At 57.3% G+C, this 69,100-nt stretch overlaps 4 protein-coding genes across 4 annotated transcripts in view; 2 read left to right on the top strand and 2 right to left on the bottom strand.

Annotated features, from left to right (window-relative positions):
- The window catches only part of ARPC2 (actin related protein 2/3 complex subunit 2), a gene marked incomplete at both ends in the record, with an annotated part of 17,172 nt that extends 10,194 nt beyond the window's left edge, over window positions 1-6,978 (bottom strand). Inside the window, one exon of the mRNA XM_079539030.1 lies at window positions 6,905-6,978. Within this exon, the coding sequence (XP_079395156.1) occupies window positions 6,905-6,978 (74 nt within the window). The remainder of the gene's footprint in view (window positions 1-6,904) is intronic.
- Window positions 6,979-8,580: 1,602 nt separating this feature from the next.
- LOC306949260 (C-X-C chemokine receptor type 1-like) lies at window positions 8,581-9,657 on the top strand (the record flags this gene model as incomplete). Its single annotated transcript, XM_079539113.1, has 1 exon — window positions 8,581-9,657. One exon carries the CDS (start codon window positions 8,581-8,583, stop codon window positions 9,655-9,657), a length of 1,077 nt encoding a protein of 358 aa, XP_079395239.1.
- A 1,510-nt stretch (window positions 9,658-11,167) lies between these two features.
- Window positions 11,168-14,800, bottom strand: RUFY4 (RUN and FYVE domain containing 4; the record flags this gene model as incomplete). The annotated part of the gene is made up of 7 exons (XM_079539225.1): window positions 11,168-11,480; window positions 11,931-12,077; window positions 12,731-12,837; window positions 12,910-13,723; window positions 13,821-13,964; window positions 14,065-14,436; window positions 14,748-14,800. The coding sequence occupies 7 exons, from the start codon at window positions 14,798-14,800 to the stop codon at window positions 11,168-11,170; spliced, it is 1,950 nt and encodes a 649-aa protein (XP_079395351.1).
- A 12,436-nt stretch (window positions 14,801-27,236) lies between these two features.
- On the top strand, window positions 27,237-64,913 carry TNS1 (tensin 1; the record flags this gene model as incomplete). The annotated part of the gene is given in 32 exon segments (XM_079539086.1): window positions 27,237-27,263; window positions 33,001-33,039; window positions 34,326-34,367; window positions 35,587-35,636; window positions 35,841-36,012; window positions 36,346-36,396; window positions 36,836-36,958; window positions 37,133-37,197; window positions 37,290-37,373; window positions 37,457-37,569; window positions 38,184-38,244; window positions 39,446-39,521; window positions 39,629-39,758; window positions 40,385-40,450; window positions 40,953-41,114; window positions 47,385-49,076; window positions 53,468-53,646; window positions 53,823-53,898; window positions 56,025-56,117; window positions 56,472-56,507; window positions 59,217-59,391; window positions 59,778-60,457; window positions 60,460-60,621; window positions 61,712-61,798; window positions 61,915-62,046; window positions 62,413-62,505; window positions 62,777-62,854; window positions 63,176-63,247; window positions 63,330-63,498; window positions 63,717-63,785; window positions 63,935-63,967; window positions 64,769-64,913. Coding segments are annotated over 32 exon segments (5,232 nt in total).
- Window positions 64,914-69,100: the final 4,187 nt, after the last annotated feature.

Genomic DNA, 69,100 nt, shown 5'->3' with positions numbered 1-69,100 from the left:
CTTCACCACCAAGGGCAGCTCTACCAATGGTTTGACACAAACTACTTTTAGAGCAGACCCACCTCCAAGTGTGGGGCTATCAACCGTCAGCAGAATGAAACTTTCTTGACACACGTTTCATCTTGACACCCTATCCCTAAACACCCCAATGACCACTGCAGGAAAAATCCTAGATCTGGATTTGACCGCACACTCACGATTGCCTCAGGATCAGCAGCAAGAACATCCTGCAAGCCTAAGGCATACAGCCTCTCATGTTTTAGGTATGAAGATGTTATAAAATCTTATAGTTTAAGTGCCCTAGTCTACAACCTCTTGAAGAGCTGGATCCTGTGAACAATCAAATTGCATCCGAAAGGTGCATTTGTTGAGAACGGCACTACGTAAGTGCTTCAGCAGCTCCAAGAGGACTTATTAATAGGCCATCCTCCAAGAGGGACCAATGCAAAGCACGGAGAGCCAGGGTGGAAAATAAGAACAGGGTCAAAACGCCAATCAACTGCTTTATTTCACAGCCTACACCTCCTTATGTTTCAAAAGCAGCCAGTACAGAGTACAGGCTAATGATGCTGGATCTGTTTTACAACCCAGAGAAATCTCAGCCTTCATTCACACCTACCTGAACCAACTGAGAGCGCTCCCCAGGTCAAGTTAGCCTTGAGTTTGCATCTACCCTAACCCAGAGACCAACTCCAACCTTATTTGGGTAGAAATGGAGGTGCTAGCCACCAACCAGAGATTGTAAGTGGAAACGATGAGGTGTTGCTGCTTTTTGAGAGTTGTTACAGCTGTGAAAAGCAACAGCCCTTTTTGCTGGGAGACAGGAAAGTCTCTGTTTTTTTTGTGCTGCATCACTGAAGAAAAAAACACGCACTTGAAAGCAGCCGTGTGAGTGCACCCAGGGCAGGTCCTTTAGTTGGAGCCACATCAGTTACCTGGGACTTCTCTCACTCTTATCCTCCCTTCTTCCCTGTTGGCTGGAGATGGAAGTTTGGAGCCTCCCCCATGGCACGTTTAACACTTGGTTTTGAAAAGGGGAGCATTTCCCCAGGTTGCATCTAAGCTCACTGAGGACTGATGAAAGCAGAGGTGGAAGAAAATCCCACCGATATCATATGGTCAGCCGATGCAGACATGTTCTTCTTTTAGAGCACCACACTCAGATTTAGGAATCGGCTTGGATGGCAATATACATCTTATAAAAAAAGAAACCTATGTAGGAAGCTTTAAAGATAGCACAGTCAGGCACATAAGAGCTAGGAATATTAAAGAGGATGCACCCTAAAAGCTTAGTTCCATCACTCAAACCCAATTCCACATGCACGCAGAGCTGACAGCTGGCTCTCAGCAGTCCCTCCAAATACAGCACCTCACCCTGAGGAACTCACGGAAACAATTACAGACAGTGAGCAACAGCGACAGTAACTCAGGAGACAAGAGAAGGATAACTTGCCATGTTATTTAGGGAGCTGTAGCATCACAGACCCAAAGTTGGTTAACAGCTGTGTGCAAGAGCCTTTGTTCTGCACACAAAAGCTTACAGCAGCCATGACGTGACTCCTGCATGTGCCATTGCGCAAGCATGAATTTCTCAGAACTTATTTGTGCATGGATTTCCCAAGTGGCTCAGTCCTCATACTTGAGGATGGTGAAGTCTAAAGGAGAAGCAGGTAACTGAACAGAACTTCGGGGCCCTGAATATTCACCAGCTTGCCGGCATGCAGCCTCACGGAGGAAGCGCTCACGTGAGCCACATGCAGAGCTCCTCACAGCCACACCGACCCTGTGTGCTGCAGGATGCTCCTGCCTCGTGGGGCACACCTCTCCCCAGCCCCAGCCAGCCCAGAGGGACCCAAAAGTTTTACATGCTTCCATTTATTTCTCCGGCTCACCAAAACTATTCTCACTATTTAAAATGTTTCTGCAAGAGGGAAAAAAGTCACCTCCTTCACCTCTATTAAGAAATACCCAGACAGAGAAGGAGCCTGAACCGTCACCCCAGTGCAGCAGAGGGGTTCTTGCGCCCTATTACCCTGCTGGGAGCTCCTTGAACCTGCACCACCCAAACTGCAGCCTCCCTCCATGACCAGTAACACCCACTCTCCCACCAGGAACAGCTGAAGATGGCTCCTCTCTCTGCTACACACCAAACCCAGACCTTTCTGCAACACCGTGCCTGAGCTCTGCAGCTAAAATGGCAGCTGCTCCAAGCGCAGGCAGCTGCCCATTTTCTGATAACACTTATCAGGTTTGAAGTCAAATCCACACCAAATCCCAGCTGCTCCCTGCTTATAACAATAAGAGGCCTTGATGGGTTTTTATTCCTTCTTGCCTGCATTCTCCTTATTCATCTCTAAATGGCTCCTGCACCAAGTCCATCTAATACAAAGCCAGCTCCAAATCAGATTCATTTTTTCACCCCAGCAGTGGATCCAAGAAGAGCCACAGCACCCGTGGAGAGATGCCAACAAGCACTTAAGAGCAACAGCAAATCTTCTTTTTCCCCTGACAGCAGTTCCTCAATTTTGATTCGGACAACTTCCAAACTTCCCTGCCTTGTTCTCAGGCCACAGAGGCTCTCAGCCATATGTTACAACAAATTTAAGAACAGAAGAATGAAGGCTGTGTAATTATACAGAGCCCTCATCTTCTGCATTAAACAGACCTGCATGCAAATGCGAGCTTGGCCAGCAACCGCATCGATAGATGACTAAAGTAGCTCCCACATCGCAATTAAGGTTTGTACCCAATAAAGGAAGATGGCAATTATTTTAAAAGCTGCAGGCATGCAGATACTCTAATATCTTGCTCCCGAGGAGGAGAAAAAAAATGAAAGGAGTAGGGGATATTTCAAAGCTTCAAGCTTCCAGCTCTGAGCAGAACCTGCAGATCACTCAGTTGATGCACTGTTGGAAGAGAGTGAGCCAGATTCAGTGACAGACTGCAGGCTCTCGCTACAGAAAGGTCACCCCAATAAAAAAAATTATGAGCAATGTCTAAAATTATCCAGGCAGTTCCTCCCCCCCTGGGCCTCACTCAACTTACAAAAGCTACTTCGCGTGAGCTGCAAGCATGCATGAAATCAAAGAGCTCCGCAGCACGCCTGCTACAAACTTGAGAAGTGCTCTGCTGTGAGATAATGGCAGTCCCCACATGTGCCCACCCACAGCATTGCTGGGAGCAGCGCTGGGACCTGCTGGGGTCTGGGGGGTTGTGCTGGGGACTTGCCACTGCTGGTGACAAGATGTCCAGCAGATAGGGCAGCATCCCACAGCTCCCACTGCCAGCACAGCAGCCAGTCCGCAGGCTCTGCTGATAGCTGCTCTTCTCTTGCACTAAGTGCAGCAGCTGCAGGAGGTACTGATGATCCTGCACCCAACCCCAGAGTGCAAACTCTGCCAGCAGCATCACCTGAGCGCTCCTCACCTGCTCCAGGCTGAGGGTTGGCTTTCTGCAGATGCTGGGCTGTCTGAGCTCCTCCATCCTCTGTACTCTCCCCAGCTTCCCCACAAGGAACTTGCTCACAGGCCACATCACCAGCACAAAGGTCATGTCACCCACCTTCACCCAGCAGGGCCATAGCACTCTGCTCCAGAGCAGGCGAGCACCAAAGATGACCACAGATGGGAAATACCGCAGAGCATGCGGGTGCAGTTTCAGCCAAACTCTCCAACCAGTCCACAGGAACTGGTTTACAGCAGAGAAGTTGAAGCTTCAGCTGTTTTCCCATTCAGCCAGCACTCACGAAACCCTGCAAATTTGTACCTATTAAAAGCTTTACAGAAACCTAACATTTAATGAGATATTTTTCCCTCCAACTCCAACCAAGGGAAAAGTCACACTGCTCTCCACTTATGCAAATTTTTCCTTTGCACAGCAGGTAAATAGAAAGTAACAATTTGAAACAGATGATGAATTTGCTGGCAGCTTAGGGCAAGCTATGTATGGCTGAAAAACCATAACCAGGAATACAAGCCCTCTGCCACACTTTTGCTGGAATCAGTTACATCAGAGCAGACCAACACCGGAGGGCAAGTCTGTTTTGGAAGGCAGTTCTCCATTGTGCTTTAGAAAGAACTGAACACAGGAGACAGAAATATTTTACATTTAAAATAGGTTATTATTTTTTCTATCTGTGCAGTTAGCAAAAGGAGACAAATAAGAGAAACAAAGTCTTCCAACTGGCAGAGCTCACCTCCCAACACCTGAGCTTCCAGCCCAGGTCTGTTTCTTCCAGCTTCCAGGCAATTAGTCAAGTCAAAGAGAATTAGTCAAAAACTTACAGAAGAGCTTATTCTTTTGACACCTGCAGAAGCCCAACTCAAGTAACGAGCTGCCTGACTCTAACACATCTGCTCTCAGGTTCTGACCAGGTATTCCCCCACGTCAGCACTTTGACAGTCTAAGCTCTCAGCAGTAAATTCTTTACTAGAGGTATTTCAGCAGGTTCCGGTAGCTTTTGGACATTATTTAAAAATGTGGTTGGCTTAAGGAAGTTGATTTAAAACAAGAAATTACAGTCTTAAGAAATCCATTACCAAACTCCCTTGATGTCTAGTGGTGGCTGTCCAAGATGATGAGATTTCCACGGGCTCTGAGCACAAACATTACATTTGGAAATGGCTCTGACTTCTAAGGGTGACCCAGCTCTACACACTATGGGGACATGTGAAGCACTCCCACCTGAAGGCCTGGGGAAGCTCTGCAGGGAGCTGCTGAATCCATGGCACAGTCACAGAAGGAGACGAAAGTGCTGCTGCTCACATCATGGAGCAAGTCTAGATAAATTGTGCATCACATCTGCCCAATTCAAGTTTCAGAGCAGATAACTCAGGGCCAGCTCTCAGCGTCCAGACTTTCTCCTCTGAATCACGGAATGCCTTATGGTGTGTCCTTGCCCTGACCACCATGAGTCCATCCCCAGGACGCACCTTGGGTGGACAGTCAAATGCAAAGACAGTGAAATACAGCAAACCCCCTCCTGCCTCCACGCTCAGTGCACAGGACGACCCCAGAACCCTAACTGGATGGAAAAGAAATTTCTCATGAATAAACATGGCATAATATAGCACCTCTACCCAAAAAGACTTGTTCAGAGAAGTGGATTTCCATTTTTCTTAGTTTCATCTCTGACCTTCATCTGTGTTGGGTTCTTGCCTGGACAGCACATGCACAGAAGAAAATGCAGAAGTGAACTACTTCCTCCTCTCCAGCAACATACTGAGGGGACAACACTTGTCCAGAAAGAGCACCTAGCTGGTCCTCTATCCAAACAAAAGAAAGGACAGCCTGTAGAACAAGAGGCAGAAGCAGAATGTCATTGGCCATGCTCACAGCAAGAGGAATTGATCCAGGAAGGATTGGTATGCCAGGCAAGCACGCTGAGACAGTTAAAAGCTTTGCTGTACAGCAAAATGGAAACTCCATGGATTGGAAGTGAGCTAGCAACCTCAGCTCAAGCTGCACTGAGTCAGGGCTTTGAGGTGCATTCAATCTCCTGGTGGCTGCAGCCTCCACTTACTGCTGCTGCTCTTGTACTGATGCAAGGACACGCACACAGGCTCCCACCAGCAGAATGCCTCCATACGAGCTTGTGATGAATGAGTGTTTTTGACACACACTATTAACCTCCATATAGTTAAGTTTTTTCTAATGGGTGCAGCTGCAGCGCCCAAGAGCTCTCTCCTCCCAGTGTGGTGCCAGTGCTTCGGGGATACTTGTTGCACTAAACGATCACATTCAAGAAGAATAAAGAGGCTGACAGCAGAGAGCAGCTTGGTGCTCCCACAAGGCAACACAGCCTAGGAGGTTATTGTATGAAATAAAAGAGCAAGAAGTCAACCAAGAGGAGAAAATGGAGGAAATGGCCTTTCTCTAAGGTCTGCACACAAAAGGCAGAACACTTCAAAAGCCACTTGTGGAAAAGGTGACAAACAAAAAGGCCTCACTGGGGAGTCCCTTCCCAGAGCAGCTTAGGCTGTGCTGCTTACAGAGCCAGGACAGGCTCCACCCCACAGACAATAGTGCTGTGCTTTGCTTCTCTAGACTCTGTCCACACACAAAGGTGCACAGCACTACTCAGATGCAGCAAGTGCATGGTTGCAGATATGGGCATTCACATGAGGTGACTCTCCCAAGCTGGACTGCGCTCAGACAAGGGCCTTCATGGCTCTAGTGCATCTCTGTCAGTAACGCTCAGTGGCTCCCCAGGGGCTGCACTGTCCCAGCCGAAGATGCAGGTGCAAATCAGCTGCCCTACAGCCTCCCCAAGGCCAAAAGGCTCACCAGCCCTACACTACTAGACAGAACACACGGGTCCCAGGTGGGGACAGCAGAAGATGCTGACAGGAATCTGCTCCCCACCCCCAAAGAAATAGGTTGATTGAAGCTGCTGCTGTGCCACAAGTCACCTCCCTGTTCCTTCATTCCACACGAGCCCTAACACCACTCTGGACCTGCTCTGATGAAGGCTGCCAACCTTCCAGCCCAACGGCCCACCCCAGCCCGCCTCAGCACCACAAGCTCCATCGCCCTCACGCAGTCCCAGCCCTCAGCACCCCATCAAGCCCTGCCTCACGCAGCCTCCCATTCATTCACCCTAGCCTTACAGCTCCACCAGCTCGGCCCCCCTCCACCCCGTGCCGCAGCCCCTTTCCTCCCTTCCCGGCCCCATCCCGCCCTGTCACTGCCCCCGGCACCACCCTATCCCACGCCGCCCTTCTCCCCACCTAGCCCTGCCATGCCTCACGCCCAGGGCCAAGCCTCGGTACCACCCCGCCCGCCCAGGCCTCTCACACGGCCCGCGCTCCCTGCCCCGCTCCCCTCCCTCAGGCCTCGCCAGGCCGGAAGGCTTCCTCCTCCGCCCCGCCCCGGCCCCATTCACCGGCCCGGCGCCCGGCCCTACCCGGCGGCCGCGCCCTCGAACTTCAGCGTGAGGGTCTCCTCGATGATGCGGTTGTTCACCTCGAGCAGGATCATGTCGGTGCCGGGGATGGGGAACGGCTCTCAGCGCGCCGAGGCCGGAGGGAGCCGAGCCCGCTGCGCGCACCGGGGACCCGCCCGAGCCTGCGCCGCCGCTTCCGCTCTCGCGCCCGCGCGTCACTTCCGGCCCGGCTGCCGCGGAGCCGGGCGGTGGCGGCGGTGATGGCGCATGCACGAAGGCCGCCGGTCTTGTCCCGGCCCCCGTGACGTCACTCGCTGCCCCCGCCTACCTCCCGGGGGGCGGGACCGTGCTGGGTGGGCGGGGAGAGCAAATGCGGGGTGCCGCCGGGGAGTCGTGGGGTGCGCGGGGAAGGGGGGTTGGGAGGAGCCAAATGGAGGCCAAAGCTGAGGGGTGCTCAGGGAATGGGGGTCCTCGCAGCCTGGGGGTGCCCTCGGGGGGGTGGGGTGCTGCAGGGGCCCCAAAAATGTAGGAGGAGACAGGGAGCAGCGAGGGGTGCCCTGGAATATGGGGTGCCTATATGTGCGATGATGCCACAGGGATACGGAGCCCCAAAAGCGGCACCCCAGCCGGCTCCCTGCTGCTGTGGTGTCACTGACAATGTGAGAGTGCCCCAGAATAATATGGGGGTGTCCCCGGAGTACAGGAGCATCCACAGGGTGGAGTGAAGCCCCACGGCTATCGGAGTCCCACAAACAGGCAGCACCACATGCATCCCGGGTGCGGCGTGCCCTGGGCTGGGGGTGCTGGAAAGGTGCCCCCTTGACTGCCGCTTCCTCTTCGCACTGCAGAAGGTTTTGCAACCTTGCTTCCTCCCTGCGCTGCATAAAGCAGCGGTGTCAGCTCTGGATCAGGGTCACTTAGGTGTGGGACCCGGTGGCAGCAGTGGGTCCACGTCCCCGCACTCCCCAGGGGCTCTGTTTTGGGGTGACAGCAGGGGACATCCTGTGGCAACCCTCAGCCAGGCCTTGGAGCAACCAAATCTGGGAGCTGGGAAGGGGAGAAGATTTGGGGTGCAGCAGAGGCAGCGAGTGGCGGGTGAGTGCCTGGGATGCTTAGCTTTGGGGTGCAATGGGGCACCCTACTAACCTGGACAAGGGGTGCAGGGAGGGCTCCACATAGTGTAAACCCAACTCCACGTAGGGTAACCCCAACCCTGGGGGGATCTGGTATCCCCAAATAGTTCTCTGTGTGGGATTGGGAGAGGAAATGGGGACTTCCCCTTCTGTGGACAGAAATCTGGCCCCAGAGGAACTGCAAGGAATTTGGGTGGGGAATCAGAAGAAGCCAAAAATACAGTGGGGAGAAGCGTTTTTCCTCTGCTCCGGGTACTGTGGTGCGCTCGGGGAGCTGGCACGGGAACTGTTTTTAGGGAGAGCATTGGGATTCAAAGAACTCACACCAACCAGGGGGACTCAGAAGTGCTCCTTCATTGGGGATAGACTTGGAGGGGACAGGAGAGGGGCAGTGCTGAGGTGAAGGGGTGCATACGGGGCTGTTGGGCAGGGGGATGTGTGGGGGTGGTGTCCAGGCATGGTTCACTGTATGGTGCAGTGAAGTTATGGGGTGTGGGAGAGCAGTGGGGGCTGGAGGTGCTGGAGGTGCCCTGAGCCCACACTGCTTTGCGCTTTGCAGGCAAAATGGGGACATTTTATGCTGACGAACTCTTTGACATCTTATACAACTACACTTCTGACTATGGCAACTACAGCCTGGCTTTGCCTGACATCGATGGCTCCTCTTCCCCATGCCGTAATGAAGGCTCCGTAGCCAACAAATACTTGGTAGCCTTCATCTACTGCTTGGTCTTCCTCCTCAGCATGGTGGGCAATGGGCTGGTGGTGCTGGTGGTCACCTCCAGCCACATGAATCGCTCCGTCACCGACATCTACCTGCTCAACCTGGCTGTGGCTGACCTGCTCTTTGCTCTCAGCCTGCCGCTCTGGGCCGCCTACTGGGCCCACGAGTGGGTTTTTGGCACCGTCATGTGCAAAGCCATCTCGGTGCTGCAGGAATCCAACTTCTACAGCGGCATCCTGCTGTTGGCTTGCATCAGCGTGGACCGCTACTTGGCCATCGTCTACGCCACCCGTGCTGTCACCGAGAAGAGGCACTGGGTGAAGTTTGTCTGTGTGGGCATCTGGGTGTTTTCGGTGCTGCTCTCCCTGCCCGTGCTGCTGTTCCGCGAGGCGTTTGTCTCAGACCGCAATGGCACGGTTTGCTACGAGCGCATTGGCAATGAGAATACCACCAAGTGGAGGGTGGTGCTGCGGGTGCTGCCGCAGACCTTCGGCTTCGCCCTGCCCCTCCTGGTCATGCTCTTCTGCTATGGTGTCACCGTGCACACCCTCCTGCAGACCAAGAACGTCCAGAAGCAGCGTGCCATGAAGGTCATCCTAGCTGTGGTGCTGGTCTTCCTTGTCTGCTGGCTGCCCTATAACATCACGCTGGTGAGCGACACTCTCATGAGGACGCATGCCATCACCGAGACCTGTGAGAGGAGGAAACACATCGACACAGCCCTCTCCATCACGCAGGTCCTTGGTTTTGCCCACAGTTGCATTAACCCCATCATCTATGCCTTCATCGGGCAGAAGTTTCGCAATAGCTTCCTCAAGATCCTGGCACAGCGCGGCTTCATCAGCAAGGATGCTGTGGCACGCTACGGCCGCACCTCCTACACTTCCACCTCTGGCAACACCTCCACCACCCTCTGAGCTCCACTGCTCCCCAAGACCTGGTGCATGCAGTCCTGGCACCCAACACACCCCAGCATCCTAACCGAAGACACAGCCTTGGGCAGTAGGCACGGCCCCCTGGCAAACAGATGGGTGTTACTGTGGGCTGCACATGGCCACACTGCACATGCAAAGGCACATCAGCATGGGGGGTCCCAATGGAAAGATGCTGAACACTGCCCACTCTCCCTGCGCTTTGGGATAAAGCTTGTGACTTTGAGGACATCACGGCCCCGGTGTGGCAATGATAGCTGCCCAGCAATAAAGGAGGTGGCAAGTTTTTCCACACTTGTATGGCTCTGACTGGGGGGTGACAGGAGGGGTTGGGGCACGTCTCCAGGGCACTTCTCAGCCACGGCACTTCCTGGGGACAGTGAGTGCGGGAAAGTGCTGTTACCCAAGAGGCTGTTGCAGAGGGTTTGCATCCTGCACGTCCCTCAAGGGGACCACAACCTGGCGTCACTCTGTGCCACCACTGAGTCCTTCCGTAGCGTAGGGTCTGTGTGTCACCTCTGTGCACCTGGGAACACAGCTGGGGTCAAACTCTCACCACCCCCTTCCCAGTACCCATTTGAACTCAAATAAAGCAAATCCCTGCAAAATCCTTTAGTGGCTGTTCCCTGTCCTTGGTGATGCTGAGCTAGCCCTGTCTCCCCTCTGCAATCCACAAAGGTGGTAGCATCTGGGACACCCCCTGCCCACAGCGCTGCGTTGTGCAAAGAGCCAGGAACCTGCCCCTTGCACAACCGGGATGGGGCAGAGGGAGATTTCCGCACTGGCTTGGGCAACTGGGGCTGGTACCAGAGCAAAGAGAGGCTTGTGGCCCAGCTTGGGTCCCTCCTGCCACCTCATATGTGATCTGACATCATGGTCCCTGTCCCAGCATCCCCCAGCATTTCTCTATTGGGGTCCCACTCCACTCCTCTGTCATCCATAACACAGCTTCCTGGGATCCTTAATCCTAAGGATATCAGAGATGTGTGGGATAGAGGAGAGGCTGGGAACAGTATATGAAGGTTCCTGGCACTGAGGGAGGAGGAATTGAGTTGGACAGAGACAGCAGGGGGCTTGCACGGAAGCAAAGCAGCAGATCAGGGCCAGCCCATCACCTTTATGTCTGGGAAAGGTCTTGCTCAAGCGGTGCCTGGCAGGAAACCAAGGCTGTTGGCTAAGAGCCCTCTCCCCTTGCATACTCCCTGCGTCAGGATGGGGTGAAGCCTGTCCTCGGCAGAGACACCCCATAAACAGACAGTCCCCCCAAGGAGGGCTCAGACTTCCCCATAGCAGCATGCCCATTCCCAATGCCCCTCAGGGCATCAAAGCAGCAATGGCGGATTGATGACACTGGAGCCACTGGGATGTCAGCACTGGGTTGTTTCTTTCTCCATGGGCCAGCCATGCAAAAGACATCACAACCTGAAAACCAGAGCAGCAGGACCTACCCGCTGGCCCCATGTCCCAGGCACAGCAGGTTGAATGTCCTCCCAGCTCACATAGCCTGTGGGTGCCTTTGCTGGTAGCAGAGCAGGCAGCATCGCCCCTGCTTCCCCATGTCCACGGAGCACGCGTGGCACACCTTGCCCTGGCACAGCCTGCTGAGAGAGCAGATGGTAGGTGTGTGGTGGTGGTTGGTATCCCTGCTATGTTCCCCGGTGTCCTCCCGTGCCCACCTGCAGCTGTACCGCCGGGACAGGAGGCGAAAATCCTTGCCACAGCGGGCACACAGCCCCACATCACGGGGCGCTGGGCTGGGTGCTGGTGGTTCAATGCCCTCTGTCTTCTGCCACAGTGCATCCTTCTCCCTGCAAGGAGGGGATGGGTCACCCTTGATGAGATACTGTGCCACTGCAGGTGGGTTGCATGTGCAATCAGTATGTGTGTGTGCGCTCCTGTGTTTGATAGGCTCCATGCAACAGCCCCTCTGCAGCTGCTGGCTGTGCCCAGATTTATCCCATAAATCCCATAAACCTACATATGACAGTGTCCCTGCTGTTGTATCTGCACTGCTCATGCAGTGTGAGGTGTCTGGGAACACAGTCTGATGTGAGTGACCCAAGGTTGGCACCAAAGTTGGGCACCCAAGATGGGCACCGAACCTCCCCATGGTGGCAAGTGGGATTTCCCTGGGCTTTGGTGCCCTCCTCTGGGCAAAGAGCTTTGGGAGCAATCGTGTATGTGTGGCTGCACACCCACTGGAGGGGGTGGCAGGATGTATACAAAGGGCAGGTGAGGGGGCAGGGCCCTGCTCTCACCGCAGCAGTTCCAGCAGCCGCCCCTTCATGTCGCGGATGAGCTCCTGCTGCCGTGCCTGCTCTGCGCCACGCATGGCCTCCCGCTCCTGCACCTCCCGCTGCGTCCGCTGCAGGGCTGATGCCCAGCGCTCCCCGTCCTGACGAGCCCTGGCATTGGGGCAGGTGTGGCACCTTTGAGCCCAGCCCCAGGGTGGCAGTGGGGAGAAGGTCTGCCTGTCCCTCTGGTGGCCACTTCTCCATCCATTCCTAAAGCCATCCACTGTCCATCCTCACAGCCATCTTAACATCCACCCTAGCTGTCCATCCATCCTTCCCCAAAGCCATCCCTTTGTCTTTCTGCCCATCCATCTATCCATCCATCCCTTCATCCATCCCTTCATCCATCCCTTCATCCATCCCTTCATCCATCCCTTCATCCATCCCTTCATCCATCCATCCATCCATCCATCCATCCATCCATCCATCCATCCATCCATCCATCCATCCATCCATCCATCATTCTCTCCATCTGCTCACCCAATCTTCATCCCTTCATCCCTCTGCTTACCCATCCAATCACCCCAAATCACCCCATCTCTCCCTCCATCTGCTCACCCCAGATTAATTCCCCTATCCCTCTGCCCACTGATGCATCCATTCTTTCACCTACTCATCAATCCCCAAACTTCTACCTGCTTCCCTTCCCAACTCCATCTCTCCCTCTCCACATCTCTCTCCCTGCCCATCCCCTGGCTCAAAGTGGGGCACCAAGGGTGACCCCTGCAGCATGTAGGGCACCCTGCAGTTTGTCCTGTCCCCACCTGCTGAGCTGCTCCTGCAGCCGCACCACCTCCTCCCGCAGGGTCTGGATCTGCTGCTTGCTCTGCAAGGCTTCCTCCCGTGTTGCTGTGACCAGGGCCGTGAGTCGCTGGGGGATAAGCAGGGCTCAGGCCTCTTAGACCGACATCCCACAGTGGGACACCCCATGGCTCGCCCATACCATTGCCATGCCAGCAGCCGTGCTGGGGTCCCCCTCTTCCTGATTGTCCATCAGTGGGCCATGGGAGAGCTCCAGTGCCCGCCGCAGCACCTCCTCCAGGGCGGCCATCTGGGCTGGGGCGTCTGTCTGTCCCCGTGCCTGCATTGCAGCCTGGCACTCCTGCAGGCGCGAGGTCAGCATTGCCACTTCTGCCATTGCCTCATCCAGGCGTGCTGCCCGCTCCTCCGCCACCTCCCGCCACCGCCGAGCCTCCTCCTGCGCCTGTGCCAGCCCCCCCGGGCCACCTGCCGCCTCGGCCAGTGTTCGGCTGAGGAAGGCGTTGGTGTCCCGCAGCGCCTCAGCCTCAAGGGCCCACAGCCGGACCTGCCGGGCGCTGTGCTCCTCTTTCTGCCGGTGCTGCCGCTCCTCCTGTTCCAGCTGGGCACGCCAGGCCTCCTCCCGCCGCCCCAGCTCGGCACGCAGCTGAGACACCTGTGCTCGCAGGGATGCCTCCATCGCACTATGGGCTGGAGAGCCGGGTGTGAGCCCCGGGTCGGGTGTTGGGGTCAGGCTGGGATCCGCGTTGGTGCTACACTGTGCCTCAGCAGTGCTGGGCATGTCCTCCTCCTTTTCGTTGTCCTCCGTGTCTTCCTCTCCATTCTCTTCTGCTTCCACATCATCCTCCTCCTCACCCCCTGCCCATGGGCTGGGACAGGCTGGCATCCCATGGGGCACTGCAACTGGCTGGGTGATGCCATCAGGACATCTATGTACCCCTGTGCTGCTACCTTCTGTCTGCAGGGTCATCTTCAGCACGCTGGGCCGCACCAGTGTCCTAGAGGGGACATGGGGCTCAGGGCCACCAAGGCAGCGATGTTGAGCTCCAGGTGTCCCCATTCTCTCTGGCATCCCCCCATGTGCCCAGCACTCACTCAGAGAACATGGGCCAGGCAGTGTCCAGGTCAGCCCTGTGCAGGGCCAGGTGGAAGGTGATGCCATCCAGCTCGTACAGGCTGCCCAGTATCTCAGCCCGCCGCTGGGGACTCAGGAAGGGGCTGCGGGCGTAGTACCACTCACTGCAACCAAATAGAATCTCACACACCCTCTTCGAGCACACAGAGCAGGGAGCCATGCCTTGCAGTGGCACAGCCAACCCTGTGCTCCCCATGCTCTCACCTGAGGCTCTCGGGGTCGAGCAGGCAGAGTTGCAGGGACTCGGCTAGCTGCCGGTGCACCAGGCAGTAGCGCAGGAAGGCACGGCCTCTGCCCACAGGGGTCTTCAGCTGGAGGGAAGCAGGGCCGATGCAGCACTGCCATGCCAACCTGCACCCCCAGCACAGCCCGTGCACCGTGCATCCAGCGTCTGTGACCATGCTCACCCAGTGGGTGCCCTGTGAGCCCCCTCCACTGGCCCATGCCCACCTTGTCCAGCGAGGTGACGAAGCGGATGCCCTCGTGCTCCTGCCGACGCTGTGCCAGGCCCTGGCACAAGAAGTCCCAGTAGTCCTTGCGCTGCCCAAAAAAGCTCTTCTTCTCCTTGAGGTCAAACTGGAAGAGACACGGGCTTACTAGGAGGGTCCCTGTGCTGCCCAGCCTGTCTCTGTGGTACTCAGCTGGCTTCCCCAGTCAAACCCCACATGGCTGGGGACAGCTCCATTTGCTGGCTTTGTGCCTCATTTTCCCCTCTTGTTGCACACACCACAACAAATGCTCCACATATGGGTGCAGGTGAGGCCAATCCTCATGCCCACCCACCTGTATGGCTGGGGATGCCCACAAACAGATGACATCATCCAGGGTTCCCCAGAATGCTTGGCATGAGGACCCTCTACTACCAGCGCTCCCCAGGGGGGGCATACCTGCAGTAGGAATTCCAGCTGGGCACAGAGGCTGTGCAGCTCCCGGCTGCCATCCGTCACCGGCAGGTTCTGCTCCCTGTAGCTTCGATTCAGCTCAGCAATGGTTTCTGCAGGGCAACAGGGATGAGCTGGCACGGCTCGGGCAGCCTGCCCAGCCCCACGTCCTCCCTGCTTCCAGCTTGGGGATTTCTGCCCGAGGGCAAAAGAGGAACCAGCGGAGGGATGGAGAGGCGGAGCGGCAGGAGCAAGGGGCACAGACAGCGGTGGCTGTGGGGTGGTTTGAGGGTGCCTGTGGGGACACACAGGCACGGGACATGCTGGCACACTTACTCTGCAGGTCCTTGATGACGCGTCTGAGCTCCCCGTCCCCTGCCATGGCTCCAGCTCTGGACCTCTGCAAAGGCAGGGGCACCCATTAGAGGTGCTGAGCTGGCTTGTACCACTGCACCCCCAAATTCCAGCTTGGCCTCCCACTGCCCCACTGATGGAGACTTATACTCCCCTGGCTCTACACTGGGGCTGCTTTCTGCTAAGGTAAGAAGGGGGGTGGGCTCGGGCACCCCTTTCCCTGCCCACGCCACCCCATTCATGTGGGGCATTGAATGGGCGAAGGTGCTCCACCATGTGCCCATCTGCTGTCCATGTGCCTTGATCCAAAATGCCCATGGGCTCTGCCCCATGGCATGGCCAGCTCATCCCAAGCCTCTGCCCCATTCCTCAGATGCTACAGGGACTGAGCCCCCCACCCTGTCCCCATCCCTATTCCCAACTCCCTCCCCTAGTATTCAGGATGTGGGTATAGCATGGGGGAAGCACTGCTTTTGTTTCTGCTCTCGCTTCCCTTGCTCACCTCATGATCAGTGCATGGGGCCCCTGATTCCCCTTCCCTTGTCAGGAAGAGAGGGCGCAGGGCCCACAGCATGCAGACCCTCAAAATGAGTCCCCTGCTGGGCAGAGTCCCCCTGGCACAGCGTGCTGCCTGCAGGGGTGGCATGGCATTTGGGAGTGTGGTAGACTTGCTGTGGGGGGCATAGAGCTAGGGGGTGGCACCAAGGGGACAAGACGAGGAGCAGTGCCCATAGGGGTAGCACATCTGTAGGGCTAGTCGCTACAGGTGGTGGCTGGCCATGGCAGGGAGGGACAGCAGGACGCCTGGCTTCCCATCCCAGTGCCCTTGGGTGCCCTTGGATGTGTGTTCCCTTCCGCCTGCCCTGCCCACGCCTATGCCTATGCCTATGGCCATGCCCATGCTTCAGTTCTCCCTGGACAGAGCTGCCCCTTACCTGGAGAGCTGTGGGTGCCCTGAGGTGCTGCTGGGTGCTGCTCTCCTCTCACTGCTCCACACGCCCACACTCCTTCTCCTTTTGTACCTTGGCCAGGAGGAAGTGCTCAGGATGGGAGCGGCTGAGTCCCCTCCATGCCCCACACAGCCCCACATTTCTGCCCCACCTGCCCCAGCTCCTAGGTTTTGGGGTGCTGAGTTGATGGGTGCTCCCCTTACCAAGCCCTCCTGCCTGGTGTTCTGGAGTGGGGAAAGCACACTGCCAGGCCTGGAGGGACCCCAATCCTTTCTATGGCAAGGGGGGCACATGGTTTGGGAATGCTTTGAGTGTCACCCTTCTGCTTCTGGGGAGGGGGCTGAGGAACCATGTTGAGTTCAGGGAAGCCACAAGAGCTGCCACATCCCTTGGCAAAATGACCCCCCCCCCCCCCCCCAAAAGCCCCCAGGAACAATATCCCTTGGTTACAGAGCCCTGTTGGGAGCCCAGTGCTCCACAGAAGGCCCACAGCCCCCCTACATCCTGTCCTCTGCCCCAGCCCCCCATACCCCTACCTTTAACGCCGGGGGGGGCTGGGAGAACAACCACCCCCATCCAGGGCCTGAGCTCGGCACCGAAGTGAAAGCAGGAAGTGGTGCTGAGCGGGGGCTGGCCGCTTTTCTGATGAGTGTCAGGATGTGAAGTGCCCCCCCTTGCCCCCATCACCCCACATCACCCTGCAAGGTTGCACCCCACACTGGGGGGGTCATGAGCTGTGTGGATGGATGCACACGTGTGTGCCATGGTCCCCCCAACGGCATCCCATCCCCAGCTCCCCTTCTCCTGGAGTGCCACCCAGTAGCAGTGTCCCTGTCCCTGAGGGGGTGTGCTGGTGGGCCGTGGGGGGGGGGGGGCACACATTACCCGCCCGCCCTTGGCGCGGGTGCAATTCAATTAACGAGGCCTGGCCCGTGCTCAGCGCAGCCAATAACGCTAATGGCTCGGCACAGGCCTGGCTCTGCACAGCGGGGGGGTTCAGGGGCCATCTGCTAATTAATTAAAAGGGGGTGGGGGACAGTGCAGCCAGTGGTGATGTCACCTCCCTGCTGCTTGGGGCATGGGGCTGCGCCCTGGTCCCCCCCCGCTCCCAAAATCGTCCCTCTGCCCACCCTGGGGCACATAGAGGACTCCCCAAGTCCCTTCCCATCTGCCCCTGCCATGGGGTTTGAGGGTCTTGGGGCCAGGGAGGGGCCCTGAATGATGGCAGGGACCTCCCCTCCTGTGTCTTGGGAAGAACCATAGGGAAATTGAGGCACAGCTGAGTGCACAGAGGAGGCTGCGCTCAAAGAGCTTTACAGCTCTCACACATCTACAAGACAAGGGGCTGGGGGGGCACTGCCAGCGTCCAGCACCCACCCCATAGAAGGACCTGGTGCGTGCAGAGGGGCTGACAAAAACACGAGGTGGGGGGGTTAATCCAGACGTGAGGGGGGGGACGGGGAGGAGGAGGAGGAAGGGGAGGAGGAGGAGGAGAAGGAGAAGGAGAAGGAGGGGGAACGTGGCGGAGCTGGCTCCCTCCCAAGCACTGCAGGACATGGGCGGGCACGGTGCTCCCTGCCTGGCTGCCAGCGCGCAGGCGACACTGGGGGACCAGCAAGGGGGGGGCAGGGCCTGGTGGGACCGCAGCCCCCAGCCCATTGCCGCACAGTCCCGTGCCTATTGCTGGGCACCTTCCGGGCACCGCAGCCCGGTACAGCCGGGGGGCACAGCCGGGTTTGGCTGGCTCCCCGCTGCCATCAGTGCCCCCTCGTGGGCTGGGTGACCCCTGCGCAGGGGCACCATGACCCGCCTGAGCTGGTGCTTTGCCACCTTGGTTCGCTGGGGGAAATACCTCGTATCCTGCCTCCTGCCCTGCCGCGCCTGCCGGCACACTGAGGTAAGCGGTGCCACGAGTGCACGGTGCCCCGGGTCGTGGTGGGGGCTGCAGGGGGAGCATGGAACTGGGGAGGGCTCTGGGGGTGCACAGAGACGGGGCGGGGTGGGGGTGGGGGGGCAGTTGGCTGTAGGCATCAAGGGGTTAAACCGTGTGCGTGCATGTATGTGTGTGTGTGTGTGCACAGGGGCTGGGGGCATGTCCTTTGTCCCTCCTTGTGTCTCCTGGCACAGCACTGTGACCCCCCCCCCCCCCCCCACTTTATAACCTGCATCCCTGTGCGCCTGGCGTGTGCTCTGGGATCCCTCTGTCCTTACAGCACCTAGAATGAGGGAACCTCGTGCATGCTGTGAGGAGAACCTATGAAGCAACCAGCACTGGGGAGGTCCCCATTCCCATACAATGCCAGGTGTGCTCAACATCCCTGTCCTCAGCAAAGTGCCCTGTGCCTGAGGGCAACCAATGTGTGCGGAATCCCTGTGCCAAAAGATCACCCCATGTGGGGCATCCATGTCCCCACCATCACCCAGTGTGGAGGACACCTGTGCCCACACAGCACCCTGTCCTCATCGTTGTGTTACCCTTCTGTGTCCCTGCATGGAGTGTATATGTGAGCTTGTTGCTGTGGGATGCCCATGTGGGCACGCATGGGACACGTGGCATACACCTATGTGTGTGCAGGATGGGTACCCAAGGGCAGTGTGGGGGCACTGCTGCTGGAAGCAGGTGGGGGTGGCTTGGGGACACAGTGGCCGTGGGCAGGACCCCACCAATGATATACTTATGCTGCCCTTATGCATGGAAGGGGGTGTGAGCATGGGGTGCGCCTGCCTCACTGGTACACACAGGGGGATTCTCTGTGTAGTGCACCCTGCTAGGAAAATGAACCCTAAATCATGCTGACAGGCAGTGTCCCCATGCCCCCCTCTCCCCCTTGTCCTCGCTGCATGCCCCTGTCCCTGCCCTTATGCAGGTCCCAGGCTTGTCCCGGCGCTGAATGGGACGCCGTGATTTATGGGGGGCGGGGACCCCGTTTTCCCCAGGGGCTTTCATTTGCGGGCAACAACGAGAAGCTGTAGTAAAGGATGGGGGTGTGGGGGGATGTGTGTACGGACAGGCGCTCCCCGCTGTCTCCATCCCTTGCCCTGCGTGTCCCCTACCGTCCTGACTCACCCCCCCGTGCTGCCACCCGCCTGAGCGCAAGGCTGCGGGACTCACCGCCGGCCTCCTCCCCCCGCGGCTGCGGGGAGGTGCCGCGCAGCACCCGAATCCCACCCTACAGAGCTGAGGGGCTGCCCAGCCGTTTCCCGTCCTGCCCCCCCTGCGAGGCCCCCAGCTCGGCGCAGCTTTGGCACAGCGCTGCTCCCTCCCCGGCTCTCCCATCCCGGGACCACCCAGGGGACAATCGCCCCCCCACCCCCCCACTCCGCCGCCACTTCCCGCAGCCTTTTGGGAAGGGGGAGTGGGGGTCTCGCTGCTAGCCCCCCCCAGGGCTCCGCGGTGGGTGCTGCGGGGGGTTGCTCCGGGAGGGCGCTGCCCCCTCTTTGTCCCCCAGCTATATGGGGGCCGGGGGGGGGGGGGGGGTTTGGGGCCGGGGTTGGGGGGGTCGGGGGCGGGCCGGGCGGGCGGAGCGAGCGGGACGGCTGCGGGCGGTGCGGCGGGGCTGCGGGGCAGCATGACCGGGCTGTGCCTCTCCTGCCTGCTCTGGGTACGGCTCCGGGACCAGGGGCGCGGGGTGGGGAGTGCTGTCGCGGGGAGGGGGGGGGCAGGGAGCAGCGGCGGTGGTGGAGCGGGAGCGGGTCGGGAAAAGCGGGACAGAGCGCTGCGCTGGCGCTGGGACCCCAATCCCCCGCAACACCGAGCGGTGGGGGCGGCCCGGGGGTGGGGGCATCCGGTGAGCGGCTAGGGCTGGGGAGGGGGGGGGGAACAGCTCGGGGACTGCGTGGCGGTGGGGAGCGGGCGGTGGGGGGGGCGAAGGACGCTGGGCTGGATGAGGAGGGGGTCTCCGAGGGGGTGTTGTTGGGACTGGGGGCTGTTTCTCTGTTATGACCATCCGGGATTCCACTGCGGTCCTCGTAGTCCGCTGTCCCTCGGCACTGGGAGGCGGGGAACCGGGCAGACTGGGAGCTGCCGGGGAATGCTAGGGGCTTGCGGCTCTGAGCCCCCACCCTCCGGGCCATCTGTGCTCCGGGGTCCCCCATGCTCCGGGCTGGGACCCCGGTGCCCAACCCCCTCCCCTCCCCAGCCCGGTTTTGCAGCCCCAGCAGAAGTGGATGGAGCAGGCGGGTGCCCCGATCACCCGGGGGGAGGCAGCCCCCCTTCCGGCCCGCACCTCTCTGCAGTGCTGGGCAGTGAACCCAGGAGTCCATGCAGCTGGCACCTCTCCCCGGGGCCTCATCCAGCCCATGGGCCCCTCCCAGCATCCCTGGGTCCCTCTGCTTCGGGGGCCGTGGGTAGGGTTGTCTATCCTGTCTTCTCCTCCCCTCCCACTCCCACCATCCCCTCTATTTGGTGACATGGGTCTCAAGGTGACATCCCCAGACGGTCCTCACCCCCCATAAGTGCCCCCCAGCCCTGGGGACAGGGATGATGCTCAGATCCTGCCAGCTAGAGGCCGGATCCTGTACGTTCCATGGGTTGGTGACACCCCCACCGGCGTGTTGGCAATGTGACAAATGGAGGGGGTCTCCATGGGGTGGGAACAGAAGGGGCTGTGCTTTCCCTAATGAGGATAATTACCGTTAACAAAGCAGAGCGGGGGCTGAGGTGGAGATGTGCATGCAGGATACACATTGGAATCCCCGGGGGGTCCCTGGGAGCAGGGGGCACTACCTCTTCCCGGGACACCCTGCAGCGTGGGGGGGAGGAGGGGGGGGGCTGCTTTGCATATGCAAACGAGCTCATGGCATCGGGAGGCCTCGCTGTCACCCAGCAACTGTGGCGTGGGAGCCCCAGCCGGGGGAGCACTGAGCCCAGGGGCTTGGGCAGCCATGGGGGAACTTAGCTGCTAGGGAGGATGTCCATAGAATGCACAAGGTGCACTCACACACATATGCACGGCCTTTGTGCCCCCACCTTATGTCCCCATGTGCGTATTGGGCAAACTGGGAAAACTGGGGCAGGAGGGGGTGGTACCCACACTTGGGTGCTCCCTGCAGTGCCGGCCCAGGGGGAGTGCAGGGTTTGTGGGGCCTCTGCTTAATCCTATTAGTCCTGGCTTGAAAAGGCGTATTTGTGGCTCTCACATCTTCATCGGACGGTGGGTGGGTGGGCATGGCTGGCATGCTGCCATGGATGTCCCCTCCCTCAGTCTGGGATGTCCCCCCTATATGGCATCCCAGATCTGTGCCAGCATCCTTGTTTCCTGCTGTCTCCATGTCCTGCTGTCCCCATACCCACACTCACAGCTCCCTTGGACTATAGTGGGCAGTGTGGCCATGGGGACACTTCCCTAAATGTGCCTCCCCCCTCCCCTCCCATGTCCCTGCCCAGCGCACATCCACAGCACAGCTTTACACCACGGTGCCCACTGCACGCACACCGATGGTGTGTGTGCATGCTTGGGTGTGCACGTGCACACACGTTTGTATGTGCACACTCACTGTGCTTGCACGCCAGTTTGCACAAGCTTCTTGATGCATTCAGACGTGCTCACACACGTGAGCAGACCTGCAGACATGCACACACCCCCAGAAGCACAGACGTGCAGTTGCATGCGCACACAAATGCACGCACACTGCTGCATGCGGGGACACACCAACGCACACGTATGTGCACACACATGTAAGTGTATACGCACATCTGCGTGCGTGCACCCACACTTCCAATTGCGGACATGTGTGCATGTGGGCGTGCCCGTGCGTGTGCACACGCGTGTGCGCGCACACGCACACACAAGTGTTCAGTGCACCGCCAGGGGGCGGCAGAGACTATTTAAAGGGGCCGCGGCTCCGGGGGTGATCGTTGGCACCCCTTGCCGCGTGGCCGGGCACAAGGTGAGGATTACCCCGGGGAGGAGAGGGGGGCTGAGAGCAGATGGAGGCAGATCCCAGCCCAGAGGGAACCGAGCAGGGCAGAGCTCGCCATAGGGCGGGGCAAAAGTTAGGGGTGCTGATTTGTTCCCGTGTCCTGCAGCCCCAGGACCTGGAGTCTCCCCCGGCTCACGCCTTCAAGATGACGAGCTTCAAGAAGGTGAAGGCGTGCGGGATCTGCCGGCAGGCCATCACGCGCCAGGGCAGCACCTGCAGAGGTGAGGGGACGGGAGTGCGTGTGAGCGAGACGATGCAGCGGTGCTTTTGCACGCTTCTGCATGCGATTGTGAGTGAGCCGAGCGTGCATTGAGCGTGCAGTGGTGTTGTTCCAGGATCACGTGTGTGGATGCTCACGCCCCTGCTGTTTCTAGTGGCCCTGTCCCCCTCGAGGCCACAGTGGCACACGCGGTGACGTGTCCCCCTGCACGTGTGTGGCGGTGCTGAGCCCCGTGCGAGGGGTGGTGGGAGGAAACGTTCCAGGTCGCGGGAACAATGTGGCTTCCTGTGTTCCCTGAACTGCAGGAAATGATCCCGGGGGGGACGGGGCCTCAGGGAGGGAGGCAGTGTGGCCATGGAGCATGCTGCACAGGGACCCTCGTGTCCCTTTGGGATGGCATGATGGGGAGCTCCTGGTGTTGCCGGTGGGTCAGCATCCCATACAGCCCCACTATGTATGTGCACAGCTGTGCACAGCTGTGTCTGCGCACATGTACATGTGCAAGAGATCGCAAGCTGTGTTTGCATGCATTTATGCTATTAATCTCTGAGCAGAGGCACGGTGCCTTTGGCACACTGTCATTGTGGGTGGATGGATCACACATGTGGTGTTCATGCATCTGGCTGTGTGTGTGCACATGTGCAAGGTGTGTGCCTCTATGCACCCGCAGTGTGCATCTCTGTGCTCTGTGCCCAGTACTGTTGCTGCCTGTGTCCCCCCATGGGTGGCCACCCTGTCCAGCCCCCGTGAGCAGCCCTGTGGCCATGTCCCCACTGACCCCTTCTCCCCTCCCACAGGCTGCAAGCTCTCCTGCCACACCAAGTGCCAAAGCAAGGTAAGGCTGGCACCTCGTGGAATGCCCCGCTTTGCATGGGAGGGGCTATGGATGTCTGGGGGAGTACTGGGGTCCATATCCCCACTGGGTGGGTGCTCACTTTGGTGTCTGATTGGAGTGGCATTCGTGTCACCTACATGTATGTCTGATGAGGATTCTCATGTGGCTAATATGGGGTTGTGCACAGTAGGGCATCGCACCCAAAATGCTGGCCCTGTGCACAAGGGAAGCCTGTGGCTGGCTGCAGTTTGTGAGCCTCCGTCACCCTTCCTGTGCTTGCTGGAGGCTGGAGAACCTCCCATGCGGTGCTTCTGAGGGGTTGCATGCATGGGGCTGAGGCCTTCTGTGAAGCTCTGCTGGGCCAGTGCCCAGGGAGGGGCTCCTCGGGCCAGGCGAGCAGCCAGCTGACTCACACCGCTTGTTATTGTAGGGTCTCCAGGGAGGGCATGTGTGGGGAGGGGGCTTGGCACAGTGAGAAAACAGCCTCACATCCACCTGAAGCACCTCAGATTTAACCCCTGAGCCCCCAGAGTTGGGGAATGAGACTACCCCAGGATGTGTGGTACTTTGTGCCCCAGTGCTTCCTCCTCCTGCCCTGGAGATGCTGCTGAACCCGCAGCACCCCTGTTTGCTGCTGTCTCTGGAACCCCCCAGTGTTGTTGTGGCCACTTCACAAGTTACTTTGGGGGGACCTGCCCTTACCTCTCCTGCCGCCCCCCTTTTGACCCCATTCAGCTAAAAACTCCACATGGATAGGGTACAGTGGGAAGTGGGGGGTGTACTGGGGACCCTGGAGTGGCCATGGGGACAGGGGTGGCAGGCAGGGCTGGCAGGGTGCCCGCAGCCTGCGGGTGGCATTGGGGGGGCCGGGGCAGACGCACAGACATCATCTGGGAAGCACGAAGCCGTTCCCATGCCCATGTAAGGCCCTTCTTGCACCCGGCCCCTCCACTCGGGGATTTTTCCTTGCTTAGCAAACCTTCCCCCCTCCCTCTGACGAGACCGACGGCTGGACACTGACGTGCATCTGAGCCCCGCAGTCCACCTCTGCCATCCCTCCTTGCACTAAAGCTCCCTACTCAGAGCTGCAGCTTCCTTTAAAAGTGGGGGAACTGAATCACAGAGCCCAGCCTGGCCATGTGAGATCCCTTGGGTCCCATCCTCATCCCTGTGTGTGCTAAAATATCTATGCAAGAACATCTCATGTGTGTGTGCACATTGCACGGCAGTGCACTGGGGCTGATCTTTCTCCACTGGCTACGCTCCAAACCCAGGTTGTTTTCCAAGTACCCCCTGCAGGAGCTTGGAGGGGGGTTTGTCCATCATTAAACTGGGTGCTGGAGCAGGGCCAGGGCCAGGCAGCGAGGCGCGTCCTGGCCACAGCTGTAGCTCCCAGTGCCCGCGGCACCTATTGTCCCCTCTCACAGGGACCAGGTCCTTGGCTTTGGGAGGGGGATGTGGTGGGCTGGATGTGGGGTGATGGGCACACTGTGATGTATGGGATATGCCTGGGTTCTGTGTCATGGGCAGATAAGGAAGGACATGGGGAGGGGACAGCGGTGTCCTAATCATGTTGTGGGACAGGCTGTCCATTCCCCAGCCTCTGCGCCTTGCTGCTTCTGTGCTGCACGGCGTAAGGGAGGATGTGTCCATCGCACTCATGCCTGTCCCTAGTGCCCCGTTCAAAGCTATCCTGCCTTTGGGACAGGTAATTTGCAACACCTCTGGGTCTGCACAACAGAGCAGGGAGGAAGAATAAGGCAGCAATGTGTTCTTGGCCCTGGCACGGGCCCAGTCAGGGTGTGGGATGGGGAGCTGAGTGGGGCAGCACTGCCCCCATCTCGTGGCGCTGGAGTGGGTCCTGGAGGGGATCGGGTGTTTTTTTTTTTTTTGTTGCTGTTTCCTTTTTCCCCTTCTTGACATCACCACCAAAATATTCAGCCTCTGTCTCAGCTCCGGGGGGGTTGGATCTGCTGCTGGAGGAGCTGGGGCCCTTCTTGTACCCTCTGGGAGGGGAAAGGGAGTGGGGATGTTGAGCCTGCCCACAATCATTGCACAAGTGATCAGCGGTACATGGGGCATGGGGAGCCTCTCTCCTGGCTCTTTGTTGCCTTGTTCCCTTCTTCTGCTAGCACCAGGGGTGGAGATGCTCTCCCAGGCTGAGTGCTTGCTTTGGGATGTGGAGGAGCTGTTTTGGGTGGGGGTTACTGGCCAGATCTGGGGGCACTGGGGGTCTTTGAGGGTTGACACAGGGCTGAGTGCTGAACCTACTTCCACCACCCTGAGATGGCTCTGGGATGCATTTGGTGTTTGGCTGAGGATGGAGTTCAGGGACAATTTATAGACTTCAGTGGCTCCGTCCTGTGACGTCACCTCCTCAAGGGACAGCTCCGTTCCTCCTCAGGGACAGCTCCTGCAGGCTGGGGACAGGGACGTGCTGTCAATGCCTTCCACTCACCCACTTATCCTGCTGGGATGCTGATGCTTTCCCATCTGGCTCTGGCTCTAATCTGAGCCATCCTGGGGCCATGTTCTGGATGCTGGGATTGTGCCGGAGCTGAGATTTCTGCCATAGCTGAGCTGGACTCTATGGCTTGCTCCTAGCTCAGGGCATTCATTGCTCCTCTCTCTCCACTTTTCCCTGCAGAACCCTCAGCACCCCAACTCCATCTGTCCATGCCCAGATGCTGCTGTGGATGTGGCAGGAGATGCTCAGGAGAGAACTGCCCCCGTTAAAACCTTTTGCTGCTCCCTCCAAATGCTTCCGGGGGAAAATAAGGCACAGGGGGGTCTGAGCACAGATTGGGTCAGGCAGAATGTACTCGCTGTGGAGATTCATCCTACAGAGGCAGGTGGAAATCCCTATGGTTGCTCAGCTGCTCTCTGCCTCAGTTTCTCCATATGCGAGTGGCACTCTCCCTGGTTGCAGTAGCATGGGATGTGGGCACTTCCTGGCCATGCTGGCACAGGGGGTGCAATCCATGGGATGCTCTGGCTGATGTAAAGTTCTGGAGATCACTCCCAGCCCGGAGAGAGGGATGCAGGGAGAGCCCCTTGCTGCCACTCTGTGCCCTGGCTGCAGTCAGGGCCAGCGCTGGTGTTCTGGCTGAGCCTATAGCACCAGAACGGAAATGCAAATAGGAACAGGGAGGTGTTGGGTGAGAAAATGTCAACAGTGCTGGGCCCGGTGGCTGGCTCACAGCCCCCCCTGGCCTGTTTGCCTTTTTGCGGGCCACTGCAGGGAAGGCTGTGCCATGATCCTCGGTGCCCGCATGCCTACTCACATGGTTGAGCTGGGGCTTGGGGTGGGAGAGGAGGAGTGGGGGCAGCGGGGCGTGATGGTGCACGGCTTCTCCATCACTTTGCTTTCCGTGGAGGAGGAGTGGTAAACTTTCACCCCGCTTTGGCACCGAGGAGGGTACCCAAGAGCCACTTTTTGGGCGCTCTCCTTGGACTTAGCGAACCGCCTCCTGACAGGGGGGGCCAAGCAGAGAGGCCCCGAGCCGGGCCCCACGCCCGTGCCCCTGCCACCCCCCCGCCAAGGGCACAGGGACGCCGAGGCGTCACGCGGGGCGATAAGGGCCCGACCCCGCCGCCCGGGGCCTCCCGGCTCCGCTGCCCGGGGGGTGCGCGCCGCATTTCGGGGCTCGGGACGCAGGGGGGGCCCGGCTCCCGGTTGCCTTTAAGGGCGTTTTCGGGGGAGGCGAGGGAAGCGGGGCTGGGCGTGTGCGCGTCCGACTGGGAGCGCGCCGAAGAGAGGGAAGAGAAGAAAGAGAGGGAGAAGAGAGAGGAGGGAGGGGAGCGGTGGAAAAAAGCCCCGGGACCCCCCTCCCTCCCCCAAGGCCGGGGCCGCTCCATCGCACCTCCCGGCAGCCGGCGGCCTTGGGGGTGTGGAGGGGCGAGGGGGGCTGCCGGGACTCCTCCATCGCCGGGGTCCCGCCTGCGGGGAGCGAAACCCTTCGGCTCTCTCCCCCCCCTCCCCTCTCCTTTCCCTCCCCTCCCTCCTCCCTCCCTCCTTCCTTCCTTCCTTCTCCGGGCTTGTCCCGGGGCGGGAAGGGGGCTCAGCCTGCAGTCCGCCTTCACGCCTGCCGACGCCGGGCTCCCTCTTGCCCCCGACCCCCCCGCCCCGGCAGCCTCCCGGCCGCCCCCCGCGCCGCTCGGCCAGGTGAGGCAGCGCTGCCGGCCCCTTCGGATGTAAGCACGAGAGACCCCGGATGGATTTCGGAAGCGTCATGAGCCAGGTACGGCCACGGCGCGGGGATCCCCTGCACCCCCCTGTCCTGCTGGGGGAGAGAGGAGGGGTCCCACGCGTGACATCCGTGCGCTGCGTGGCCGCCCCCCGCCCGCTCTGTTTGGGGACGCCGCGGTGGGTCGGTTCCTTGCTGGAGGGGGTCCCGGGGGGCGTGGCGGCCTCGGAGGGGGATTTGGGGAGGGGGTCAGGGATGGTTCGCAGTGCCGGGAAATTCTGCGGGGGGGTCTTTCCCGAGCAGCCCTACCCCGCCCCGCGGACGTGTCCCCGCACAGCCCCTCCTTGGTGGCAGCGCAGGGGTTAACTCCTCCTCCGCTCCTCTTGCGGGACCGTCAATGGTTAAACCACGAGTTAATGAGTGGTGAGGGGCCGGGGGGGGGGGGCACGGCGGCCACGACTCCTTCGCCCCAATGCTGCCGGGCCCGCAGAGGGTTAAATTCGTCAGGGCAGGTCCCGGCGCAGATGTTTTTGGGCTGTGTTCCTGGGAGAGGAAACGGCCCGAGCGAGGCATCAGCCGTTTTGTTTTTAAGGGGAAAACAACAAAATGAGAACTGCTCCGCCTGCGACAGCCGAGCTGGGGGCAGCGAGGTCGGTCCCACTGCGGGCCGGATGCCAGTGGGTTGGGGCAGCGGGGACGGAGTTGGCATGGGAGGGGGGTGGTGGCTGCGTCCCCCCCCCTCTTGGTCCTTGCAGAGCATGCTGAGTGCCAGCAGCCCCCGTGCATCCCATCCACTCTGGCTGCAGCAGGGTCACCCCCAGGGGAAGGGAGCCCCGAAGGTCCCGGCTCTGGAGCCTCATGACAAGGACTCTGAGGACTCAGTGTTCGTTGCTGGCCCCCACTTCAGGAAAGGCAGGGCTGGCCGTGATGCTCCATGGGGCTGCTGGCCCGGTGCCCCACTCCTCAGCGCTGCGGTCACCTCTGTTACACATTTTTGGGGTCCAGAGCCTCACTTGGGGCTGCCCCACAACAAGCTGAGTGCTGGCAGCTCTTTTTGTGCCCTAGCTTGGTTTGGGGACTGCTGGAGCAGAGCTGAGGGGTTTACATGGTGTTGTCCTCCTGCTTTTGCTGTGCCAACCTGGTGCCCCATGTCCTGTGGCACCCTGTGCTGATGGCAGCTGTTCCCTGTGCCCATCTGCACTGCTTGGCTCTGTGTCACTTGCTGGGGGCTGTGGGTGCCAAAGGAGGGGCTAGTTTTGAGGACTGGCAGTATGGGGCAGCCCTCAGCCTGCAGTGGGACTGAGATCTTTGCCAACATGGTGCAGGGTAATGCAGGGCTCTCACGCAGCCTGCTTGGGGACCCAGATGCTGACCGGGCCCATGCGAGGATCCATGCAGGGACTGATCCTGTAGTAAGATCCTTGATCTAGTCAGTCCTGTGTGAGTATTAGGGACCTGACCAATCCCATAGGAAAGTCTGTATATTGACCAATCCCATGTGGGAATCTCTGTATTGACTATGGGAATCCATCTGTTGACCAGTCCCACATGAGAACCCATGCATAGCCCAATCCCAACAAAGCTCCCTGCCCCCAAACAGCCTTCCTCCCAGCCAATCCCCATGGCCATTCTGGGGGAGATGGGGAATGTGGGATCCCCCTTGCCCTGTTGGATAGAGCTGTCATGGGGCTGGGGACAACAGGGACCCTGTTAGAAAGGCCCCAGCACCATTCCTGCTCTTCTTAAGAGCTTCCTTCAGCAGCCAGGAGCACGCTGGGAGCAGGTCCCCATATCAGGGTGATGGGTGTCCCTACACCCAGGGATGGCAGTGCCCACAGGTGTTGCAGTGCCTGTGGGTGACAGCTGGGCAGGGACAGCAGCCATGGGACAGGCTTTGGGGATGCAGCTGAGCAGGCGCTGGACTCAGGGCCGGAGCGGCGCTGGGAACGTTGCCTTTTTAGGTGCTGGAGCACAGCACGTCTCTGCTCGTGGCCAGCCCCGTGCCGAGCCCAGCACCCACGGTAGGAGGCAGAACAGGACCTGCCCCACTCTGGGACATGTGGAGTTCCTCTGCTCCACTCTGATCCAAAAAAACCACTTTTCATCCAAAACAGATCCAGGGATGCTGGTTTTCTCCCCCTTCCCCAATTCCAACCTCTGCAACCTCTGGGCCAATGGCTCAAACCCCTGGGAGCCAGGAGCAGCCCTTATTTGGGTTGAAATCAAGGCTATTTTGGTGCTGCAGATTCAATTGAAACCAGCCGGAGCCCGAGGCCCCGCAGTTACCCCATGCATCGCCTTCCTGACTCAGTTCCCCTGCACTGGGGCTGCCGGCCCAACAAGTGACATGCCACCGGGAGCCCTGGGGCTGTCACCCTCCTTGACCCCACTGCTGGAACACCAGGGTGGAATCCATCCCGGTTGGGTCTATCACCACGGGGCGGCTGCACAGGATCCCTCCTTCCCTTACATGGTGCCCTTGAGTTCGCTGCGGTGCCAGGGGCTGGGGACTTTTTCCGTGAGGGTGTTTATGGGGCCGGCGCTCAGAGGTGTTTGTTGGAAACAGCAGCAAGGAGGTGCTGGAAAGGCAATGGTGCTGAGGCGCGAGGCAGGGAGCACGTCCCCAGTGTGAGCTTAACCAGCCACCCACATGTCATCGGAGTGGCTGGCTTGTGCAACATGGTGACTCTGTGTGCGGTGTTGGAAATCATTGCTGTCCCCAGGGGAAAGATGCTGCTGGGGTCCCCGTGCAGAGCAGAACTCTAGTTATGGGGTGACTGCGGTGGGATGTTTGGAGGTTCACCCCACAGCAAGCCTGCAGGAGCTCCTGGTGATAGGAGGAGAACATCCCCTGCCTCATAAACCACTGGTACCTCTTGCACAACACAGCCACGAGGATGGGGTGCTGCCCAGCCCATGGCCTCTACTCTGCTGTGGGAGCGCCTGACATGGGCGCAGCCAGGCTACAGGGTCAGGCACATGGTGAGGCTGGCGGAAGCTGGAAGGGGATGCTTAGGGGGAAGCCTGGGAGCAGCAAGACCTCTGTGCTCCGGCGTCCGCCCGGCTCCTGACTCACCCCATCTGCCGCCAAAGCTCTCCTGGGGCTGCTGACACGTTCAACCCTCAGCAAAGGGGGGGAACCCGCAAGGCTGCCATGCCGGTGTGCTGCCCCCAGTCCTGGGACCCTGTGCAGATAGCTCAATGCTTTGCCCGACGCAGGGTGGGGCTGGCAGGGGGAGCGCAGCTGGAAGTGTGCCATCCTCCTGCCTGGGACTTGTTGCATAAACAGGAGATTAGCGGGAGCTACGAGGGACGCGTGGTGCAGAGCTGGGCTTGGCCACAGGAGCACGTGGTGGGATCAAGGAGTGGCATGGAGAGGGTGACTGTGTGCATCAGTCACTTTCGGTGCCACCACTGAGCCACCCAGCCTTGTGCTTGGGGAGGTGATGCACAGCTGGGACGTGAGGTGACGCGTGGCACTGAGTGCAAGGAGACAGCTGGGGTGATGCAGAATCTCCACTCAGCTGCTTCCGGTGCCACCCCAGCACCGTCCTGTGGGACAGTGATCAAGTCACTGAGTCACTGAGTCACTGTCCTCTTTGGCATCTTCCTGCCCACTGCCAAGCTGTTGATGGGCTCTGCATTTCTGGGTACAGGGACTGTCCCCATTGCAGTCTCAGTGTGGGGCTTTGCTCATCCGTGCAGTGCATGCCAGGTTTCGATGATCCTGGCACTGCAAGGGTCAGCACCGGCCCGGATATCGGACGGCTTGGGGATGTTTATCAGAGCTCCTGGGGAAGGGAAAAACAAAAACCACCACCCAAAGGAAGGGATATGCGTCAGCGATGGGCCCGGGCGACCCACCGGCAGCCGGACGGGATGAGGGCCAGCACTCACCCAGCCCTGTAAGCAGCAGTGCTGCACCCTCAGTGCCTGCAGCCTGGCTGGGGGGAACCCCCGCAATCTCCCAGCCCACCCCATGCTGAGCCAGACTGCTCCCTCCAAGGAGGTTTGTGAGGCGCTGGGGAGAGCCCTGCGGGGATGCTGCAGCTGCAGCAGGACCTGGAGGAGGAGGAGGGAGAGGAAGGCTCTGGGAGGGAGGTGTGTGCCGATGGCCATGCAGGACACGGGGACAGGGCTGTGGCATCCTGAGGGTGTGAAGTTGTGCAGGTGCGGCAGTTGGAGATGGTTGGATGTAGAGAGCTCAGTGGTGCTCTGCGCGCAACCCCGTACAAGACGTTAGAGAGTCCACACGGGCTGTGTTGGAAGCTTGGGCTGTGTGCATTTTGCTGCCCAGCCTTCACCTGGGAGGAGATGGCTGGGCCCTTGTGAGGACTTTTGGGGGGGGCCTGCGACTTGGGGGGCGTGGGGGGCTGAGGGTGGGCAGCCGCCCCGCTGTGCCTCGTTCCTCACATTCCTGGGCAGGGCTGCCGGGTGGAGGGGTCGTGGCGGCGCGAGCTGTGCGGCAGGAATGCAAACACCGGAACGGGGAAAAGAAAGGCGGCTGTGTCTGCTGCGGTCGGGCAGAACTGTCCAGGGGTTGCGTGGGACCCCCCACCTTTCTATGGGGGACACAGGGGATGGCGGTGGCCCTGTCACCTGCGTGGTCTGCAGCTTCTCTCTCCATCTTCCTGGGGTGCTCCTGTGTGCCTGCATCAGGAGCTCAGTGTCACAAGGAAGGGCTAACCCCATATTAGACATCACAGAATTAGGACAGGGAGGTCCCACCCCAGCCACCTCACTTTTGTCCATTCTGCAGCTGAAAACCTCCAGGTGCAGAAGCCAGAGGCTGGGTGGGGAATGTCCTACCTACCCTCAGTGTCCCACAGTTGGGGGTCTGCCCCATCCCCGGCCTCAGGAACTGGGGGGCTGGGCTGCGGGGGGACCCTATGCGAGCATCCCTAGGGGGATGTGGGGTGCAGCACGGCCCAGTGCCGGCCCCGTCCATGGCCACTTTGCTGCCGGAGAACATTCCAGGGAGGCTGGCGTGGGGCCAGCACCGCGGGGCAGGGAAAGGGGCCTTTTATGGAAGCGTTTCTGCATTAGAATAAAATCATAATAATAATGCGCAGGGGAAGGGAGCGGGAGGAGAAGGAGGAGGAGGAACCCCTGAACAAAACACAGAGGCGGAATGGGAACTGGAGGCTCTCCACCACGGGGATGGGGCAGGATACAGCTCTTGGGAGTGGGGTGTTTGGGGGCAAAATCCCCATTTTGTGCTCCACTGCCAGGGAGGTGCTGAGCAGGGTGTGAGAGGTATATTGCTGAGCATGTCAGTGCCTGGCACGGGGTGACTTGTAAGGGGTCCCAATTGAGAATATTTTTGGGATGGAGGGGATGAGGTGCTCCAAATTGCATTCTCCCACCACCACTGCCATCTTTAGGCCCCCACCAGCCTGCAGTGCTGTTCCTGTGTCCCTGTGGGCACCACCAACCCAGCACTGCCTTTCCCTTTGCAGCATGCTGCTGCTGGGGTGCACGCAAAACCCAAGGTTAATTGGCAGTAATTGCCTCTGGTAATTGAGGTAACAATAGCCGAGCTGTTCAGCTGGCGTCTGCAGAAATACTCAGAGAAGGCTGGGCTGGGTTTTGTGCCAGGTGCTCCTGGCATCAACCTTACAGTGCCCACCTGGATCTGAGAATGATCATCTGGAATTGTCCACCTGGGTCTGAGATTGCCCACCCAGGGTTGGGGCATGCTCAGCTCTGTGCTCTGAGCAGGGGATTGTTGCACCTTTCCTGTACCTGGTGCTGCAGGGACTAATAGGTGCCTCTCTCTGCTCCCTTGCAGGCTGCTACTCCCTGCTCCCCTGCTGTCAACTATGAGCTGGTAAGTGATGACTCTGTGGCAAGCTGTCTCTCCTTGGGCTGTTAGAAGGACAGCAGTGGGACGTGACCATTCCAGGCTCTGGTGTCCCTCCTCCTGGCTTGGAGCGAGGTGGTTTTTTGCACGCCCGGAGATAGCTGTAGCAGATGTGTCTTTGGCTATGGGCTCCCAAAGTCAAGCGTGAGCATCCCCAGCTATTGTCACCCCCTGCTTTTTGTCCCTGCGGGGGACTTTTAGTGAGCAGCCAGATGTGCGTGGGTCTGGAGAGCTGCTGGGGTGACAGGAGCCCTTCCCACAGGACATGGGAAGCACGGGGTGTGGTGGCAGGATAGGGTTGTAGCAGTGGCATGGTCCTGGGTGCTGCATTGTGTGACCCCAGCTAGGCACAGTGGGTGCTTGTCTCAGCTCCTGCCAGCTCATGAGCGCAGCACATGAGCCCCACCATGGTTATCTGCCCTGGGCTTAATCTCTGCCTGCACTACCGCAGGCACTTATCGCTGGCAAAAATGTGTTGGCTTTGTGCTGGGACCGTTACTGTGGCTTTGGGAGGAAATTGAAAGGGTTTTGCCCTCTCACTTGTGGAGCAACTGTAGCAGGAGGACACAGCCTGGTCCTGGCTTCCCCTTTGTCTCCTGGTCCCAGGGCTGAGATCCCCCTGTGTGCCACCTGACTGGCTATCCTTAGGCAATGACTCTGTCCCCTGCCCCTATACTTGGGGTCAGGAGACCCTCCCCCAGACCACAGTCCCTTCTCAGAGCTCTCCAGAGGCTGCCAATGACATCTCACTGAAATCATTCTTCCCTGAGCACCCCCTGCTTGGGACCCTGGCCGTCCCACTGTGGCACTGTGTTTATGTCAGGGAGCAGTGTCTGGAGGTGGGGCTCCGCTGTTGTTTACCCACTGCACCACAGCCCTGGTTTTGGAGCACAGCTGAAGCTGGGGGCTGCTTTTCTTGAAAATGACCTCCTGCTGCAGATGGGATGGGGATGGGATGGGAGTAGGGTGGTGCCATGGGGGATGCAGGGGTGAAACAGGAGGGCAGTGGCCCCCAGTGGGGCTGTGCATTGCCCTGGTGCTGTACTTGGGTTTCGAGGGATTCCTGGCTTTTAGGAAGAACAGACACGTGGAGGAAAGGAAGGAAGCGGCATCATGGAGCATTTCCTAAGAAGGGCCAGAAATAGACAGGGGGAACTTATGACCGCAGCCACCCCTCTGCACGTGTGCATGTGCCTCTCAACCTCTCTCTCCTTCTCTTTCTCTCCTTTTTCTCACTCTCACGCCTGCTACAGCCGTCCCCAGGGCAGAGCATCACCAAGCAGGTGGACACCCCGGTAAGTGCCATGCGCTGGCAGAGGCTGCTTTTCACCTTGAGACCTTACTGGGGTTTACTTGTGCCTATCCCACAGCTAAAAGCCTGCTCCTTATCCCATGACCCCCCTTTGCTGCTGGACCCCCATTCCAGGGCCATGCTGATGCCTAAGGTGATGGGCAGAGGCAGTAGCAGAGCCCAGCAGAGGCCTTGGAGTGGAGGCTTTTGCTGCAAAGCCGGCTTTCCTGTCCATAGAGCTAGGGATCCGCTTTTTAATCTGTGGACATGAAATTGCTAAGACAGTGTAGACAAATGCCCTGCCAAAGTCAACGCAGACGGCTTCCCCCTGCTCACCCGCCTCCGCATGCACCAGGGCTGGAAATGTCCAGTGAGGAGTCAGGAACCCCCTTTGTTGCTTTGTTTCTCTTGGGGAATTTGTCAGTGTTTCTGCATCCTTCCCTGTGGCTGAGGTCACCGTGCCAGCGGCTGGAGGCAGGAAGGACCTATGGCTTTTGGATGATGCCAAGAGCATGGGGACATGCTGAGGTGATACAGGGTGGGAGGCAGGTTTGGATGGGGATCTGAGGCCCTCTCCCCTCCACAGGGGGTCTCTGCAGCATCTCTTCCAGCCTTTGGGGTTGGTGGCACCTCCTGCAGCCCCGTGGTGCTCTACTGGTTATTGAGGTTTGGATTTCCTAGGAATCGGAATGCACCACCCGTGCTAGATGAGTCTTTAAAGGACTCCTCCTTATTAGTAGGAGATCCTAAAACTAATGAGGTGTGAGTGTATTTTCCCTTAGTGGTTTTTTTTGGAAACCTTGCTTTGTTTTTTGGCTGAGGTCACAAAGTCACCCAACAAACTGACTGCAGATGAAATTCTTGAGGCTGGAGAACATGCATAAATAGAAGTTTCCTGCTTGGAGAGCTCAAATATTTCCTCCCAGCTTTTGGCTTGGCCAAATCAAACGGCATTGCCTGGCCTCATGAGCCTCCTGTGGGCTGCAGACCTGCCCTGTCCTGTGGCCAGGTGTTATGGGGCTGCCATTGTGCTGTCCCCAAGTTTGTGTGCACCGGGGGCTGCTTGCGTGTGGGGACATGGTGCCACCGGGATGCTCACTGGATGTGATTTGGTGACAGTGTGTCAGGGATGGATGCTCCAAGCATCACTGCAGTTGGTGACCTGTGGCTGCTGTGGCTCCAGAGCCATGGCAGTAACTTGTTTTTCCTCTCTTGTTCTTTAGGATGCCACGAGGTCCCCCAGAGGCGGGCAGGCACACCGCAAAACAGCCAGGTAGAGCCCAACACCTGCACCGTGGGGTTGGGGACCTGCAGGCAATGGTACTGGGAGCAGAGGAAAGCCTTAGGGTGGCCCTATGCCTGCATTCCCAAGCATCTCAGCCCGTGTTGCTTTACCCAGATGACTGTGGTGGTGGGCAGGGTCATCATGTCCCCTCCTTGGTGCCTTATCCTGATGGAAGTCTCCTTCCTTGCTCAGGAGCATGAGTGTGACAGCAGCCATGGAGAGCAGCTGTGAGCTGGACCTGGTGTACATCACGGAGCGCATCATTGCTGTCTCCTACCCCAGCACAGCTGAGGAGCAGAGCTTTCGCAGCAACCTCCGCGAGGTGGCCCACATGCTGAAGTCCAAGCATGGGGACAACTACGTGGTGAGAGGACCTGACAGCCTGAGTATGGGGCTGGGATGCTGTTAGGGAATGGGTGCCACATCCTCACCTCCGGTCAGTCTTCACCCTGTGCGCTGAGCTGGAGAGTGAGAATCTCTGCACTGACACAGATGGTGTTTTTCCTTTGTTGGAGGTTTCCAGCCCCTTTTGGACCCATGGGAATTTTTGGCCATGGTAGTGCCCTGTGGCAGGGCATTACTGGGGTTAATGTGTTTGGGGAAGTGGGTTTTTGGGGAGGTTTGAGGATGAAGAAGAGGTTGGGGTGACATTAGAAAATAGGACATCTCCTCACACTTTCTTTTCTCTTTCCCAAAGCTTTTCAATCTGTCAGAGCGCAGACATGACATCAGCAAACTTCACCCCAAGGTGGGTCACAGCAGGGAGCAGGGGGCTTTGAGGCTGGGGCAGGGCAGCGGGAACAGCTTCCCAGTGCAACCTCCCAGGGCAGGAACAGCTTCCCAGTGCAACCCTCCTGCCTCACCAAGCAGCTGGAGGGGCAGGGAAGGGAAAGCCCAGAAAAGAGCATCAGGACTTCCCCCACCAGCCCAAGTTGGCATCCCTTGGAGTGCTGCCTTGTTTCCCCTGGAGAACCATCTTCGTCCCTGGGAATGTGGGGTCTCCTGAGCGGCTGAGATGGGTGTTGGGGAGCTAGGATATGGGGACCTAACATTCCCAAGCTCAGGACAGGGTCTTGGCAGCAGGAGAGCTGGTGGAGAGCCTGGAAGAGCTTAACTGTGCACTGCAGAGGCAGAAGTGATGTGGTTTTGACTCTTGATTGTTCCCCTACCCCCTATTCCTTGCCCAGGTGCTGGATTTTGGATGGCCTGACCTGCACACGCCAGCACTGGAGAAGATCTGCAGCATTTGCAAAGCTATGGACACGTGGCTGAACGCGGCGGCTCACAATGTGGTGGTGCTGCACAACAAGGTGGGCTGGACCCCAAAGGGGGGCTGCAGGGATTGAGCTGAGCAAGCTGAGAGGTGTAGGGAACCTGATGTTTGGTGGCTCATTGTGCAGATTGGGGTGTGTGTTGTAAGATTTGGGAGTGTGGGGTGCTGATGGGCACTGTCACCCCTATGATATCCTTTTTGTTACCTGCAGGGGAACCGAGGCCGCCTGGGGGTAGTGGTGGCTGCCTACATGCACTACAGCAATATCTCAGCCAGGTGAGAGCAATGGCACAGTCTCAGAGCTTCCTTACCTCCTGCTCAGCACTGCACTGATTTCCTTTTCCTTATGTAACCCTTTGTCCCCGCAGTGCTGACCAGGCTCTGGACAGGTTTGCCATGAAGCGCTTCTATGAGGACAAGGTGGTGCCGGTGGGACAGCCCTCCCAGAAGAGGTGTGTTCTGGCACGTGGCCTTGGGTTTGTCACACGGCTGGGGCTATGGGACCTGTCCCTGAGTTGCCTGTCCACCCTTCCAGGTACATCCACTACTTCAGTGGGCTCCTCTCTGGCAGCATCAAGATGAACAACAAACCCCTCTTCCTGCACCACGTCATCATGCACGGCATCCCCAACTTTGAATCGAAAGGCGGTACGTGCCCCTGAGCCTTTGCTCCTTGTTCTCCAAGGGGGTTACTTTTCACAATATCCTGAGCAATCTGAATGCTTTCTATCCTTCTCCTCTCTAGAACTGTTCTCTTCTCTTTAGTAGGGTGCTACCGTGCAGGAATGCGCTCTGGGGTTGCTCCCCCTTAGGGCTGGATACTGATCAGCAATAAAGGCTTTTCTGATGGCTTTTTGGAGAATGGCACCAGACTGGGTTTTGGGCAGGGGAGGCAGTACCTGCTGGATGCTGGTACCTGCTGGATGCTGGTGCCTGCTGGGGCAGTTGGAGGAGATGCCATACTCAGAGCCCATTAGGCTCCATCTCACTTCCACTGCTAGCCCCACGTGTGTCCTATAGGACCCAGTTGGGCTCTGGGGGCTCCCACACTGCTCTCAGCCCTGTGCAGTCAGGAGCATCCCTTTCTGCCCATCCCAGATGTTGCCCGCTGCTGGAGGCCTCACCAGTGCGGGCTGGCTGGGGTGGGAGTGGCTGTTTGCCTTGGCTCTGTCCCTGTTTGGATTTCTACCCCGTGACTAATCCCTGCCCCTCCACCCTGCCGGCTAAAAACGTGCCTTCTCTCCCTCATTGATGTCTTCCAGGTTGTCGGCCCTTCCTGAAGATCTACCAGGCCATGCAGCCTGTCTACACATCAGGGATCTAGTAACTATCTCTGCATATTTGACAGCGTGCTCCCTTTTCTGTCCAGCTGGGGAGGTGGCTTGCAGCTTGGAGGGGGGATGGAGATATTTCAGGGCCATATCTCCAGTGATCCCAGTGCTTCTTGATTCCCGCCAGTTGGGAAAAAAAGGGACTCCCTACTTCCTTGGAGGGAGGAACTGGCCATACTGGGCTGTACTGGCCTGGCCCAATCTGCTGGAGGGCTGTAGTGACTCTGAGCATCAGCAGAGGGAGCCTGGAGCTGTGCAGAGCCTGGGGCTGGGGACACCTCACCGTTCCCTGGGGGCAGAGGCGGTTCTCCTGCAGCTGGCCAGAGACATGCTCCTCCTGCCAGGGCTGATCCCTTCTGGGTAAAACCCATCTCTGTGCTGCAGCATGATGTGAGGCACTTCTCTAATAATGGTTCTCCCTCCCTATAGGAATCCTGTAGGGCTGATGCCCTGCCAGCACCCTGCTGGGGGACGCTTGGGTACAGAGCATATTGCAAGGTGGCTGGGAAGAGCATCTTCCTCAGAGCCTGCAGAATAGTCTCCCTCTCTTCCTCCCCCAGAATAGTTTTCCACTTTTTAACCTCTGCACTACTTATCCCAATACCATTTTGCTGATGCTACCACATGGAGCTGGGTTGTGTCCCCGTTCCCAGCCCCAGGGCCCCTGGGAGCAGTCAAAGAAGCTAATTTCTCCAGCTGCCTGGATGCTCTGCTGGGGCCGCATCCCATATGGATCCCCCAGCTCCTGGCCCCACACCCAGCCTTCAGATGGGCCCCTTTAAGGGGAACAGAGCCCATTGCCTTTGGGGTATTCCCCTCCCACCCCCCTGAACCAGGAACTCCTATCCCCACCATCCATCTATCCCCGTTAGCTGAGATTTACTGCCACCCCAGCCTCGCCTTTCAGCTTTTAATAGACTGTTTATGGGACACCAGTAATAAACTCCAGGTTTATCTTGCCTGTGAAATCCAACTCCCTTCTTCCCGCATCCCCTGTGCTTGTCCCCTACCGCTGAGCGCTGACGCCAGTGCTCACAGGAAGCTCCCTGCTGCATGGTGGGGCTGCAGGCAGGAAAACTGAGGCAAGGGGAGCCCTGTGCTCTGAGCCCCTGACTGGGGGGTTTGGGTGGAAGGGGGCTGGTGGAGGCTGGGTGATGTGGGAGCTCGTGTCCTCACACTGTCCTTCTCCACAGCAATGTGCAAGGGGACAGCCAGACGGGCATCTGCATCACCATCGAGCCGGGGCTGCTGCTCAAAGGCGATATCTTGGTAAGGAGCTCACCCCATCCCACAAGGGGAGCTGGGGATCAGTGGTCCTTGTGCCCTAAGGTCATGCTGGCAGCCTGGAGGCTCATTTAATCCCTGCTATCCCACAGCTCAAGTGCTACCACAAGAAGTTCCGCAGCCCAACCCGTGATGTGATTTTCCGCGTGCAGTTCCACACTTGCGCTGTGCACGACTTGGACATTGTCTTTGGCAAGGAGGACCTGGATGAAGCATTCAGAGGTAACTGCGCTGTCTGATGCAGCCTCTCCCTCTTTTCTCCCAGTTTTCCACTCCTGCAGCTCCGGTTCTGCTCTCACTGCCTGGGAACAATTAGGGTATGCAGCCCCCACAGACCGGAATGACCATCCCCCATCTGCCAGGCTGCGTGAGACTGGGCTTTCCTGCTGATCTAGGGAAAGGGTTTGGTGGTGGGCAGCCCTTTTCCCATTCCTGACCGTGGTGGAGATGAACCAGGGCCATCCTGCTCTGTATAATGGGTGTGGTGCCAAGTGGGGACAGATGACAGCATCATCCCAAATCTGGATATCGTTGCTTAAGGATGATGCTTGAGCTGGTTGAGGCTGTCAGCTGGCTGGGTGGTGAGGTACTGGAACAGATTGCCTGGACAAGTTTTGAATGCCCCATCTTGGAGGCTAGGTTGGATGGAGCCCTGGGTAACCTGATTTAGTGGCTGGCAGCCAGCCTATGGCAGGGGGGTTGGAAGTGGATGATCTTTAAGGTCCCCTCCAACATAAACCATTCTGCAGGGCAGGTGCCCTGTGCTTTGTGCAGGTCTGTTATGCTTGTCTGTGTGCTGTTGGAAGGACAGATGGTGATATCCCTTTGCTCTGCTCTCTTCCTGCCAGATGAACGCTTCCCTGAATATGGAAAGGTGGAGTTTGTGTTCTCCTATGGCCCTGAGAAGATCCAAGGTAAGGCTAGCTCAACCCGCAAGGAGGATCTACATCCCCAAAAGTACAGCCCTAGGGCAGTCCTTCCCATAGGACCATAGAATCTTTAAGGTTGGAAAAGATCTGTAAGATCAGCCAGTCAAACTGCCCACCTACCACTAATGTTGCCTGCTAATTGTGTCACTTGGTACCGTGTCTACCCTTTTGTTGAACACCTCCAGGGATGGTGCTCCACCACCTCCCTGGGTAGCCTGTTCCAATGCCCAACCACTCTTTCTGATAAGAAATTCTTCCCAGTATCTAACCTGAACCTCCTCTGGCACCATTAGAGGCCATTCCCTCTGGACCTATTGCTAGTTACCTTGGAAAAGAGGCTGACCATCCACCTCTCTGTCCCAAGGCAACTTGCCCACAACCCTCCTACCTTATCTCCCCTTTTTCCATCCCCTGTGCCATGTCTTGGCCCCATCCCTCATGTGCCAGCTCTGTTTTCACTCCAGTGGACTGTCCTTCATCCTCCCAGGCATGGAGCACCTAGAGAATGGCCCCAGCGTCTCAGTGGACTACAACACATCCGACCCGCTCATCCGCTGGGACTCCTACGAGAACTTCAACATCCAGCGTGAGGACAGTGCCGAGGGGGCCTGGGCTGAGCCAACACTGCCGGGGAAACATCTGGAGAAAGGTCAGAGCTGTAGGTGGCCAGCAAGGCTACGGGATGTCACCATACCTTGGGGAACGATGGTGCTGCTTTTTGTGGGGAGCGAGGCCAGGTTCCCGCCTCCACAGCCCTATTCCCTCCCTCGCTAGGTCTGGCTGCAGCAGGCTGGCATGGTGGCTGTAGGGCTGGGGCTGCCGGTGTCTGAGGCGGCAGTGCGAGGGGGTCCTTGTTTATGGTTGTTCTTGCCTTATTTGGTCAGAGAATTGCACACCAACATTTTTGGCACACCAGGCGCAAGCAAGCGGTGGTGGCGGGGCGGGGGGGTGGAGGTTGGCATGGGGGGGGGAGGGGGAGATGACACGGGACCAGCACCGGGGTGGGATCAACCGCCGCACTGCTGCTTTGCCACTGCTGCTCCCTGACGTCTGGTGAAGGCTCCTGGAGGAGGTGGCAGCCTGGAGGTCAGGATTGGCTACAAACCGGTGGGTTCCCCTTCTCGCTCTCACTCTGTTTGGGGTCCATGCTGGGAGCAAAGAGGCTGCTGGGCTGGGAGGTGACCCCATGGTGGATAGCAGGGGGTCCACCAGGGATGGTGCCTGTTCTGGTGCTTGCCACCTGTCTGCTTATCCTCATGGATGTGGGGGGGAAACTGAGGTGCAGCGAGGTCCTTGGTTGACTGAGCAAATATCCTCATTTCGCTCTCTGGCCCAGCTGGGCTGTTTCACAACCCGCTCTGCTGGCTTTATCTATGTCCTCGCCTGGCCTAGGCTGCTCTGTGGTTATCAGTGAGAGCGGGGTGCAGTGGGACCCCCTCATTTCCATCCCACTGCATGTCATTGGTTCCTACGTAGTGGCTTGCAGCTCCGCCTGCCCTCCTGTCTCCTCCTCAAAGAGTCTTTGGGGTTGTTCTGACTCTGTAATGAGTTCCCTCCATACTTACAGCAGCTGAGAAAGCTGAGGGAGGGGATGGCTGTTATTGGAGTTCAGGTCTCCCCTGTTCAAGGTGGGTGAAGGATGTTCTGCCCTTCCTGGTGGGGCCAGACTGGGTCCAGGGAACAGCCGGAGCACTGTGGGTTTTGCAGCTTATTGGAGAGTTGCTGCAGAGAGATTTTTGGGGTACTGCACACTGGCAATGTAGATGGGGAGTGATTATTGACTGGTTTGGTTTGGTTTGGCTGAGATCATTGCCAGTGGAGAGGAGTGCTGGGGTTGGCACAGAGATAGGGGGTTATCTCCAGGACCTGCATGTGTGGCTGTGGTAGGTCAGAGCAGGGGGACAGAGGTTTCTGCCATGCTGGGGCAGCATGAAGTTGTGCCAAATGGCCATGTGTGTTCCTGACCCAGTGGGTTCCATTACCACTGTCCCTTGGACCCGCTTACCCCACTGAAGCTGGTATCCATCCCTGCCTTCCCCTGTACAAGCCCTGTCTCCACTGCTGGAATGGGGACTGCTGAGGCTGGGCCAAGCCCAACATCTGTATGGGGCTTGCTAAATCCTCACCTGAGTAATGCTGCTGGCCCCTGGCTTGGCTGTGCTCATGTGCCTATGCTTCGCTCCCACATCCGTGTCTGGGACGGCACAGTGAGGGTGTGAGCAGGCATGTTTATAGGGGGTGCCAGCAGCTTGCATCAGCCCTGGCTGAAAAACATCCTGGGGTGATGCTGGTGCCCTCCTGCCTCCCCATCCCATTCAGGGAACAGTTCGGGCATCAGTCCTGTACCTTTCCATGATCACAGAGTCCCTGGATTGGGTCAGTGCCATGGATTTGTCCCCACCATGGGGTCAGTGCCACAGGTTTGTCTATATGATGGGGTGGTATCTTGCTGGGCTCCTGCCTTGGGCCCGCTTGGACAGCTAGGGCATACGGAGCAACAGGCGAGCCGAGCTGTGTGAAGGCAGGGAGCCAGATGGGGCAGGCTGGGGCTGTTAAAGCCATCGGTGGAGCATTGAGGCTCTCCCCCCTGCGCCTGGCTCTGTCCCCTGGCTGGGCTCAGCAGGGAGGGAGCCGCTGGCTCTGCTCTCGCTTTCGCCAGCTGACTAAAGCTGAAGGAATCTGCTTCCCCCTCCCCATCCCGCCCATCTCCGCTGCTCTGCACTCCGACCGCAGCGAGGTAAGGGCTCAGCGAGTGGGTGTTGGAGGGCATGGAGGGCTGGGGCTGAATCCAGGGGCAGTTTCTCCACTTTTCTTCTGGTTATTCCCCATGGGGTAATGGCGAAGCATCCGTGGGTTGGCTGGACGGTCGAGCTGGAGTGTGGGGGTCACAGCAGGATGCAGGAGGGGTGCTCGGCGGGCAGTAGGAACTCAGTCTCTTCTCTTTCCTCTTTAAACAGTCCTTAAACTGATGGAGTGTGTCTGGGGGGTTCTTGGTGTGCCCAGAGCTGTGGAACCAAGGGTGAAAAATCAAAAGGTGAAAAGCAAGGAAAAAAGGTGTCCAAGGATGCATGGTGCACACTGGTTTTTGGGGAAACCAGGCTCTGAGATGAGGGCTTGGGTGGAAATGCTGCTCCCGTTGTCATTCGTGGAGGTATGAGAGATGTGCGTTTTGGGGAGAGTGGAGAGGAGGTCACGTTTGGCCGATGGGGCCATTGGAAGGGTTTCTGTGCCTTTTGAGCTGGGCACTTGTTTAAGAAGGAGAAACTCGCATCTCCAGCCAGAGCTTTGGGTCTGCCTCCTTAAAGCATGACGTGATGCCCAAAAGGCCATCCCTCTCCTCCCACACGGAATGTGTCATGGCTTTCTGGGGACAGGTGTGACGTGACGCCAGAGCTAGGCAGGGCTGGGGGGGCTCTCGAGCTGGAGAGTCCCTGGGCTGGGGGCCTCCTGCAGTGGGCGATGCGGTGGTGTGAAGGGAGCAGGCTGTCTGTCCGGCTCTTTTTGGGGAATCTGTCCATATGTCTGCAACGCCGAAGAAATGGTTAATGCGGCGCTGCGCTGGCTGCCTCTGGAGGAAGTAGTTAATATTCATAACCAGGAGCTGTCTGTCCGGCTGTCCTCCCTGCCCTCCCTCCATGGCGGCTCGCCCCTCGCTGGGTTAAACAGGGCTGGGGCTCCAGCAGCCCCCAAACGCCTCCCCACTGCCTCTCCTCTGTGTGGTCTGGGCAGAGGGGAGGGAACCGGCACCTCCTCGCCTCCAGCCTCTTCTGTCCTTCCCTCCTCCATCCCGCCCTCTCTCCCTGCTGCTGCTGCGCCAGGTCTGAGCCCTACGGTCCCCCCACTGTGTTTGGGGTGCCCCTAAATTGGCCCCGGGGACACAGCGTTACGGTGGGGAATAGCTCCGTGAGAGGGAAAGCAAAGCCAAAAGGACAAACACCAGCCCAAAGCCAGCTCCGGCCATCAGCTCCTGTCCTGGACGGACGCACAGAACTGGCTTCAGGCACTTCTTGAGCTGCCACCGTGCCAGGTCCCCTGGAAGGAGCGAAGGAAAGGGATTTTGCTGCCCGCTCCTTCTCTTCGTTCAGGATCTTTTCTTCTCTGTGCCCTTTGGTAAGTCCTGTGCTTGCTTTTCTTTGAGCTGGATGGACTGGGAGAGGGGAGGGTTTAGGGTGGGGGGGCATGGAATTCATAGCCATGGTGACCCCTGGCTCAGGGGCTGGGGTTACTTCTTGCCATCGTATCTGGGCACATGAAATAGACCAGAACTGGGGAGAGGTGAGCTCTTTCCTGGTTTCTTTATCCCATGTGGTCCTGCCTGCTGGGGCAGTGGCAGCAAATGAGATGCTGCTGGGGACTGGTTTGGGGGAGATTTGTTAGTATCCCAGCTTTGTCCTCAACAGGAGTGCAGGATTTGTGTGGGAGCATGGTGCTGCGTGGGGCACAAACCTGCGACAGGGTTCTGGGATCTGCGGTATGTGTTCTTTACCACCCACTGAGCTGAGCCCCTCTCCTGATGTTACTTGCTGTGGGCTGGGTTTTCTCCCAGTCTGAGTGAGGGAGAAGGACCCCCAGGCTCTATGCCAGCCAGCCCTGAGCTATACTGGGAGCTGAGCTTGGGCAGACGCGCAGCCCTCTGGGCTGGAGTTGTGCTGACCTTCAGGACGAAGCCTGACCTTGCCAGGAGTTGTGGCCACTTGCAAACAGAGACTTGGATTCCTGCTGCTTTGGGTATGGCAGTGTTGGCTGAGGCAGCCTGTACCCTCCTCTCTTGCTGGTTTCTGGGGGAGTTTATTTAATTTGTCATCACAGTATGGTCCTGGAGTGCTATGGAGAGGTGGCAGGGAGCAGCAGCTTCACCTCTTGTCATCAGAGCCCAGGGGTGGCATGGGGTTGAGGACAGGGTGTGCAGTCTGGTGTGGGGCAGGGGGCATGACCTTCCTCCTTGCCACGCCAGTGCCACTCTTGGTATGGAGGTCATCAAGCTGCTGTGTCCTCATCAGGCTGAAGGGTGCAAGGCAGGTGGGACAGGCGCTTATGGTGAGCTGTGCCCCTTGCAGACCCTGCTTTCGAGATGTTTCGTCCAGCAGCGGGGCGGTTCCCAGCCTACAGACTAATTAAAGCCTTTCCCATCTATTTTTTTTTCCCTTGGAGCCACGTGCTTCCATTTATATTTATTTATTCCCTTTTCCTCTCTATTCCCTTGCCCTATTTATCCCAGCCTCCTTCGGCTCTTGCCCTATTTCTTGGGACCGGCCAGCACCCGTCACTGCCATCAGACAAGGGCTGGGCGATGTCCCAGCTCTAGGCGATGTCTCAGTCTCTCCAGTGTTGACGCTGCCCCTGGACACTGTATTTTTTCCTTTCTTCCTCCACTGGAAGGGATTCCCTCCCTCTTTCCCCCTTTCCCTGCTGTGAGTCAAATGCTGCCGGTTCCTTGCTGCGTGGAGGAGCACGAAAATTCTCATCCCTCCACACTGCGTGCCCAGAGGGGACCCTGCTTTCCCTGCTGCATCACCCCACCTTTGAGGCCAGGGGGATATTTGGGGCTCAGCTGCCTTCCTGGGTTGCCAATAGGGACCTGCAAGTGGAAAACTGATGCTGAGAGGGCTATTCTTGTGGTTGAAACAGGCTGGCTGGGTAGGTTGTGTGCTGGGCATTGTGCATGGTGAGAAGGGGCCGTGGTGTGGGGTGAGTGCATCCCCATGGGCAGGCAGGGATTGGCTGACACGGCCCTGTGCCCCAGCTCAGGACTGGCTTTCGGAAGTGTTTTGCTCACAGATAGGAGTGCTCTGATTTCACACTATCGCATTAGGGCTGTCTTCCGCTCCTGAGTCAGCCGCTTGGCCCCCGGCCAGCGAAGAGTCATTTTTTCCTCCAAAAGAAAGTGTTTAATGCTGCTCACAGCCCCTTCCAGGAAACCTTGTCGGGGAGCTGGAAAAACAAGAGTCTGTAGCCCAGCCGGTGCTGTGCGTGCTGCTGAGGGGGATAGGCATGGTGAAGGGGGCTGTCCTCAGTGCCACTGCAGTGGCCAGGGTCTCACTTCCACCCTAAGGGTTGGATGACTCATTGGGAAGTGGTGGTGGTGGGATCTTGGGGGGGGCTTGGGGCAGGGTATGAAACCAGTGGTGACATTGCTGTAATACAGTTTTGAGTTGTGCAGTGTCTCGTGCTTCCCCAGGGAGGAGTTGCTGTATGCTTGGGGTTGGGGAGAAATACTGCTTGTGTGGGAGCTTCTGGCCATTGGAGAAGGCCTGGAGCAGATCCACCCGCCCTGAAAGAGGAAGGGAAGGAACTGAAAGGGTGGGAGCCTTGCTGTAGCCAGGGAAGAAAATGTCAAGGATGGGTGGCTGGGCTGGATCCATGCATGGTCTGTGAGGAGAGTGGGAGGAAAGAGCAGGCAGGAGGGAACAGATGGGTCTTCGGTCCATCTGTCTTTGATGCCAGACTGAGTGCATCTCCTCTTTGCCTGACCTCCTGCGGTCTGTGTGCATGCATTGCCCCCACGGTCCCCGTTTGCCCTCCAGTGCCCCGATGTGTCCCTTTGGGTGCAGCCGTTAAGCGACGTCCAATGGTATCAGCAGCCTCAGCCCTCCCCACCGCTGGGTCCGGGAGGAGAACAGCCACGGACTTTGCACGGAACCGGGGGGCTGTTTGCTGGATGTCGGCGGAGCATGCGGTGCTTGCGGGGCAGGGAAGGACGGCACGGAGCCACGGGGGCGCGGGGAGGGTGCCTGGCACCGGCGTCTGTGCATGGCGGCGCCCGCGGGACCGCGCCAGGTGCGGAGGAGACGGCCATGCTGGTAGTTAAGCACTCCGGCGGCACGGAAGAGATCGAAACCACCGGCTAATGGGACCCATTAGCTACGTGCAGAGAGCCAGCCATTGATCTGGGGTCTCGTGTTCGTTTCTCCCCTTGCAGAGGTTGGGCACACACAAGGGCCCCTGGACGGGAGCCTCTACGCTAAAGTGAAGAAGAAAGACTCCCTGCACGGCAGCATCGGCGCTGTCAACACCGCCCGCCTCCCCCTCTCGGCAGCCCCCAACCACGTTGAGCACACACTGTCGGTGAGCAGCGACTCGGGCAACTCCACTGCCTCCACCAAGACCGACCGGACGGATGAGCCGGGGGCTCCCGGGGCACCCGGTGGCCACGCGGTGCTGAGCCCCGAGGAGAAGCGGGAGCTGGACCGTCTCCTGGTCGGCTTTGGCTTGGAGAGCGCAGCGCCCATGCACAACCACGCACCGGGCCCCGAACCTGCCCGCATGCCCGCCGGGCCGGGCCGACATGTAGTGCCAGCCCAGGTGCATGTCAATGGTGCTGGCACACCACTGCTGGCCGAGCGGGAAACAGACATCTTGGATGATGAACTGCCCAACCAGGATGGGCACAGCGTGGGCAGCCTGGGCACGCTCTCGTCCTTAGATGGTACCACCACTGCCAGCGAGGCTGGCTTCCATGAGGCGCCACGTGTGGGCAGCCTCTCCTCCCTGCCCAATGGCCCGGCTAGCTACAATGGGGCTGAGAAGATGCTGAAGGAAGGGCTTTATGAGGCTGAGCCTCTCTCCAACGGTGCCTACCCCTATAGCAACCAGAATACCCTGATGGGCCACCACCTCCGTGACCCGCTGGCTCACTTACGGCCCTCAGCATCCGGGCAGGAGCACCTGGCTGGGTACCCACAGCGGCAGCCAGCTTCAGCTTCACCGGCCTGGCTCCAGCCTCCGGTCCCCCAGCCCTACCTGTACGGTTATGACCTACCCAGTGCCCACCGCTCACAGTCTTTTCCGGCTGTAGGGACAGCCAAGTATGAAGCGAACCCAGCATTACCACAGGCTCCAGCTCGTAGCACCAGTAGCCGGGAGGCTGTACAGCGGGGCCTGAATTCCTGGCAGCAGCAGGGCGGCAGCCGACCTCCATCCCAGCTTCATGATGGTGGGTTGGAAAGCCACAGCCCCAGCCTTTCCAGCTGCAGCCCCCAGCCCAGCCCGCTGCAGCCCATGCCCCCGCACAGCCACAGCATGCCCGAATTCCCCCGGGCTCCATCGCGCCGAGAGATCGAGCAGTCCATTGAAGCACTTGATGTCCTCATGCTGGACCTTGCACCCTCCGTCCATAAGTCACAGAGTGTCCCTTCTGCAGCTGCTCGCCAGGACAAGCCGGCTGCCATGCTCTCCTCGTTATCTGCACAGCCACTCAGTGGTCACTATGCTCAGCCAGCCCCACAGGTGGTCCAGCCCAGGTCCTTTGGCACCTCTGTGGGCACTGATCCCTTGGCCAAAGCCTACTCACCTGGTCCACTGGTTCCTGCGGCTCGAAGTACTGTAGAACCAAACTACACCGTGCATGAATACCGGGAAACCTATACTCCCTATAGCTACCAGCCAGTGCAGGAGCCTCGGAGCTATGGCAGTGCACCATCAAGCATCCTTCCGCTCAGCGCCTCGTACAGCCCTGCAGGGTCTCAGCAGCTTCTCGTCTCCTCCCCGCCATCCCCCACTGCAACAGCACAAAGCCAGCTGCCCCACAAGGGACTGGAGAGCTACGAAGACCTGTCGAGGTCGGGAGAAGAGCCTTTGAATCTGGAAGGGCTGGTGGCCCACAGGGTGGCAGGTAGGACGCTTTGATTCCTTGGGGGGACAGGGAGGGGACGTGCGTCCCAAGCAGCTGCAACCCACAAGGGTGGTGTGGGGATGAGGTTGGTGTTGGCACCCTGCATGGTAGCAGTGAGGATGGGGGATGGTGACTCCTCATCTGTGCTGGGTCAAAGCCTGGGACTGAGCCAGCACTGATCCCGGGGGGGGGGGGAGCAGCCTCTGCTGCTTGCTGAGCTCCCCCTGGCACAGCTCACCATGTCAGGGTTGCCATGTGGGGCAGGAAGGGGCAACAGCATCTGGGAGACTGTGCTCTGCCTGCCTGCCTGCCCTTGTTTCTAGCTCTGGGGGTTTTGAGGACACTGAGGGTCCCACCCAACCCAAGAGCTGCTGCAGCGCTGGTGCCTTCACTCCTGCTGCTCAAGCGAGCAGTTGTTTCATTGCGGAGCGACATTTGGGAAAGTTTGGGGATGTGTCCAGGCTTGGGGCCAGCTCGTGATGCTGGGGCTTGGCAGCTCCGTCCGTTCCAGCTCTGCGCTCAGTCCAGAAACTCGCCCGGTATTGAAGGGAGGGGGAAGAGGGCTTGGCTGGAAAAATCCAACAGTGGCAACCCATCCAGCCCTGGGGCTGAGTCACCACTGCCCCAGGGTGGGGGGCAGCACTGTGGGGCAGAACAGGGGCATTGGGTGAAGTTTGCATCCATCCAAACCCCATCTTGAGAGTTCAAGATCCACAGAGCTATTCAGGGAGTCAGGGCTTTAAACAAACCCAAGGGTATGGAGATGCCCAAACTTCACTGTATATCTAGGCTGAACGTTTTAAGAAGATCCCCTCCTGAAACCCACTGAGCAGCTATCAGTAGGAGAAGAAGTAGAGTGAAAAAGAGGAGAGCCCTCAGAGGAGGAGGGATAGTGTTTGGGGTGGGTGGGAAATGGATGTTTGATGGCATCTATTGGAAATCCTGTGTCAGAGCAGGGGGTCAGGGCAGGGTCCTGGGTACTGGCCTGGTATTCAGTCCCACCTCAGTGACCCATGGAGGAGAGACGAATGGGGATGGCTCCAGCCTGTGTCCACCTGTCCCCAGTCTGGCTGTCTGTGCCAGTGGGGACAGAGTGGGAGGGCTGACCCCTGGCCAGGGACGAAGTGTCCCCAAGCCAGCGCTGGACCTGGGAGGGGACGCTGTTGGAAGTCAGGCACAGACGGGTTTGTTTACATTCTCTGCTGCTATAAATTGCCTGCGTGTCCTGGCACAGTGATGAGGAGCATCTCGCATCACCTCCACCCCAGCACCCCAGTTCTGCTGTGCTTCAAGTCCCCTTCCTCCATCCTTTCATCTCATGATGGATGGGCCCTGTTTGGTGCCATCCTCGAGGGAATGGTGTCAGGGCTTTGATGGCATTGCACAAGGACGTGTGGCTGGGAGCCACAGCGTTCCCAGTTGGTGTATAAGCAGTGCCTGGAGCTATAGGGGAGGGGTGAAGTGAAGCAATGTTCCTGGCAGTTTGGGTGATGTGAGGGGCAGCTCCAAGTAGGGCTTAAGCTCCCTTGCATCCCTGGTGACCTCAGGCTCATCTCTTGGAGCCTGACTAATCATCTCTTGTTTTCTCTCTCTCTGTCTCCCTGTTGTATCTCGTGACATTTGTCCTGTCTGCCCCTTCCTTTCCCCATGGGGTCCGTGTGTGTCCCTGTGACCTCCCACACTCCTTGAACCCTGTCCTGGTATGCTGGCAGAGTACAACGCCAAGCTCAGGGACCTCAACAAGAGCACCAAAGCCCCCCGTCCTTCTCTGAACCAGCAACGGTCCTCCTCCGGTTTGTTCATTCCACCTCCCTCCTTCCTCCTTCTCAAGACTTCTTTCTCCTTTCTTCCTCCTTCCTTCCTTCTTCCTTTTCCTCCTTTCTTTTTCCTACTCCTCTTTCCTTCTCCTTCCTGTCTCCTCTTTTGTTCCCTCTCTTTCCTCTTTTCCTTTCTTCCCTCTCTCTTCCCCCTCCTTGCCTGCATGCCGAGTGCTCTGTGTGTTGCATGAACATGGGATGGAGGGAGGGGAAGCCCCACAGGAGGATGGAAGAGGTCTGAGCCTACCAAGCCCTTGGCACAGCGGGACATGGCTAAATTGGTCCTGGGGTTGTCCCCAGCTGGGCTGGACTCTGGTCTGTGGTGTTGATGTGAATCCTTTTGGGATGGACGGGAAAATTGAAGGCAAGGTTGAATGCTGGAGTGTGCTGCTCACAGCAGGGACACTGCATTGGTGCTGTGGTTCTTTTTGGGATGAAACATTGATGCCACACTGATGAAGCACTCTAGGATGGAGGAGAGCAGTAGATGTGTCTGTGACTGGAGGGATGGAAAAATTTGGGTCTTGCGGTGAGCACTACAGGGCAGAGTTCGCTGCTGTTCTCCATGTTGAGAGGGAACAAGTTTTTACCTCTGTCTGGTCCTGGGAGTGACATCACACTGGGGAAGGGACAGCAGTATGGGCACAGAGTGGGGGCAGGATGCTGTATTCTCCATTTTTGGCCCCTCTGGATGTGCTGTGATGAGGCATGCTGCTCCTGCAGAGGGACAAGGCGTCCTTGGGGAACTGCTGTGTGGCCAAGCGGGGCTGCACATCTGCCGAGGGGGCATGGCTTTGCGGGAAAGGAGGGTTTATTTTTCAAGCATAGTTTCCAGCACATAAATCACCCAGGGGTCGGGAGGCCGTGCGCAGAGCCTGGGTTTCCTCCAGGCTTCGCTCCGAGCTGCTTGTGAAGTTTCCCACTCCTGACTCCTGAACAATGAGTCCCTTTTTTTCCCCTCCTCCCTCCCCTCCCTGCCGTCCCCGTCTGTTTTCCATTTCTGGGGAGTGAAGCAGCAAAAAGCCTGCGAGCTGCTGGGCATTTGAGCGCCGAAAAGCAGCCTGGCCTTGGGACTGGCCCCACATTCTCTTCTCCATCCCCATGCAGTAGCTCAGGGTTGGGACGCCCCAGTGCAACAGTGCTGGGGGACAGCCTTAGAGCACAAGGTGCCCAAAGCAAGCCAAGACAGGCGAGTGCAACTGGAGGAGCCCAAGGAGCTGGACAGAAGGTTTGGGGTGACCTGGAGCGATGCTCCCCCTGCAGCACAGCATCCCCGCGACTCCCCTAAGGGCTCTGAGCCGCCGGCCCCGAGCACCTGCAGAAGGGATTGAGGAGTTGTGTTTCAAAGCTGCTCCGAGTGGAATTTTCCAGGCCGCCTCCGCGACTCGAGCCAGCCCCGTTGGCTCGCGTCCCCCGCCTCTCAGCCGGGCCGCTGCTCCCCAGAGCGTTGATTTTATTGTTGCTGCCATTAACTGCGCTGATTAGTTCGAAATGCACCCGGCCACCTCCCTCCCTCCCTCCCTCGCTGCCGGAGGAGCCGGGGGCTGCGGCAGTGCACTATGCGAGTGCAGGGGTGGACGGGAGGAGAGGTCAGCAGGCGCAAGGCGCAGAGCCCTGACGAGCAGGAGGAGCAGCTGATGGCCGCCTGCACTCCACCAGCCCGTGGGAAAGGAGTTGGTGTTGGAGAAGTGCATTTCCTGGAGTGTTCTGCTGGCCTCTTGCTGGGTTTTTTTTTTTTTTTTCCACTTTTTCCGTTTCTTTTTTTCCTGTCCCTTTTTCTCTCTTTACCCTGCTGCAATGCCTTTCTCAGCAGGGCGCGTGGGAAGAGTAGAGGGGACAGTGCTGTCACCTTTGCCAGTCCCTTGTGTCACCTCAGCAGCACGTCTGAGGTTGGGGATCTCCTTGCTTCTATGCAGGCCCCCAGGATGGTCCCCAGTGGGGCTATGAGCTGTGCTCTGCGTGGCCCCCACTGAGCCCTCTGCACCAAACCCAGCACCACAGCCACCCTGGGCACTTCTTTGTTGGAGAAGCTTCAGTGCTGGGCTGAGTGGAGTGAAGGTTGTGTTTGGGCCACATCCCTTTGCCACATCCCTCAACCCGCTCTTGAAGCTCCTTTGTCCCCATTCCTGGTCTTTCTCCCAGCCCACTGAGATCACTGGTGTGAGCTAACCCACCTCAGGCAGCCAGGACCCTACGTGCTACACTGAGCTCTGGCCTGCTTGCAGAATGTTCTGTGATGCTCACACCTCACACAGCTGATGCTAGGGAATGCTATGGACTCAGCTCAGGACTCACAGTGCTTGGTTGGAATAATGCAGTGAACTAGCCACAGCCCTGGCTTGCTTTTTCTCTTGTCCCTTTGCTGCTGCTGCTGCTGCTGCTGAACAGATCTGATCTGGCTCAAAACTAGCCCTGCTGCCGTGGGGTGGGAGCAGGTGAGTGCTGAATCTGCTGTCTCTGCCGGGCAGAGCCCCTTCTCCAGACCATCTTGGATCAGCCGTGGAGCATCTCCCAGCAACCCTATCCCAGCTGGCACCTCCTCACCCGTCTCCCGTGCCTTGTGCTTGCCTGTAGGGGTGCAGTCCCGGGAGAAGTCCCCAGAGGAGAGCACCGTCTCTGCCCGAAGGCGAACCCCCAGTGACAGCCACTATGAGAAGAGCTCACCGGAACCCAGTTCTCCCCGCAGCCCCACTGTCCTCTCACCTGAGGTGGTCAGCACCATTGCGGCCAACCCTGGAGGAAGGCCCAAGGAGGTGCGCTGGGTACTGGTGCTGGGGGTGCTGATGGGGAGAGGGAAGGCTGGGAGGCAGCATTCTGGAGGGTTGGGGGTTTAACGATGCATTTTTGGTGAGGAGGTAAAAACTTTCCCTCTGGAGGTTTGTGCCCATTGTACAGATGGGACCAACCCTTTCTCCTGCTCTCCCCCCAGCCTCACCTCCACAGCTACAAGGAAGCCTTCGAGGAGATGGAGAGTGCCTCCCCCAGCAGCCCGACCTCCGGCGGTGGTGAGATTTCTCCCCCCACCCCAGCCTTCCCTGTCTCGCCACAAACCCCTTACTCCGACTCCCGTAAGTGCTGCGGCTCCGGGAGGTGGAAGGGCTCGGTGGGTGGCTTTCATCAAACCAGAAATTTGCCAAGGGTCAGACAGCTCCGGGCTCCAGACACCCACTGCCACGATAATCGCTCACTCCTCTTTTCCTTCCTCCTCCTCCTCCTCCTCCTCTCTCCTTCACATCCCACCATCTGCATCCCACTCTTGGCACTGTCCTGTTGGCTTTTCCCCATCCTCCACTCACTGGGGTGTTTCTGGGATGAGGAGAGGAGCAGGGTCAGAGAGATGGCACCATCCCATTCCTGCACCTCCCCATCTTTTCTACTAGCATGGCACAAAAGCTATAGAGCAATAAGGGGACAGCAAGGGATGTAGGTCAGAGGCTCAGGGTAGACTCTTGCACACTGTCCCACTTCCCACTCACTGTTTTTAGGGCAGGAATGGCATAGGGCTGCAAAGAGTGTTGCATGTGTTCTGTCTCTACTTCTCTGGTTCCTTTCTAACTAACCTCGGTTGTGCAGTTGTGGTGGGTTTGTGGGGACCGGGTTTGTGTGACTGGCTCTGGTGATGACCCCCTGTGCAATGGAGCAGCTGGTCAACTGGGAAACCCATTAAAAAGATGCCCTCTCTGCCCTCCCAAAATAACCTTCTGTAGGCTGACCACACAGAAGGATGCTTTAGGGCTGGCAGTCAGTCTGTGTCCTGGTCCCACTCGGCAATGCTGATGCCCTTTGCAGATCAGGCTGCTTCCCCCACACTGCTACTGTCTATCTACTGATGTTCCTGTTTCATGGGATGTAGTGATCGGAGTGTGGGAATGTCCCGGGGCATTTGGCAACTTAGAAATGGCCCCGTTGTTCCTCGGGCCCAGCAGGCCCTTGGCAGAGGGACAGTGACTCATTTTGGGGGATGAGTCACTTGCAGAGGTGACAGAACAGCCTGGCAAGGGAGGTGGCCCAGAGGCAGCATTTATTGTCCAGTTTGCAAGTCAAGGAGGAAGTTTGAAGCTCAAGCTCTCAGGCTGCACTAGAGTTTCACCAGGGATGATGCAGGAACTGTTCCTCTCCATGGGGACACCGCTGTCCCTGGCCCTGGGAGAACCCCATATTTTGTCTGCCAGCATTGAGAAGGGACCAGACTGGAGGAAATCAGTTTTTGGGAAATCAGCCACCTGCCAAAGCTAGGTTTCCCAGTGACTTGGCTGCTCCAGACTGAGGCTGCTCTGAGATGTGGCCTCAGGGGTGGGGATATTGCCTTTCCTACCACCCACCACCTCCTGGCATCCCTGCTGCAAATTGGGATGTTCAAATGCTGATGGTGGAAGAATCTTCAAGGTGAATGCTGGGGAGAGTGAGGAAACTGGGATGTTGGTAGGGTTGGTGGAATGCAGCACTGAGGAGATGAGGCAGATCTGTGGGGTAGGAAGGGATAGAGGCACAACCACGCCCCATTAATCCCAACCATCCTGTGCTGCCGGTGCAGGCATAGCCATCGCCGTGCATACATAGGCAGCTCCCACCGGTATGTATGTATGAGCTTGGGGATTGCAGAGCTTCCACGTGCATTAGATACCTTTGGGGAATGAGCTCTGTACAAACATAATCACCTGCCCGTTGAGCTGTTCTGTGGGTAGTAGATGTATTAGCAGTCCTAGATCGATGGAGTGTACTGGGACAGCCCTGCCTCAGTTTATCCAAGTGTAGGGGTGGGCAGAGGAGTGGATTGGATGGGAGGACTGAGGAGGGGAATGCGATGATGATGGAGGTTTCATGCCTATGGTGGGACAAGGTTGAGAGATGGGGGCTGGGCCTGCCCTGTTGGGAATTGCCTCCCTTCTGTGTCCTGCCGTTCCCCACATGGGACAGACTGCTTATGCACACTCTGTCCTTTGTGTGTCTTCAAGTGATGATGCTGCTCCAAACTTGGGCGTCCACTCTTTCTGGCAGTCCTGAGTGCAGCCAGTGGGTGGGATGGGGCTTACCTCCTGGGCAGCACTAGCTCCGGACTTTCTGAAGCTTCCCCTCTTCTCCTGCCCTTAATGCTGTTGTTTTCCCCCCCCCCACACCCTGGTGCCAACAGTGCGTTCTCCACCCGGCCTGGCCAAGACCCCTCTCTCAGCACTGGGGCTGAAACCCCATAACCCAGCTGACATCCTGCTGCACCCAGTGGGAGGTGAGTGCAGCATGGGGACTGTGGGTGGCTTTCCTTGAGGGGCATCTGTGAGGACACCTCTTGGGTGGAGGCTCCATCAGATGCAGAAGGCACTTCTTCCTCTGTGCTTGGGCCAGGCCATTGTGGGGACCTTCCCATAGGGATATGGGGTGCAGGCTTCTGGACATCATTTCTGAAATGGGCAGGCTGGATGCTGGAGATATATGGGGTCGGGAAGCTGTGGGGCTCTCTTCTGCCTTCTGTGTGCTCCTATTGCAAAGCAGTGCTGCTTAACTCAAATTTCTCTCTCTCTCTGTCTCACTCCTCCCTTTTTCCACCTCTGCCCTGCTCCCATCACTCCCCTCCATCTCTCAGAGCTAGAAGGGGAGGCGGGAGCTGACTCTGAAGAAGGTAAGAAAGGCTTTTTCTGCCCTGGCTCTCTTTCCTGTGGGTGCTCATCACTCAGAGCACCGAGGATGCCATGGTCTGGCCCTGGGGTGCTCAATGCCTGGGTGCCCCCCAATGATGGTGAGGCTCTGGGGTGGCACATGGCCTCAGGACAGAGCGCCTTGCATTACCCAAGTGCCGCCTGCAGTTGTTGGGTGGTTTTACTTTCTTCTTTAATGAAACTTTGAGCCCTCAGGGCCAGGATAGGGAACAATTTGTTCCAGATCCTTCCCAGGGAGGGGACGTCTCCTCAGCATGTTTGCTGCACTTCCTGCGGCTCTGTCAGCATTTCTCCCTGGGAGTTCCTCAAAATGCAAATACCCCAACCTGCGTGTTGTGTAACGCTGGAGAAAGTGTTTGCTTCAGGAAAACAACACAAATATTCCAGTCTCAGGGCTGATTTTTTCAGTGATAGTTTCTTGGATGCAACAGAGGAAGAAGAGCTGGGATAAATCCCAGCTTTTTCCTCCTGTGCTGTGTCTCCCAGCCCTCTCCTTCCCACTCCCTGAAGCTCTGCTTTTCCATTCCTTGGTTCTCAACACACTTTGTGTGTTGGTGGCTAGCCCAAAGCACTGGTGTCCTTGTGGCTCTGCAAGTGGCCACTGGCAACTTCTTGCCTTACTTCTGTCCTGCAACCTCTTGGATAATGTGGCATGTGGGCTGAATCTGGTTGGACTGGGGGGTTGGACTCGATGATCTCTGGAGGTCCCTTCCAACCCCTACAATTCTGTGATTCTGTGGTGTTTTGGCTTTGGGGAGGTTATGGGAAATATGGAGATGACAGTTTGAGGACACAGGGACAACCAGCAAGATGGGGAGGGCTTGGATGGTGACACTGCTCTGGGCTGGTTGGGAGAGGAGATGTAATTTTGGGTGCTAAAAGAATAGTGTGGTTCACCCTGCGGCATTGTGGCTTGGATGGGAAAGGTTGGACATGGTCTGGGGAGGATGTAGCCCCCACCAGCAGCTCCCCTGTGCCCAGGACACCCTCAGCATGCTGCTCCATGAGGTTTCCATCCCACTGGGACCAGGGGGATGTGCTCAGCCCCTCCTCATCTCCTTAATGGGCAGTGCTGGATCATAGGGCTGCCTGTGCCCTCCGGGAAGGCTTTAGGATAGGCTTTGGGCACAAGGTTGGGTGTTTCACAGCCCTGATTAGGGTTCCCAAATCACTGCTCACCCCCCGGATGACACATGACTTCTTTGTTCCCCTGCTATTTTCCCATCTCTGCAGCCTCTTCTGAGAAAACACCAGGAAGCAAGAGTTGAGTTTTCAACCTAGGAAAAAAAAAATCCTACCCCAAACTTCTCATTTTCTGCTCCCCCCTCCTTCCCCTCCCTTTTTCAATACTGAACCAAGCAACTCCAACATGTGTCCGCGGTGTCACATGTCACCATGGCATGTGTACATGCACACACGTGGGCTCTCCTCTCCATTGCCCTTGTCCCCGATCCCTGTTCCTGCCTCCCTGCAGCTTCCACGTTTACAGGAGGGATTGGTATTTTCACAGCCATTTGCTCTTAACCTCTTGCAGGCTGACTCATGTGTACTGTCTGGCTAATTTTAGGCTGGGGTGGGGAGACGGGTGGGAGATGTGAGTAGCTGCAAAAATTAATTTAATTACCCAAGCAGCGCTGTGTTTCTTGCAGCTGCCATGGCCATCTCCTTGGGCACTGCCTTGTCACTGTCACTCTGACCGCGTGTCCTGCCGGGTGCTCAGCCCAAGCTGACGTCTTCTATCTGGTTTTGGCTCTTTCCTGGGCTGGGCAGGGAGATGAGCCCTGCAGCATCGATTCCTCCTGCAGGCAGATGGGACACTGGCACGGGGACATGGAGAGGATCGGGGAACCTATGACCACCTTTTTCCTTGCAGTCCTGAGCTGTGCATTGGCCTCACTGGCTCTCTTGGCTGTGGGATTAGACAGAACCTGGCTGTTATGACTAATAGTAATAATGTTTGTAATGCTAATTAGTGCTGCAGAGTCACCTTGGGGATGGCCAGCCTGGAACTGGCCTGGAGCTTGCCTGGAGCTGGGGACCTGCAAGGGTGCCCAGCCCAGAGCTCCTGGCACGGGACAGCTCAGTGTCTCCAAAGGAAAACTGCTTTTATTGGGAGTGCTCACGGGCTCCAGTTTCAAGCAGGAATGGGGGAAAATGTTGGATGCTTCAGTGGAAATAGATGAGGCTGCTCTCTGTTCCCAGATGCTGGAGGTGCTGGGGGAGGTGGGCTGTGCAGGGCAGCACCCTGCTCCCGCTATGAGTCAGCGTGGGCTGTGCCGTGCTGTGCTGTTGGCTCTATTTTTAGGGGCTGAGGATGATCATGGAGCACGACGTGTGCCCTGTGGCATCCTAGCCTGGGAGGGGTGCCGATTCAGAGCCTGGTGGAGGGGCTGTGGCATGGCACTGAGTGATGATGGGTCGCACCATGTGGTGCTGTGTACTACGTCCCCTTGGGGATGGGACTGGGCACAACTCTCCCATCTCTGTGTCCAGGGTCTTCAGTGTGCTGTGGAGGAATGCTAAGGCACAGATGAGCCCCATGTTTTTGCACAGTCCATGGGGGGTGGAGGAGCTCAGTTTGGGCATCTCCTCTGGCTCAAATGGGGATACAGGAAAGGGCATGGCCCCATTTCCATGCCAGCTCATCTCTTTCCTCTTTTGTTTCTCTGCAGAGCCTAGGAGCTATGTTGAGTCAGTGGCCAGAACGGCCACAACTGGCAGGGCAGGGAACCTTCCAGCTGCCCAGCCTGTGGGCCTGGAGATGCCTGCCAGGAATGGTGCCTTTGGCAACTCCTTCACCGTGCCCAGCCCCATCTCTACTAGCAGCCCCATCCACAGCATGGACGGGTGAGTATGGGAGTGTAAGTCCGCAGGAGGCGTAGGGTCTGTGCTAACCCCCTAACCCTGGGAGCTTTGCTCCCTTGTAGTGAGTTGATGCCATCCATCCCTGTCCCCTCCACTCTGCCCACTGGAGATGAAAGAACAAGGGGTTTTGCTGGGAGAGGAACTGGGAAAATGCTCTTTCTCCCATATTTTGGTGGAGAATTGATGCGTGTGAGAACTGTGAAGCTGCCTCCAGTTGCTTCCTGTAGCTGGCAGGACTCATCCCACCGCTGCTATTGAGCAGCTTGCTGGTGCCATGCCTCAGTTTTCCTGTGCCTGCTTGGAGGAGGGGCCCCACCAGCAGTGGGAGTGCAGCGGAGCTGAATCCTCTTCTCCCGATCTCTCCTCAGTGCCTCACTCCGCAGCTATCCATTAGAGGGCAGCCCCCACGGCACAGTTACACCTCCCCGTGCTGTAGCTGAGCCAGCTTACCGGTCATCTATCGTCTCGCAAACGCCATCTGCTCACAGCAGCTACCAAACCTCGTCTCCATCATCCTTCCAAGCGGGAACGCTGGGCTCTCCCTATGCCAGCCCTGACTACCCTGATGGCCGAGCCAGCTTCCAGCCGGACTCCCAGGTTCGGCAGCAGCCACAGGTCAGCGTGGTGGGTGTCCATGCGCTGCCAGGGAGCCCCCGCACCCTACACCGGACAGTGGCTACCAACACACCACCCAGTCCTGGCTTTGGGCGAAGAGCTGCCAACCCTGCTGTTGCCAGCACGCCCGGCAGCCCTGGGTTGGGCCGGCACGCCATGTCCCCCCATGCGCCACCAGGGAGCCCCAGCCTTGCCCGGCATCAGATGGCAGCCGTGCCTCCCGGCAGCCCCATGTACGGCTACTCCAGCCCAGAGGAGAGGCGCCCAACGCTGTCCCGGCAGAGCAGTGCGTCCGGCTACCAGCCTCCCTCCACGCCATCTTTCCCCGTCTCACCGGCATACTATCCTGGCACCAGCACTCCACACTCCTCCTCCCCGGACTCCGCCGCCTACCGCCAGGGCAGCCCCACTCCACAGCCTGCACTGCCTGAGAAGAGCGGATGTCAGCCGGTGAGCGCTCCAACAGCCTGCCCAACTACGCCACGGTCAACGGCAAGGCCTCCTCGCCCCTCTCCAGTGGCATGTCCAGCCCCAGCAGCGGCAGCGCTGTGGCTTTCTCCCACACCCTGCCGGATTTCTCCAAGTTTTCCATGCCAGGTAAGGGATGCTGTCACCTCCATCCCTCTTCAGCTGCCTGCTGTCCCATGTCCCCTTCTCATCACTGTCCCACGGATTTATGTCCTGATGTACTCCTGCCCAGCTGCGAACTTGCAGCACAGCTGAGGCTTGGACTGTTTCCTGCTTTGTTTTTTGTTTTTTTCACTTTTCAAAAATGGTGAATCCAAACAGGAAAAATACCAATTTGACGTTGGGAGCACGCTGTCATGCTGGTGTAAACAGCGTGGGGATTTGTATATGGGGAAGATCAAAGCGTCTGCAGGCAGCTCGCATCCGCCCAGCTTCTCTCTGTCATGGGGACGTGCTGACCTCCCAGCCCCATTTCTGGTGTTTGCGCCCCAGGGAGCTCCCAGTGCTACGCTCCAGGCCCCCTCCTTGTTTCTGAAGGGGTGCCACACCCGTATCACCATCCCCTGCTCCCATTACGAGCTGCCACCATGACGCCGAGATTGGGCTGATAGGACTAGGGAAATAAAGTGCTGGGGCAGCAGTTGCTCCAGCTGCTGCTTCGGTTTGGCTGCCAAGCAGGTGGCCCTTTGTGGGCACACTGGCACCTGCAGTGGCCCCGTGACTGCAGTGGCCAGGAGTCACCCTAGGGAGCGGGGACCTCTTGGTGCTGGCATAGCAGTGAGTGTGATGGGAAGCACTTGAGCATCTCCTACAGATCACAAAGGGCTCTTCCCAGGCCCCACACTGAACTTTAAATACAGTCATAGAATAATTAAGGTTGTAAAAGACCACTCAAATCATTTAGTCCAACCATCAACTCATCCCCACCATGCCCACTATCCATGTTCTCAGGGCCACATCTCGGTGATTCTTGAACGCTTCCAATTATGTTAACTGCACCCCCTCTTTGGGCAGCCTATGCCAATGCATTACCATTCATTCTGAGAAGAGCCCAGGGGAGACATGAGCTACCAGTGAAAATGAGGTTGGGGTTAAGGCGGCATTTTGGGGCTGTATGGAGGTGATGGTAGCTGTATTCCCAAAAAGGTGGGAGTCGCCCAGATCTCACACAGTTTTAGATAGTCTCCTTTGACTTTTTCTTCTTCTTCCCTTCCTGCAGACGTCAGCCCTGAGACTCGTGCCAATGTGAAGTTTGTGCAGGACACTTCTAAGTACTGGTACAAGCCAGACATCTCCCGGGAGCAAGGTGTGTAGGTGACATGTGACAAAGGACTTGGAGTGAGCTGGAGTTTGCTTGCTGGTGTTGGAGGGCACGCTGCCTCTCAGCACGCCAGGTCTGAGCTCTCCCCTTCTCTCCCCCAGCCATCGCACTGCTGAAGGACAGGGAGCCAGGGGCTTTCATCATCCGGGACAGCCACTCCTTCCGGGGAGCCTATGGCCTTGCCATGAAAGTGGCTTCCCCACCTCCCACCGTCATGCAGCAGAACAAGAAAGGTATTATGTGTCCTCCTCCTTCCCACACTGAGATGCTTTCTATTGTTTCTGTTGAGCGGGCAGCCAGGGCTACTGAGCCAAACTGCCCGTGGATATGTGCTGATGTGGCAGCATCCCTCCCTGCCAGCCTCTGCCATCCCCCAGGTCATGGGGACATACCAGACATAGAGGGCTGGGGGACATCTTCCCCTGGGCTTTGGCATGGTGAAATGCGCACAGCCCACCAGCAACGCAGCTTGGGGTGTGCAGAGGATCTGGTTCCAGGAGGGTGACTGTGGGTGAGCCAATGGGATTGCAGTGGGATGGTGAAGGGAGGAGAAGGATGAGGGCAGCTCTGGTGTGACAACATTTGGTCTCTTTTCTCAGGAGATATCACCAATGAGCTGGTGAGGCACTTCCTCATTGAGACTAGCCCACGGGGTGTGAAACTAAAAGGATGCCCCAATGAGCCTAATTTTGGTGAGTACCCCAGGTGTGGTTGGGATGCCTTTCCTTTGCTGGAATGTTTGAGCAGAGCAATCAGGTATCTGAAAGAGCTGCCCCTGAGCTTTCTGGAGGACAAGTGATGCTGCTGGGCAGGGTAGAGATGAGCCCCCATGGGCACGGTGGCTTTAGGGAAGGAAAATGCCACGTGTGGTTCTGTTCACCTAGAGCACTAATATCCTGACAAGCTCCTGTGCTGGGCAGGCTTGTTCCCAGCCCTGTGCTAACCTTCTCCCTCTGTCCCCAGGCTGCTTGTCGGCTCTTGTCTACCAGCACTCCATCATGCCTCTGGCCCTGCCCTGCAAGCTGGTCATTCCTGACCGAGGTAAGAACCAGGGCCAGCAGTATGGGGTGGCACTGCCCCTCTGTTCTTCGTGGTAGGAGTACCTCCTCCAGCTAGGAGCCACATATGGGCTGTGTTTCTCCATCTGGACCAGCTGTCCAGGAACATGCTCTGCACTATGAGCCATAGCTCATTCCTTGTGCTCAGATGGTTCAGAGCCAGGCTGGGCTTTCCCCTGTATCCCCAAGTGCCCCATCAGTACTGGTATCCAGTGCTCAGCACTTAGAAAGGGGACAGTGCATCTGCCTCCAGTACCTGGTAGGTTTCCAGGCAGGGGGAGCAGCCATGTCTCATCTCTTCTAGATCCCATGGAGGAAAAGAAAGACGCTGTGTCGACCACCAACTCAGCCACAGACCTTCTCAAACAGGGTGCGGGTGAGTAGAGAAAAGCTGCTACAGGGATACTGTGGCCCAGAGCAGTGGCTGGCTGACCCCACTTGTGCTTTTCCCCTTCCAGCCTGCAATGTCCTCTTCATCAATTCAGTGGAGATGGAATCGCTCACAGGCCCCCAGGCCATCTCCAAGGCCGTGGCAGAGACACTGGTGGCCGACCCCACGCCAACTGCTACAATTGTTCACTTCAAAGTCTCTGCACAAGGCATTACCTTAACGGACAACCAGAGGAAGTAAGAGCCCCTGCTACCACATCCTTGGGTCCCCAAAATCTGGGCATGCGTGGGACATGGATGTTACGCTGGGAGCATGAAGGATGTCCCTCAGGGATGTGAGCTTGGTCACGGACCTTGGCCCTGCCTTGTGGAGTGTCCTAGGGGACAGCCAGGGGAGCTGTGATGGGAAGAGGTGGAGGATGACTGGCTGTGATGCTCTGTGCCTTGTGTTTCAGATTGTTCTTCCGACGACACTATCCTCTCAATACTGTTACCTTCTGTGATTTGGACCCCCAGGAACGAAAGTAAGTGCCCTAACCCTTGGGGTTTCCCCTGCCTTTTTCCCTCTCCCAGGCCACTGTGCTGCTTGGAATGGGGTCTTTGCTTTTGTTCTGTTCCCCTTGCTTCTGTAGTGTGCAGGAGGCACCATCTCTAACACTTGTTCTCCTCGCAGGTGGACTAAAACTGATGGCAGTGGTCCAGCCAAGTAAGTGTATGCTCAGTTCCTCCCAGTTGCTGTCAGGGTGGATCCCACTTGGGTTTGAGCATCACCTTCTGGAGCGTCTGGCTGGGGGGGTGCCCCCACATGGTACACTTGGTTGCCTGAAGGATGGGCTCTTCTCCTTGCTTTGGGAACTTTTCACCCAAGCATGAGAGCACTGCTCCAGGAACTGAGCCCAGTTCCGGGGGTTAGTTCCCACTAATTTTAGCTATTGTGTTAGTGAAGGAGTTTTTATTAGGATGTCCAGCTGCTGGGATGTTTCCTCTCTCCAATTAGAAATGCCACAGCCTGGGCCTGTCTCACATTCTGTTCCCCCATATTTATAACTTCAGTTTGCACGTTCTAATTAAAAAAAAAAAAAAAAAAAAAAGACATTTCATTTATTGGGGGAGAGACAGACAGAAATAACCACATGGTCTCATCCAGCTCTGTGGGCAGCAGTGTGTGGGTCTGCACTCTCGGTGTCCCCGTGTGGCCTTTCTAGTGTTATGGGATCCCTCACATGCCTCAAGGTCCTTGTTTGGGGACAGTTGTGGGTTGAGTAGCTGGGATGGTCTGAGCAAAGAGGGTTTGACCGAGAGTGTTGGTCTTCAAAGAACCAAGAGGAGGTTTAGGCTGGTCTTCATGTGGGCTCTTTGGAGAATAGGATATTTCCTTGTGGGCCATGCAAGATGAATGTTGAAGAGCACAGGGTTAACATGGTCATACTGGAAGAGGATGGATGGTGTTCCTTGGGTGAGCAGCACTGGCAAACGTCACTGAGCCTCTTGTCTTCTCCCCACCCAGGCTCTTCGGCTTTGTGGCCAGGAAGCAAGGGAGCACCACAGACAACGTCTGCCACCTCTTTGCAGAGCTGGACCCGGACCAGCCAGCTGCGGCCATTGTCAACTTCGTCTCCAGAGTCATGCTTGGCTCTGGCCAGAAAAGATGAGCTGGTGTTTGCGGGTGATTCTTGAATTTTGGAGAAGGACTTGGAGCTGATCCGAGAAGGAGTGTGAGGAAGTGCATTGTGGGAGAGGGAAGTGAATTGGGGGGGGGGGGAAGGGTTGGAATTGTGGAGGAAAACAGCAAACAATGACAAGAAAACAAAACAAAACCCTAAAAACTTGACACAAGCTAAACACACACATAGAAGAATCAAACCACACACCTATGTAACAGAGCCATGAAGTCAACGCCAAACAGGGAGAGGATGCGGATGCATGTCCCACCACAGGGAAGGTGACCAAAGTGAAGATGGCAGCAAGAGGAGTTCCCAGCTTTCGGCATTGCAGTCCTGAGGCCACACCAAGTGGTTATGTTTGCTCCAGACCAGATGCATGGTTGTCATTTGGAGGGGAAAAAAAAAAAAAAAAAGAGACAAAACAGCAAAAGCCATGAAAGAAGCGTTCATCGGTGAACGTCTGCTGCATGTTTGACACAGCGTACAGGGGATAACGCCCTGCTGCCGTGTGGGCCCAGGTCTGCAGGACACTGGAGGAGATGCCGTTGGAAACTTCCCCTCGCCATGCTGCAGCAGAGGGTCCTGCCAGCTTACACCAAAACCTGCTGGCCACCCTGCTGGGGTGTGCAACGGCTTGGTCCCGAATCCTCTTGTTGCCTGGGTGCTTGGCTTTGGGCTACCCTCAGCTGCTGGCCCATAGCCTAGCACAGGTGAGACATCACAAGTTTCACCCACAGAGGGGCAATGCAGCATCTCCTCCACTCCTGGGCAGCTCCTGCGCTCCATGCCTGGAAGAGGAGGATACTCCTGGTCTGGTGGAGGAAGGAAGGCACCTCCTCGCTCATCTTCCTCTTTTCCCTCCTGTCACCAGTCCTCTTTGACAGTTTTCTCCTGTGGCCTGTCACACATTCTCTTAACAGAAAAAAAAAGAAAAAAAAAAAAAAAAGAAAAATGTTACAATAATAATAATAATAATAATAGCAGATGCTTGCACAGGTGGGTTTCCTGTGCGGAGCAGTGGACCCGTGGCCGGCCCTATCTCTCTCTTTGGAGATGTGCAAGCAGTTTTTAAATTGCATGGACGTTCAAGTTGCACGAAAGGCGAATGACTACAAGTAACTCAGGCGCTTTCTCTTGTTTTTATTTTTGGAGGCCACGTTAAAAAAAAAAAAAAAAGAGAAGGAAGAAAAATTATTTAGAAAACAACAACAGCAACAACAAAGGATCAACAATCGCTGGGCAACTTTGGCTCGGTGGGGAGGCCACAGGTCCTCTGAGAGCCACCCTCCGCCTTACCCATGGTTGAAGGTTTGCACCCCAAATGCACTGCAGGCTTTTCCCTGTGTGTGGGGATGCACAGGGGCTGAGGGCCCTGTGCCTTTATGGCTGAGCATTGTGGTGTTGGGGAGCAGAGGTCCCAGCCCAGATCTGGCTCTGGTGGTGGTTGGTGGAGGGAGCAGTGTGCAGGTTTGGGGCAGAGCTGAGCACTGTGCTGCGAGCACAAAGGTTCAGAGGTTGTGTTTTGTGGTTTTTATGTCTGGAGAAGTTTCGGTGCAGAGTGGCCCAGATAGCCTGCTGGAGGTGAACAGTTAGACTCCTACTGCTGCAGCCCCCCAGAGAACTTGCCTCCCTCGGACCACCCTTGCCTTGATAGCTATAATATATATAGGAGCTATACTGACGAAATACTGTAAGCTAACAAAACTTAAAGGAGGAAAAAAAGGTTAAATTGACACTCTGAAAATATTTATTTTTTTGCCATATTTTGCTTTCCACGCATCGATTCTCCCCCCTGTTCTATCTGCCTTCCCCCGCCCTGGGGGCAAACACCTGCACGTCAGAAGCGAATTGGGTGTAAGGGAAGCACCGATGGGGCGTGCAGGTGCCACATGGGGGACATGCGTGTGACCGTGTGTGTGTGTGTGTGTGTGCGAGAGAGCGACGGCGTGGGCGCGGAGGGGCCGGCGTGGCCGGAGGCTGGTTGGTGTATGGCAGGTGATGGATGCGTAGCGGGGATTTGGGTGCGAGACTGTGGTGGGATGCGTGGAGGACGGAGCCTTCTCCCCCTCCCGGCTCCCCCTATCCACATGGATGCAAAGATCTTTTCATATTTTATCTTTTTATTTTTTAATGATGTTTCTAAAGCGATTCCCTCCTTCTGCGAAATTCAAGCGAGATGAGAGATGATCTCACCCGTCATCTCCTCACCCTGCCGGTAACCGATTAGAGGAAACACTGTGTTTATAGATATATAAATGTATATTTTTTTGAAAGTCTCTATTTTTCAGACTTGGTTTTCTCACTGCTAAGAAAGAAAAGAGATGATAATAATGTAATTTTATTTTAATCTACTGCCTCGGTGCTTGAGTCTCCCCTTCACCTTCCCGTCCCATAGGGCAAAGCAGATCGGAGCACCCAGAGGTGCTGGTAGCATCACGCCTGCTTCAAGCTGGAGATATAGCCTGTGTCTGAATGGCAAACGTTAACCATTGTGTAGTTTTTAACATAGAGCTTCCAATGATGTCAGTGGGCATTTGTCAGCTCCCTTTAAGGCACTTTCCTTCTTTATCTCCTTTTAAAAGTTACTTTTTTTTTGGCTGTAACTCCCCACCAGTTGGGTTGTCGGGGACCCAGTACTGTGTCAATATTTTTCTTTACAAAAAGGATGGATGAGATCCTTTGGTTTTTCTTTGGCTTTGCCATGCAGTTGCGGTATCAGAGAGTCGAGCTTGTGCGCGTTCACCCTGCTCATGTCCCATTGTAACCACACCACCGGGTGTTCTCTCTCTCACACACACCAACACATCCCTCCTTCCTGCACAAAGAACTGCATATATTCTTGCCAAAGATATCCTTAAAAACGCACTTTTCCCCACATATATATATATATATATAATTTTTTTTTTTTTTTTTTTTTTTTTTTTTTTTTTGCGTGTGTACATTTGTTGTACGTCACCTTTTTGTGTTGATTTGTTCTTTGGAGAACCTTCCCGTTCCCATCCCTCCTCCCTTTGCTGTCGGTGTTGCTGCCTTACAGGAAGGCTCCTGGGGGTTTCCCATCTGACCCGGTAATTATCTGGGGGTTTGGTTGTGTCGCTGTCTGCTGGAGGGATGCACCCTTTGTGCAATAAGTTGTTCTTTCCTATTGGATGCAACAAACCAAATGAAGCCAGGTTTTGGTAGTTCTGGATGTAACGCGTGCTGACCAAGTGTGGAATATCATAGAGTTGTGGAATTGTTGGAGTTGGTAGGGATAGTGGGGAGAAAACCTAGTTCCAGCCCCTCTTGCAGATTGATGCTGTGGGAAGGGGTCCCACAAGCAGAGCCAGGCTTTGTCCCAGCCTCCAGGAAACACCTGGATGTGGCCATAGCCTCTGGGCATTGATTTTTTTTTAGCAGTGAAACAGTCAAACCGGAGCACACCCTGCCCAGCAGGTTGGGCAGGTACGGAGCCAGCCGGCCCAAAAACCCAGACGGCATCATCGGCAAATGGAACCCTTCCCGTTGGAGCAGGCAGGGAGATCAGACAGCAGAAGAGCCCGCAGGGGCTTGTTTGATTCCGTTCGTTTGTTTTGCAAATTGCGAGGTTGGGTTGGGGTTACTAGTTTTTTTTTTTGTTTTTTTTTTTGTTTTTTTTTTTTTTTTTTCTCCTTAAAAAGGAGAGGGAAAAAAAAAAAAAAAAAGGAAACAACCCAACATTTCTGTTGGCGGATCCAGCACTGCCGTGTTTTGCGTGGTTTTTTCTTTTTCCTGTTGTCTTTGTTTGGGAATGTTACAGATTTATTTGCTAATCAGTGTTAATGAACAGTTCAAGACTTTCAGACTTGCCCCTTTCTGTGTATTTATATAGATGGAAAAGAAATATGTTATATTTTGTATCTTTGTGCCCATGGCGTCGTCGCGCGTGTAAAGATGACTTTGGTTGCACCGTGTCTGTGTGTGAATGTGACTCTGCTTTTGTCTTCCCCTTTGTACAGATGTCTGATTCTCCGCAGTTCATTGTATGGCTTTATAAAGTGGTAAAAACAAAAAATCAGTTATATAAAATATACTGTTGCTTGGAATGCCCGCTTGGTGTCCGGGTCGCTCGGAACATATCTCACATTCTAAGGGAGCACGGAAATAAATGTTCTATTATTTTTGCATGGGGGGGGGGGGGGGGGGGGGGAGGGGAA

This window comes from Tetrao urogallus (genome assembly GCF_951394365.1).
Source record: "Tetrao urogallus genome assembly, chromosome: 8".
Lineage (NCBI taxonomy): Eukaryota > Metazoa > Chordata > Aves > Galliformes > Phasianidae > Tetrao > Tetrao urogallus.
Note: the sequence above shows the minus strand (reverse complement) of the source record. Positions and strands in the feature narration are given on the sequence as shown.